The 55404-nt window shown below is 43.0% G+C and overlaps 3 protein-coding genes across 8 annotated transcripts; 2 read left to right on the forward strand and 1 right to left on the reverse strand.

Moving 5' to 3' along the window:
* The first annotated feature begins 13454 nt into the window (after positions 1-13454).
* On the forward strand, positions 13455-15167 carry tmem250 (transmembrane protein 250). Of its 2 annotated transcripts, none has more exons than XM_018759048.2 (2): positions 13455-13832; positions 14412-15167. In XM_018759048.2, the coding sequence occupies exon 2, from the start codon at positions 14605-14607 to the stop codon at positions 15022-15024; it is 420 nt and encodes a 139-aa protein (XP_018614564.1). In that variant the 5' UTR covers positions 13455-13832; positions 14412-14604; the 3' UTR covers positions 15025-15167. The 2 variants fall into 2 exon arrangements, with proteins under 2 accessions (XP_018614564.1, XP_018614565.1); XM_018759049.2 differs by having other exon boundaries at positions 13455-13770.
* Positions 15168-16917: 1750 nt separating this feature from the next.
* LOC108938358 (nucleus accumbens-associated protein 2-like) lies at positions 16918-37634 on the forward strand. 5 transcript variants are annotated; one of them, XM_018758887.2, is made up of 8 exons: positions 16918-17084; positions 24331-24383; positions 24956-25054; positions 31040-31920; positions 33182-33358; positions 34555-34660; positions 35756-35853; positions 36011-37634. In XM_018758887.2, the coding sequence occupies exons 4-8, from the start codon at positions 31089-31091 to the stop codon at positions 36535-36537; spliced, it is 1740 nt and encodes a 579-aa protein (XP_018614403.1). In that variant the 5' UTR covers positions 16918-17084; positions 24331-24383; positions 24956-25054; positions 31040-31088; the 3' UTR covers positions 36538-37634. The 5 variants fall into 5 exon arrangements, with proteins under 5 accessions (XP_018614403.1, XP_018614404.1, XP_018614401.1 ...); XM_018758886.2 differs by lacking the exon at positions 16918-17084 and adding an exon at positions 23446-23651; XM_018758888.2 differs by lacking the exons at positions 24331-24383; positions 24956-25054 and having other exon boundaries at positions 31037-31920.
* A 5323-nt stretch (positions 37635-42957) lies between these two features.
* LOC108938442 (xenotropic and polytropic retrovirus receptor 1 homolog) lies at positions 42958-51713 on the reverse strand. The gene is made up of 14 exons (XM_018758998.2): positions 51671-51713; positions 50718-50810; positions 50340-50551; positions 49800-49949; positions 48835-48918; positions 48289-48370; positions 47880-48067; positions 47465-47644; positions 46650-46818; positions 46359-46553; positions 45943-46103; positions 44716-44849; positions 43354-43564; positions 42958-43163 (listed from the first exon to the last, which is right to left on the reverse strand). The coding sequence occupies exons 1-13, from the start codon at positions 51711-51713 to the stop codon at positions 43375-43377; spliced, it is 1881 nt and encodes a 626-aa protein (XP_018614514.2). The 3' UTR covers positions 42958-43163; positions 43354-43374.
* Between the last annotated feature and the right edge of the window lie 3691 nt (positions 51714-55404).

A 55404-nucleotide genomic window follows, 5' to 3' on the forward strand; every position in this document is an offset into this window, starting at 1 on the left:
AGGAGCTCACTGTAACTTTTCCAAAACATTACTGTTCATATCAGAGTTCTGGCAATCAGGAAGTCAATGAACTAGTACTTAATGTTAAGGAAACAATTTTTCATGACAAAATGTTTACTATTATTCCTTAATTAGTGTGGATGGTAAATAATACATATCTGACATCTAATTAATACCATGTCCGGCTGAAGATACCGAAGTATCCGTACTACCTCCTCCAGACTGCGCAACAGCTTCTTCCCTCGGGCTCTGAGAATCCTTCACAGCATGAATCCCCAGATCATTCGCACACTCATCTCTTGAAACAGTTGGCTGTTTTTTTTCCATATACAAAAGACAAAGACTGCACAAGTCACTTGAACATAGCACATGCTGCTTTGTGCAAAGCAGATGTCGCTTTAAACAAAATAGTACATGTTATGCAAATAAGTGAATCCTCCACTCCTTGGAGGCACTACCCCCAGAAAACAAAACTACTTCCAGTATTCAAGAATACTGTGATGCTACTGCCTCTAGTATTTCATTGTCTATAGTGAAACACTATATATATATATACAGATATATGTACACATTTACATATGATATAAGTAGCATACAGTGTATATACATATATACTACTTATACACACACTTGTCCCATACAGGATCACGGGGAACCAGAGCCAACCCGGTAACACAGGGCATAAGGGACACACCCAGGACAGGACACCAGTCTGTCACAAGGCACCCCAAGCAGGACTTGAACCCCAAACCCACCGGAGAGCAGGACTGCAGTCCAACCCACTGCGCCACTGCACCCCCGTATGCTACTTATATTATATGTCAATCTTTTTAGCATTATTTATATTATCTGTGTTTATTGTATATTATGTATATTGTTGCCAGACTCTGGCCTGTGTACTTTACTGTCCTGTATGTGCACTTGTCTTCCACTGTATGTCCTTTATGGGACAGGGGTCCAAAGAGAAAGGAAATTTCGTTCCCCTCTATGTGTAACTCACCTATAGGTGGAATGACAATGAAGTTCACTTTGACTTTGACTTATTTCAAAGCAACTGTCACGTTCGCAGAGAGGCGACGGACTCAACTGCAGGTGCACCGTTTATTCGACAGTGGTACAGACAAGGGACAGGCGAAAAAAGTCGTCGAATTACAGGCGGGAGTTCACCGAGGAGCAAACGTCGAACTGGGGAGAATGCGAAGCCCTGGTCCAGTAAACGAAGCCAAAGGTCAGGAAACCAGGGAAATGTAGGAGGGAGGACAAGGGGGCCGGGAAACAGGGACGCATGTGATATTGCAGGAGACCGCAGGCGCGGCGGTTGCGGTTTGCTCAAAGAGGTTCTGCGGTCTGGGAAGTCTGGTGCAGTCCTTTTACGCCCCTTCTCCCTGATCCGCCGCAGGCGCATCTGTTTGGTGGGATGACATGGGCGTGACAGCTGTAAGCAAGTAACTTAAGGATAATTGTTAATATTACTCATATCATTTCAATCAGTGTGAGAGCATAATAAATATAAGAGGGTTTTATAATGTGGGCTGTTTTCTCAAAGTTCTGCTGTCTCTGCGCTTTCGATGTTGCGGGTACCTGGACCTATACGTGAGAAACCGAGAGGGAGAGCACGGCAGCTTCAATGTTTCCTAATCGTGTTTGTTTTAAGACCATAATCCGTTCGTCGGGGCCTGGCCCTCATCTTAATCTGGGCCTTCATCCCTACAGATGGTTTCTACCCTTAAGCATTTGAGAAGAACTGAGAGAATCTCTAAATTCCCCTGATCCTGGATGTAATAGGTACTATTCCAATGCCTCACGCACACAGTTTTATAGTGAAAAGGTACTTGAGTCCATCATGAAACATTTGTGGCTTCTCAGGAGCAACCGCCCTACGTTGTGTCTGCATAATACGAGATGTTTAAAGCCTTTGCTTGAGGTACTGGTGCAACTTTTAGTTTCCTGAATTATATAACAGAGAACCATATAAGTATGCAAAGCACTTCAAATGAAACATCTTACTCTCTCTGGTCTTGTTCCAAAGGGACAGTGACTCAACGTAGCCCCCATTTCACTTTTTAACCAGTGTTATTCACAGCTGCTGTTACCTTCCGTGCTTTCGGTCCTGACAGTTCAGTTTTGTCTTTAGATTATGAGGTTTGAAACAGGAGAATGACTCTTTATTCACCAATTTCTTTCTTGGAACTGCATTTCTCCCATTCTCCAGACAGCTACATAAATTTGTTCAATGCCGTTTGCTGTGATCATCTACATATTTGCTGTTTGGATTTTAATTCTGTAGGCAGCTGCTTGAATAATGTGACCTGGCAAAACTGTGGTGTCACACAAACTGTGCTTTAATAGTCGAGTATCTGAACCCGAAGCTCTTCATCTGTTCTTGAATACAGCTTTGTACACCCTGAGCTGTCAGTCCTTTTGCTGGAAAGCGTGTCAGTTAATGTAAATGTCCGAAATCACACATCTTATCAGAAGAGTGGAAAAAACACAATGGCTCTAAAAGCAGGTGAAATATGTTCTGACTTCGCCTAAAGTTTTTATTTCTATTTGTTCACCAGCACTGTGAAGGAGACCAGTTTTTGAAAATGCAGCTGGTATCGTGCATTGATGCAAGAGACCTTGGTAGTATTGCTTCTATCCCCAGTACTCACATGTTGCCCCACTCTTGATGCCATGCATGCTTTCCTTTAAATGAAACGTGTGTTGTGGTCAAAGCTTAAGAGAAGAAATATTGAGGCAATAGTATTTCTGGATTTCTACAAGCATTGGGATAAAAAAAACCATGAACTGGATCCTAGGACGTAGGTTACTGCCAAAATGATCCATGTGATGGCCACGTAAGCAGGGTAGGAGTAGGCAGTGGATTGCCTTGCGCAGGTCAGAAATAAGGCAGGTGGCAGAAGAGGCCGGAGGAAGCGCACAGAGAGCCACGGTGCCATTTTTCACAGCAGACAAAAGAATTTTCTGGGATATCAATTTGGAACACCAAGGCAGTCTCTCCCTCCCACCGTGTCATCCATCATCTTTCATGTGACCCCACTCTCCTCCTCCTCCCAATTGCTACATCCTACCTTGACAGGTCTCCCACTCTAACCAGGCTGTGAAACTGGGAGGGTGGGGGTGGAGAGGGGCGGGTAGTGCACTCTAAGAGCCAGTCTCTTCTTATTTAACTTCCGTTTAGGGCAGCACTGTGCATGGCCCTCCTTATTGGCACCTTCCCCAGCACCCCATCGCTCATCACGAGCTCACCATCCATCACCCATGGCGATCAATAAGCTGGTCATTCATCAGGCAGGGGCATGAAGGGAGGGTGTGTGGGGAGGGCCAACATAACAACCCATGGGACAGAGGATGTCCGACAGGACAGCTACACATAGACATAGGAAGCGGGACATCAAGGGAGAAAAAGTAAGAAGAAACAGAGAAGAAGGGGGAGAGGAGGATTAGATGGGATGTTTTATTTTAACATCATTAAGGTGGCAAAAATAAATTGGCAACATTTCCTTCCTTTAGGAAATGTGGTGAAAGTGGGTGTTTCTTTGTCACAAAGTGGTACTACAGTCCATCACCGGAAGGATTCCAGCAACAGCAAACATGTTTTCTCAGTCCTTTCATACTTCAGTTCTCTGTGAATAGAACTTTTTAACAATAGATTGTAGTCCTTTACCATTTAAACCAGGGCCAGTCAGTAAGCGGAAATAAACATCTAATTAGATGGGTTCAGTTGGTTGCAGAGTTACCATAAAACTTGGTATTGTTGGAATCTGGGAATAACCAGAGAAATTGAGTTTGAAATTGCCTTACTTTGGATCCAAGACCTTGGATTTGAGATCTGTTAGAGAAGAAGTAGGATTGTGGAGGCCAGCAGCCATTCTCCTGAATTCAAGTTTTACTTTCTTATTGACTTTCATTCCCATTTACCTGGTCCCATGGATGACTCAAGTCCAGAAAAAAATAATATAGCACTTATGCAAACATAGGCTGTTGACAATGGATGGGCGACAGACTGCGAAATGAACATTCTGTCAAGCTATAGAAGTGTGTTACATTGTTTATTCAGTTGTTTGTGTAAGAGATCTTTTTCAGTTCATGACAGCACTTCTAACAATAACGAAGGGTTGCTATTTGCCAGTATAAAGCAGTGCAAAGACTGGTGCATCTTAAAAGCCTCATCTTGTTAGTGCTACCCACTGAAGCTCAGAGCAGTATTTTAAAGATCCCCGCACAGTTCGGAAACTTGTATGATTTGTTCACAACCAAAATAAAAAAGAAAGAAAAATCAATGACCTCACTGCCTGCTCCCTGTCCAAGCTTTTAATAAGAGGCCTGTAGTTAAGCAAACTTCGGGAATCCCATAAACACAAATTACAGGTCGTAATCTCCTGTCAGTGGGCTTAGAAATACGGTTGTCGGGGTAATCAATCAGATGCTTAGAGCTTTAGGTGCTTAAAAGGAAAGCAGATGAGAGCCCTACCCATGAGCTACTTCCATTGGCAAGAGTGACAAGCCATGGTGACTCCAACCAGGATGACACATTGGGATTAGGTCACTGCCATTCAAAGCTTGTGCATCACACAAAGAGTCATTCTCCTAGTATGGCAGCTTTTCCTTTTTGTAAATCAACTCAGGGAACAAGCTGGCAACATACCCTAGGTGAATGACTTGGACATTTGGTAGTCATGCTTCTTCTTTAATGTCTGTGATGAAAAAAATATTCCCATAATATTAATGTGGAATTCTTTTTGTGGGTTGGAAACTGAAAAACTGAACTTTTGAGGGCCATTTTATTGCCTTATTTGTATACAAATTTGGTTCTTCATTACATGATTTATATGCTGCTTCTAGTAAAGAGACACAAAGAGAGCAAACTGTGTTACTACTGAAACACTCCGTATAAAAGACATAATTAAGACATAAATCCCACAGCACAAGAAATATTATTCTGAACTGGTCAAGAAGATGGATCCTTAAGTCTGTAAATCACGACTTAAAATAAATAAATAAGAAGACTGATTGATTTCTTTTAATGCAGCAGGGCTTTAGCTACAATATAACTCTTGCAAAGTAGAGGCGGAGGGGTAAAGACCATGTGGTGCCGCCTTGTTCCAAATGGATGGAGGAATCCATATTATTATTTGACCCCTGTTGACCTCCAAGGCCAATCAGGGTAATGGTACGTTCAAGTCTATACCAATACCACAGAACTCTAACCAAGCCCATGAGGGTAGGTGTAACTTTGACTGCTAGTTGTAGTGCTTCCTGTTGTGCAAAACAACTCATCAGTGGTGACCTTTCTCCTTCCTCAGTACTTTAAAAGGCAGTAAAGCATAATGGCTTCCGCTACCCATCACCATATAATAATGGGGAACATTTTGACCTAAGCTTTGAACTGTACAATGCAACTCAAATGCCTCATTTCTCAGGTCAAAAAAAATCTAATAATAGAAAAGAGAAAGTGTGTGACGTAATGCTTATAAGTAAGGGGTGGCCATCCTCCAGTACTTACAGGCTTCAGGGTTTATTGCATTTCATTCTAGTTGAAGCCTTTATTTCCAAATATTTATCAGGATATTGGCTATATGTGTCGCATGATTCAAATCACCTGAAACTGTACTGTATATGCTAGTGGAGAATTCTCCATTTTTCACTTTTGATAAACCAAAATAAATCTGAATGCCTGCTACCGGTGCATTTGATCTAAAAAATATTTATTTTTCAGTACCTGTGAAAATAGAAGACAGCAAATTCTTACTGATTTATTTTAGACCTATCACACACACACACACACACACACACTGTCTGAAACCGCTTGTCCTAAGCGAGGTTGCGGCAAGCCAGAGCCTAAGCTGGCAACGCAGGGCACAAGGCTGGAGGGGGAGGGTACACACCCAGGATGGGACGCCAATCCATTGCAAGGCACCCCAAGTAGGACTTGAACCCCAGCCCCACCGGAGAGCAGGACCCGGCTGAACCCGGCCAAACCCACTGTGCCACCGCACCCCCCGTGGTAATACACTAATGCAGAAATTATGATGTTTTGTGCTTTGGGTCATTTAAGGAACTGTCACAAAAGCTTTTCCATTTCCTTATGTGATACCCAGTGCAAGGTCAAAGAAGTTCACTGCAAGAGTCCAGCCAGCAACTACTTTCAGAATCAGGATCAGTAACAGTCCTATATTGTACACATTTCATCATCATCATCATCTGAAACCGCTTGTCCCAGGCAGGGTCACGGGAAACCGGAGCCTAACCCGGCAGCCCAGAGTGTAAGGCTGGAGGGGAGAGGGGACACACCCAGGATGGGACGCCAGTCCGTCGCAAGGCACTCCAAGCAGGACTTGAACCCCACACCCACTGGAGAGCAGGACCCAGTCAAACCCACTGCACCACCACACCCCCTTACTGTATGCATTTGCATTTATTTATTTAGCAGACGCTTTTCTCCAAAGCGACTTCCAATGGACTCGATGTAGTGTTATCAGCCCACACACCTTATTCACTGTGGTGACTTACACTGCTAGATACATTACTTACAATGGGTCACTCATCCATACATCAGAGGAACACACACTCTCTGTCACTCACACACTATGGGGGACCTGAACAGCATATCTTTGAACTGTTGGAGAAAATCAGAGCACTTGGAGGAAGCCCATGCAGACACGGGGAGAACATGGAAACTTCACGCAGACTCAGAGGGGATAGAACTCATATCCTCTCACGCTAGTTGTTGTGCCACCATGCCCCCCTATATGCACTCATATTGGGCACTTGACTAAGCGCTGAATCTCTGGGGAGAATCAGAGACCATTATTACACTACGATTAGATGCTGCTTAATTACACAGTTTTTATATGAATGTGCTTCAGGGACTTGAAGTAGCATAATAGATTAAATTTGCATTTCCCATATTTGCCACCCAGTGTGGGGTTAATGGATCATTCTGTTCCTCTGTGTTCGGTTCAGTTTCTTAAGACCATTTTGCAGACTTTGCACTCTTAGCATGTTGACATTAGTTCAACCGTAGCTGTTAAAACGCATTCTGGTTTTCATTTAGAAATTCCACTAAAGGGACCCATTACAAAGCTTCAGTGGATGCTTTCATTTTCATACATGTGGGAGGACATGATTTTACATACAGTATACTATATTGATAAGCTCAGTGATTCATTTTCAAACCCTGGTCAATACACCTCTCAAGCCAGATTCAGTGATTTTATATCACTGTCCATCAGTGACCATTTTGATGAGTGAGAATAACCAGAAAATGCACAATACTCACTTTGATTTGCTTCTCGCACAGACAAAATTAAAGTAACTAATTTCATTACGGATGGACCAGGGAGACTACATGCTATGTTTAGACATACCTACAGTTAAAAAAAGATTATCTTAATATAGTAGCAGTAGCTAGTCAAAATGATACCCTTTAACACTTTAATTTTTGTGTATTTCATCACTTCGAAGGATTGAACAGACAAATAAAATCTGTTTAATTTCTCGGCTATTTCATTACTACAAATTCATGAATGTCGGGCCTAATTTCACCTCAAGTAATTTTGAGCGCATCACACTATGCATTAGTTAATGTGTTTTGTCTAAAGATAGGGTACGGAGCTGGGAGGGCTTCACTGGCAATGAATTAACCGTGAAGACAATAATAAAAGTCTTTCCAGCAGTCATCTTCAAGCCCTGTTCCCTACAGTGTACGGTGGCTGAATGGCAGCTATTTCACAAAACAAACATAAGCAGTTTTGTTGAAAAAAATCCCAGCATTAACACTCTGCTGATGTGCTTTTACAGATGAGAACTGCTTACCGTTTTAGGAACTGAGTGATTAGAAAGCGCATCTCTCTGTACGCCGAGCCCCATTCTCTCATACACACATTTCTAGATACACTGTCTTTTTGACACAACTCACTTGAACACATATGGTCTGTACACAACGGGCCCCTAAACAGCACAGCCTGACATTTCTTTAATTTGAAATTAAATTGTTGAATCATAAATGCATTTTCTTTAGTTGCACATCTTGCCTTCCGAGATTCGAACAGTGAGTCGAGGTTCGCGTTCTAAAACAACAAAAAACTGATAGCCTGAAAGATTTTAGTGAATATTTCTATTTATCGCTCTCACATGATTAGGCAGGAAGGGGAGATGGAAGTTTAGGTAGATATTGTCCTCTAGTGGTAGAGTTACGTATATGTTCTAGAGCAAAACCGCTGTATTGCAGCCACATTGCTGAAGCTACTAGACTGGACATCTACATCTTAATCCAGCAAACATTATTACTTGTATGATCAGTGACCAGGAAAAATCAGAGTGAAAAATATGAACTTCCGACAGGAATCACATCACCATTCTAGGCACTGTGATGTGGAGCTAAATATTCAAGGTTTTTAAGATAAATCTCGGGGCATAAATTTATCTCAGAGCATATCATTTTGAAAATATTAAGACCAGCGTTTGATACAAATTATTTTTGCTGTTGGTTCATTCGAAGTGTGATCAGTTAGCAGTTAACAATATGCTTGTTTTTCATGTACTTGCTGCTTATGTACTTACGTAGCAAGACAGAAAGAGTGAATCTGAATTGAAACTGAGTTAAAAGTTCTAATTTTAAAAACCAGTTTCTGCTGCAAGGGTCATTGACGCCACGCACCACAACCTCCCCTTCTGCTCCCTGAAAGGCATTGCATTCAACCCCATGCTGGACCTTGCGGGTGGTGGGCCCACATGACCCCCCATGTTGCCTTTTTGGGCTGAGCCCGGCCGGGTTACGTGGGCTCCCCGGCCACCAGCGCTCGCCTAAGAACACTACCCCAAGGCCTGGCTCCAGGGGTAGGTCCTGGTGACCCTTATTCTGGACAGGGTAAACATTCTATTGTTTACTTTTTTCATGAGGATTTTTGGATTTTGTTAGTCTGGCTCTTCACTCCAGACCTGTTCACCATGGGAGACCCTACCAGGAGCATACTGCTCCTGATAATATAGCTCTGGATAACCCTAGATCACACAAGCCCTTCCACCATGACAAGGCCCTGATCCAGGAAGGGACTGGGTCGAGACCCCAAGGTCGGCCCAGGACCCACTGAAGAGATTATATCTCCCAGTTGGCCTGGGAGTGGCTGGGGATCCCCCGGGCTGAGCTGGAGGAAGTTACGAGGGACAGGGACGTCTGGGCTTCTCTGCTCTCCCTATTGCCACTGCAACCCTAGAAGGGCAAGCGGTCAAGAAAATGGATGGATGGATGGATGGATGGATGGATGGATGGACGGATGGATGGATGGACTTTTAAAACCTTTAACATTTCTCGTTGGAGTTTGATTTTAGAGACCCTTTTACAACAGTTTGAAGCATTGTTCGGTTTTCCTTTAAAACAATGTGGAAGCTATGTTTTCAATTCACACTGAGTTAAAAGTCAGCTTCAATGAGACTTATTTTTGGCACAGGACCCCGGTGAAAGGCGGCCCTGCTGCAGTGCTCGGTATATTTACACATGGATGCATTTTCTAAGCCTTATAAACTCATATTTCTGCACTCATTCAGGAGACTACTTTTTAGATAAACACAGCACAGGTTGTTATAGCTTGTTAGAAGCGTCAACCTTCAACTTAGTGAGGATGAAGTGGCCAATAAATGTTCAGGTGAGAATGAGGAAACGTATCAGGTAGCGTGGTGGAGCAGCCGGGCTCGTTTTTAACGTTTCCTTTGAAATATCTTTTCTCTCCTACTTGTTTTCTGTGGGAATAAGCAGGTTTTCAATCCCCTGACCCAAAAAATATGCACACAAAGCAAAAGCAAAGTTAATAAAAATGAAGACCCAAACCTTTGTAAAGAGGTTCTTACTTTTTTGTGCAATGTCTGTATAAAATATTCACACGATCCCCACAGAACAGCTAGTCATATTTACTAACTTGATGTTCTGAGCTTCTGTAGACATCTACAGAAAGGACTAACCTCAGTTACCTGTAACTATTTGATATATTCAGTCTATTCGAGTGGTAACAATTAAGTTCTTCCCGATCATGCGTAGCTGCAGGGGGAACAGTGAATTCTTCGGGAAGTCACTGTTAGAATGTTACTGACTGGAAAAGAAAACACAGAGCAGATTTATGCTCTTGAAAAACATCTCTAGGAGAATACCACCCTGGTAGGAAAAAACCCCCCGATGGAAAGTGACTGTTATCTAAGGATGTGCGCGGCAACGAGGCAACTGGGGGTTACTTGGAGGACATAGGGGAGGAGGTGTGTGCCATGAGTGCTTAACTTACAGCTAAAGAGGTGTGTTACTGCTTTCCTCCCCCATTTTAATCATCGTCAGAGCTCCTCGATGTGTTGTCTTCCTCTTCCCCTTCCCTCTATCTGTATGCCGAGCTCGGCCATCTATCACAACCTGGTACCGGATTATTACGCTGTTGATTAAATTAGTAAAAGCAATCACAATCTTGAAGTAAGTTAAATGGGAGAATTTATTTAGCTCCATGACAGCTTTATGCCTGTTTGATTAAGTATTATAAGGTTTGTTTTTCTGATTTTGCATAATATACCTTTAAATCCTTTGCAAAGGGAGTTGGTGCACCATTAACGACTGTAATAAACTCTATTTAAGGACGCCTCTGTTTATGATTTATCTGCCAGAACGCTGTCCTCTCGATGCCATTTGGCCAACTGACAAATAGGCTGGATGTAATCTTTCAGCCCACCTCATAAATTTGCTTGGAGAAGGTTGTCCGATCAGCTGCAAAAGTTAAGAGTGTGAGAGGAGGGCAGAGAGGAAGTTTGCAGGCACTGGTGCAATAACAAATGTCTCCTCATCATCGCAGCTTGTGGGTGTCTCCCTACAAGGTTTGTGCAATGTCAGAATAGACATTTTTTGCAGTTTGACAGGCAGATTTTTGCCGCTTCACTGTTGCGCTGGATTTGTCGTCGTGGTTCTGGCTGTCTTGTAAGGTCTGAAAACCACATCGCTAAGAACTTGATTATCTTAGATATTGTATTTCTGCTAATGAAAATCATGAGCATCGATGTTCTGTCATGGCATGAGCAGTGCAATAAAAATTGTGGAAATGTCCACCCTCCTGACAGCAAACTGCTGCCGCTGCTGGAGACCGCAGTGACGTGTTCAGATGTCTTCAGGGAGTCCACACAGAGCCTTCACACTTTTCCATTTATCACCAACACTGAAGAATTGTCACGTGACATCGCTCCTCTCCGTTCTTCTCAAATCTGCTGTCTGTGCTTATGGCAGTCTGTGTCCTCTTCTAATTTTACTTTCTCTCAAGTTTTCTGCTTAGATGCACACCTGACACGCTTGTCCAGAACGACTCCTACTCAGCTGATGTGTGTACGTCCTATTCCTGCCACTATAACAGTTCTAATCTCTCTCGGTGCAGTTTGACACCAGAAACAAATCTGAGTCTCGATGGGTCACTGCTGACAACTGGCCTCCCCCAGGGCCTGACAAGTCAGATAAATCAATGTGTAGCAGTTAGTGAGACTCACTGCCTGATTAGTGCTCTCTTCCCTGAACACAGTGGTGCAGAAATGAATAATCAGATGAAAAGAGTATATTAAGGAATGTCATTTTTGACATATAATTTCTGTACGTCAAACTGTTAAGAATCTTGACCTCTGTACACAATTCAACCACTTCTATGCAAAATAACCCATCAGCATCCAGTGTCTGAAACCTTGTTCATATAATGGTTTAAGAAAATTACAGAAATATGCTGATAAATCCAGTATCATATCTTCTGTCCTGAAATTTTGGTTAAAATAATATCCATTTAAGCTGAGCTGATGTATAATCATATGTTCACTTTCTCTACAAGTGTGAGTTTTGCAGCAGCAGTAAATTAATTTTATATTTCTATTAATTTATTTCTTATTTATTCAAATTTATTTTTTTAAAGTCTAAGTAACACTGCAAACCATGACCATTATAAATATTTTTCAAAAGTATAGCAAAGGTCACAGCTATGGCTTCATTTTTGTGATCGTCCTTGTAGATGTAAGTACTGCTGTATTATCAGGAACAGGAATTGCGACAGATAGCAGATCACTCTCTCTCACACACACACACACACACACACACACACACACACACACACACACACACACACACACACACGCACGCACGCAGTCCGAAGCGGGGTTGCGGCGAACCAGAGCCTAACCCGGCAACACAGGGTGCAAGGATGGAGGAAGTGGGGGGACACACCCAGGACGGCACACCAGTCTATCGCAAGGCACTCCAAGCAGGGCTCGAATCCCAGAGCTGCCAGAGAGCGGGACCTGGCCAAACCTGCCGCACCATCACCCCCCGCTTCATTTGTGTGCCATTTTGAAAACCTAAGCAGGGCTCCAAGATATGGGTGGCACAGCGAGCAGCACTGCCATCTCAGAGTGCCTGGGTGACGCAAGAGGACATGGGTTTGATCCCCCTCAGTCTGTGTGGAGTTTGCATGTTTTCCCCGTGTCTGCATGGGTTTCCTCCCACAGATCAAAGACGTGCTGTTCAGGTTCCCCCATAGTGTGTGAGAGACACAGAGAGACTGTTCCACTGATGTATGGAGGAGTGACTCAGTATAAGTAGTGTACCTAGCAGTGTAAGTCACCACGGTGAATAAGGTGTGTGGGCTCATAACACTACATAGAGTTCATTGGAAGTTGCTTTGGAGAAAAGTGTCTGCTAAATAAATAAATATAAGATTCTTTTTTCTCCTGGCCATCTTTCAGAGCCACACTCATTCAGTCCTTTCCTAACAGTGATGTCATAAATTGTAACACTTATCTTGTTGACAGAGATCTGTAGATCCCAAGACTCTCTGAGTATTTTGTAGCCTGATGTTAGGCTGAAAGTGTTGGGATTTCACTAATGGCAAGACTGGAAATGGTATTCAGCATATTGCATTTGCCAGACTGTGGACATTTCTGTCTCCTGTATAGGTGGTAGCACCTCATGACTACTGCTGTACACTTGATTAACAGTAGTGAGTTCTAATGACCTTCTTCACTCATAAGTTATCCATAAGGGGCAACTGATTTGATAACAAATGGCTTCTGCATTTTTTGTTAAATAAACAATGACAAAGTAAAATCTGGTATTTGTCACATCAGATTATTGTATTTCTAAACTTGAAGACTAGATAAAGTTATGTTCAAATATATAAAACCAGCATAGAATTGAAAAGAGAGTGCTAGCTTCCATGAATCTGGAAGACAGTTGTATACTCCCAATACCAGTTACGCAGATTACAACAAAAATAATAAGTTTCTGTCATGCCTTTTTGACAGAACACACGTATTTTTGAGAGTGCGATGTCCCTTTAAATCTGAGCGGTTGCCACGGCAACGACAGCAGGCAGGGATATGGTACGGTACGACGTGCCGTAAACTGACGCGGTACACATTTTTTTTTTAAAAAAAAAAAAAAAAAGAGAGAAAAAAAACGGGAAATTTTAATGTAGGAACAGAGAAAGAAAACCTGGAACGACGTTAGCTGGAGTCGTTCAGAATTTAATAGTCGGGATTCCTTTAGTCGTGCAGCTTGCTGAGCGCTTCTCTCAAACTGCCGTGTTTCATTTGAACTAAGTCGTCATGGCCGTTGCCGTGCATGGCGGCGGTGTGTAGCTTAGCTAGCCCGTGTACCTCGGCTAGCCGGCTAGTTAGCCACCGCAGCTAGCAGTAACTTAAATAGACATTTTTTTTGTCCGCTGTTTGTTTTTTAGTGGCATGACAGCAGCGCTACGGACTTGAAACGCAGTAAGGACAAGCTAGCCACATTCTCAGACCATTTTTATTTTATTCCTGTTCAACATGCGGCGGTACAGTACAGAGTTTTTGTCACATCTTTCCTCAGTGTGTTTCTTATTTCTTACAATGAAGGCAGATTCCAGTCATGTCACAACTTAGGGGGGTGATATCGAGTTGTTCATTTTGATTGAGAGCCTGGTGTGACGTTGTGAATTTGTGAATGTTTCTTAAGTTACAGTGCTGTCGTGTCTGTGTGTCTCGTCACTCGTGTACTGGGTGATATTAATTAAATTACAATCCAAATACCCTGTTTCGCCGGGTAAAATCGTGCCTAGTATCACCCCTGGCCCTGGCAGTTAGCTAACAGTCTGTTTATCCACTGACTTACTGTGTGTGTCACATGAAAACCTGCGAAGGAAGCTTGTCTGTGGGTGGGTGGGTGTGTGTGTGTTACACAGCTTTCTTGGCATCGTCCTTGGACCTCTGTGTGATTAACGCAGTACTTTTCCCTCCATTTTTTTTTTTTTTTTTAAATGGCACCTACACAGTTGAAATGAAGTGTGTACCTGTGTGCCGTTCTCTCTGTGTGTGAGACGCGATTGCGGCCGCCTGAAAACAAAACCCTCGGCTCGTGATGCTCTTCTTTGCAGGCTGCCCGTCGCCGTGGAGGTGCGGTACAGGAAGGAGGCAGAGCTGATGCGCTGAGTGGCATCGGCTCGCGGACGACATCGCGACTTCCCGGGTTGCCGTGAGTCAGCGGATGATGCTGGACTGCGCTCCTAGAGCGGAGGACGGGGACTGCAGCTGGGACTCCCCGCGGACTGGGGCTCGCTTCGCCTGCCAATGCCTGTGATCCCCATTCCCCGAAGGGTGCGTTCCTTCCATGGCCCCCACACCACCTGCATGCACTCGGCCTGCGGGCCCGTGCGCGCGGCCCAGCTCGTGCGCACCAAATACAACAACTTTGACCTGTACCTGAAGTCGCGCTGGATGTACGGCTTCATCCGCTTCCTGCTGTATTTCGGGTGCAGCCTTTTCACCTCGCTCCTGTGGGTGGCCCTGTCCGCCCTCTTCTGCTTACAGTACATCAGTGTGAGGGTCTTCCTGCGCTTCCAGTACAAGCTGTCTGTCATACTCCTGCTGCTGGGCCACCGACGCCTGGACTTCAGTCTCCTCAATGAGCTCTTCATCTACAGCATACATGTCACCATGTTTCTAGTTGGGGGGCTCGGCTGGTGCTTCATGGTCTTCGTGGACATGTAGAACACGGGAGAGAGAGAGAGAGAGAGAGAGAGAGAAAGAGAGATGCTCCGCAAACCACCCGCATTTTTGAATCCTTAGCTGTTCCGTCCGTGTTCTCAGCACTGGCTTTCTTTGTCCATCCAATTTTGAAGCAAGAGCAGGACTTTAATATACTGTATGTGGTTGTTGCCGGTGACAGCTGAGATTTTAAGGCTCCCGTCTAGAATGACTGAAGACTCATTCACAACAGACTCCACACAGTGGTAGACTATGGACTGAAATGGTGTAAACTCTTACCTGACTGAATGTGGTAGATTGTGATTCTGATTTTATCGCTCACTCATAAATTGAGTGTTTCTCGTTACTGCTCTAATATTTGCTTCAAGCTATCATTCAAAACATGATCAGTTATCCCGTTCCTCTCGCTCCTGTTTTCCGAGTCCAGCCGAAGACGCCTGCCGTTCTGACAAAGGGACACAGTGTTTCCAATAGTACAAAACAAACCCAAGGCATTTACCATCTGCTTTTGCATCATGGGAGTACATCTGGTCTAGAGGTTGTCACTGAGCCAGAATTATACATACTAAGCCCCATTGTTTTAGGATTGAGGTATCTCAGGCTTCCTGGTTTCCTGCTTAATATGAGACTGGCCAGTTATGCTGACAGTTACATGACTGTACAGACACAGTGGGAGAGAGGGAATTTCAATATTACACAAGTTGTATCACTGCCAGTAAATTAGTTGAAAAGTATCAAAATGTCATGTCACCATGTTCTATGATTAAATAGAAATGTTTAAAATTGGTATTTCTGATTCATCTGCTGTTTAGGGCATATAAGTCATTCTACTGCTAGGTCTTTACAAACTAACCTTTGTTAAATCTCTACATAAAAATATAAAATTACATTTTTCCAGCTTCCTGTTCTTATATTTAAATTGTGAATGATGTCAGTTTATCAAAAGGAGACTATTTGAATTCACAGATTTACTGAATACATTTTTTTGGTCCAATACTGGCCTAAATGTATATCATGTATAGTAATTTACTAATTTCATTATTAAGACAGGCCATATTGTTTCTGGTTATTTACAGTTTTTTGTAAACTTTAGTTTTTTTTTTTTAAAGTTTCTTTAATCTGTTTACATCCTTATATATTCAATTTGAAGTGTGTCTCTTGGGGCAAATTTTGCTGTGCTAATGACCTGTACAATTAGTTTCATTGCAGAAAACATCAGAGTGACTGTAGGAAGGGGTACGGTTTTATATATTTCACCCGAAAGTCAAGTGTTTAGCAGTTGTAAAGAACAGTGCACACATGTGGAGTCACTGATTTCTACAGGGAAGGAGCAGCATTTCTCTCATCTCCAGTCTCCCACTTCTCTCCACCTCTTATCCTTCAAGGCTGTTCTTTCGAACCCAAAAGTACACGAGTCCAGGGGCAAAACTTCTTGTTGTGCGGACCAGAAATATGACCAATATCAGTGAGAGGCGTTACACGCAAATTCCTGGGGCCTGGGGGGGCTCGGCTCTGCTCTTTCACCTGTGCATCTGTATCTTTGAAGACATTTCAGATCTGTGTGCAGATCGACTCACTAATAATCCACGCAGGTGGGGCAGAAAACTCTTGAAAAACAATTTGCGTCCCACACACGAACTGACCTGTACCTGAATGAAAGTGACCATAGCGAAGGTGGCATTATTATTATTATTATTACTATTATTATTATTGCTCACGTTTACGTGCACACGAGCGCGTTCCCCTGGAAGTACCCGTCTGTGTCTTTAAAAACTCCAAGTGAGTGATGTCAGGGAGAGTGTAGCGCGATAGCAGTCCATGTGCGCCACACTCCCTTCCTGGACAGTGTGGGAGAGACACACACACTCTTTCTCTGACAGTGAGAGAGAGCGAGAGAGAGAGAGAGAGAGAAAGAGAGAGAAAGAGAGAGAGGAGGGGCAGTTGGGGCAACAGAGCGTCGGGGGCCTCTTGGCGCATTCGGACCATCCATAACTTCACCGCGCTACAAACCGTGACACGTCCAGCCAAGGCAGCAGCGCGTTTATGGAGGACACGCATAGCAGGTCATTCCTTTTTCTTCTATCGTTCCCCGCTTCCTTACACCTTTCAGCCTGCAGTAATCCGATACGCTGTTTGTATGAATTAGATGCCTTTTTTGTTGTGTTTGTTTCAAAAAAAGGAGTTACCTGTACTGTACACACGGACTCGGAGGGTCTATCGGTGCATGCAGCAGAGTACTGTTTAATAATTTCTTGGTATTTCTGTTGTCCCTCCGCCTCCCCACCCCGACACCCGCCGTGAGTGACATTGATTTCATAAACCAACTTTATTTGCGACATTAACGGGCGCTGTGGCGGAATGTGAACGCGGAGTTGGCGTCGGGGATGCGCACGCCCGCTCTCGAACACCAACATCGCGGAAAAGTCGCGCCCCGGCGTAGCGTAACGAAACAGAACATTGTCGCGCAACTGTGTTATTCTTCCTTCGCTTTGCCAGGAGTACATAATGGATTTAATGTGAACATGCGATGAAATTCGCTCACAAGATCTTACGTCATTCTCAGTTCCGCCTCCACCCCCCCCCCCGTGCCGCCACCAAACTCTCAGAGAAGCACAGCGAAAAAGGGGCTTTTTGAACCGTATCCGAGAGATAAACATAATTATAAGATGCGAAACAATTTTGTGGATTAAGAAAAATGAGCGAAGCGGGGGTGCTTGAGCGACTTGGCGCCGCTCGCAGTGAATGCACGAGGACACACGGTCGCTGTCTCGCGCCACCAGAATCAGAGTCAAATCGGTTATAAAAACGTCCCAAGCCTTAGGACGATATTATAAAAACTAAATATTCCTTCGATTAGTTCTCCGCCGACTAGTTTAGCAATAACTGGTGTGGAAATAAAAACGGCGGAGAGAGGCGTGAACGGAGCTTGACCGGATGTTAGTCACTTTAAAAACTAATTACCTGGTTGAAAAATGACATATCAAAATATGTTCTGATTGCTCCTATACGCACGGGCTATAATAATTATGAGGAAAAATAGGCTGTATAGTGTCTTGTTACTAGAGCCAATTTAAATTTCCCCTACAGTACTTTAAAGAGGCCGGTTGCCAAAACTGAGGCGAAATTAAGGAGTTTGGGCGAGCGGAGTTGTGTGTGTTATGAGGTACAAATTTCAGGTATCTTTCCCCATGTTCGCACTGCCTCGGAGGGTTTAATTAATTCACTCGTCTAATTAATATAAAAAGTGTCTGTTCGTGCGCCTCTTATGAAAATTCAGATATTTTTTTTCCAGCGCTCACGAACAATGACCACCCAAAACCCCCAGAATGTGTCTGAAGACGTTGAGGAAAACACACAAGGGAAGGGGAACAAGGAAGGAGCAACTCAACTCCTCCTCCACTCTCCACCCTTTTCCACCTCACACACACTTCCAAAGCAAAGCGCTTCATCTTTGGCGTTCTTATACATTTTACATTATAATCATTAATCCGTTTAATGGTTTGGGTAAGCACTTATAAGGACTGGGTAATGTTTTACCATAACAACTTGGTGTAAGTACCTTGTTCTAGGGCACCGTAGCAATAGGTGGGATTCAAACCTGCGGCCTTTGGATCCCAAACAGTAGCCGTAGCCTCTGTAGCACCGGCTGCTTGTAATGCTTTGCTTCGGCTTCTCCCGCTTGAACGGACGGGTCTGGGGTGTAGTGATCAGGGGCTTCAACCCATGCTGAGAAAATGTTTATTTGCTTGCAAGACATCCTATGTCATAATTTTGGGGAAAAAAGTGTTTAGGATGTGTAAGTTACAGAACTGAAGTTGTTTACCTGACCAACTAGAATATTGGTTTGTGTTTGCTTGTGCCCATTGTGTGTGTGTGTGTGTGTGTGTGTGTGTGTGTGTGTGAGTGAGAGAGAAAGTAGCAATGCTTACAGCTTCCTCTCTAGAGGGATTTTGTTACTGTTGGAGGTCTTTGAGTCGCTTTACACAAAGATCGTTGTCGCTCTTTGCTTCTCTCACCTTCTGCCATGGACCTTTACTGTTGTTTTACGTGTGTGTGTGTTGTGTGTCGTGTATATACGCACTCGTGCGCACACGCACACAATATTTTGCGATCTAAAGCCTGATGTATACAAGAGTGAAGAAATAACGCATTGGAAGGTCTTGAGCTGATTGTCAATTTGCTTAGCGCTATATGGGCATGCTTTGCATAACAAATCGATCTGCAGCTCTGACAGCGTTCCTTCTGTCGCAGACTGGCATTCAGGTCAATCAAAAGCGACCGGCCATAGCAAGAGAGAGAGACGCTGCAACCCTGATCTGTACGACACGCACACATTTTCAGAACCGCTTGTCCCACACGGGGTCGCGGGGAACCGGAGCCTACCCGATAACACAGGGCGGAAGGCTGGAGGGGGAGGGGACACACCCAGGACGGGACGCCAGTCCGTCGCAAGGCACCCGAACCCCAGACCCACTGGAGAGCAGGACTGTGGTCCAACCCACTGCGCCACCGCACCCCATCTGTATGACACTGTTAGTCATTTTAAAAAGTTAACGGAACGACGTGAAGGTTCTGAACTCCGAAGACAAGGAAGAATTTGTTAAACCTTTTTCTTTTTTCTTTTCTAAATGCTTGGTCAAAGCAGTAAGTCATCTGAGAAGACCTTAATTAGACCAGAGAAAAGGAGATGAAGGTCAGGCTTGGAGCAGAACAATGCTGGATGGCAGCGTTATGATGTGCAGTTCTGTCCACGGTGCTTCTGTGTGTTCGTGCAGTCCTGACATGTGACAAAAGTACAGTACCTTGTCCTTGTGTAGTCTGCATGCAACCTTGTGAGTCTTTCCTTCGTTTTTGGTTTTATGTGCTCTGTCTTTCTCTCCCTTTCACATACGCTCTGTTGGTGGTCTAAGTGCTTGAGATTTTAATTATGGCTCTGTTGCTGTAAGCTTTTCTGCATTAAACCTTCAAGCTTTTCATTTCCTTTTGACAAAAATGAGGCACTCAGTCAAGGATTCAGTCACTCCAGTTTATTGTTGGGCAGTTGCAGTTTTCTGGAAATGGATCATTGAGCACAAAGAAGAGGAAAACAAAAAAATGTATTTTAAGAAAAGTATGTTTGTGATGAGTCCCAGTGACAGCCTCACTGTGTGTGTGTGTGTGTGTGTGTGTGTGTGTGTGTGTGTGTGTGTGTGTGTGTGTGTGTGTGTGTGTGTGTAAAATATATAGTAATTCATGACCATGTGCAGCAACTAAGATTTCTGTATATAGTTATTTATTGTGCAGTCACCATGGCAATATTAATATCTATATGTAACATTAAATGAATACAATGGAGAAAGTGTGGATCCAAGTACTGAGCCCTGTAGCACTCCATGTGTATCTTTTTATATAAATAGTTATCAAAATTTAGGATAATTTTAATGTGTTAATTAATCAGGCACTACCCTGGTTAGAACTGTTTAGGTGCTGTGGTTAAGATTATTTTTTTTCCATCAGTGTTAATTTAGCGGTGGCGCAGTGGGTTGGACCACAGTCCTGCTCTCCGGTGGGTCTAGGGTTCGAGTCCCGCTTGGGGTGCCTTGCGACGGACTGGCGTCCCGTCCTGGGTTTGGCTCCGGTTCCCCGTGACCCCGTATGGGACAAGCGGTTCTGAAAACGTGTGAGTGTTAATTTAACTAAGGAGCTGTCACAACTTATTTACAACTTTTTCATACTTTTCAAAATTATAGATTGCTTTACCACAACAGTTAAATTTGGCTTGAACCCTGACTGCGCCTCCAGTGAAATATTAGCAGTATTTAATTTTTGATAGGCAAACGTATGGATTCAGTCTAAAGAACATAGTATTTGTCTGTGCTTGTTTTGGCAGTTAAGGAAGATGGTTTGTGCTGAACAATTTTCTAAAAGGACATATTGCCCCAGTACAATGGACATATGGGGTGGACGTCCCTTTGCACTTTGTCTTATTTGTTTCTGCTTTGTACAGTTTCTGAAGTCAGTACATTTTTTTTTTTTTTTTTTTTTTTTTTTTTTTTTTCATTTAACATTAGCAGATGCTTTTCTCTGCAGCAACATAAATAGTTATTAAACCTTGGATGAAATTTGTTGGATACTGAATGTTTTTAGGTTTTACCTTATGGTAATCTATTAAAGTGATAGGCTAGAATATGGTGGTTGTTGTCACTAATGCCATGCCATTGGAGAAGTGACATTTTATTTGGGCCCGTGGGCTGGCTGGGGTTGAGAGCTGAGCCAGTTTGTGCCCTGTGTGCAGCTGAAAGGTATGTGGCTGATGCCCATAAGCTCACAAGGCCTCTATTCATTGTACAGTCACCACAGTGAAATTTTGCGCAGCTGTTGCACCAAACACGAACAAAATAAAATAAAGTCCAGTGGGCACATGAAAGCTTCTCAAAACCCCCTTTGTCAGGGAGCTCTAAGGTTCCACAGTGTCTGTATGAGCATCTGTTGATGAGGTCATACGGCACCTTTCTTTCCTTTGCCATGTCATTAGACCAGTTTACAGTGCTCTCAGCAAGCAGGCTCGAGGGGGCGTTGACCATGCGTGGTGTGGTCCAGCAATTCTCGCTCGGGTCATATCCTCACACTCAAAGCACTTCGGAAACGGTGGCAGCTTAAAGGTGAACATGATGTGATCTGAATCCTTGAACTGGCCCTTTTTGTTTTGGAAACTCATAAGCTAGAAGTGCTTCAAAAATGACACATGGCTACAGAGTTATTCTGCTGTGAAAGAGAAGTGGTGTTTTTTTTTTTTTTTTTTTTCTTCTTCCCCCCTTCTCTGTCAGTAATAAAAGTTTTGATAGTGACAGGGAAGTCAGGTTTGTTAGTCCATTGTGTGCTTATTGACATTTAAGTATTATACTGAAGATTAGCTCTGCACTTTTTTTGATGCAATGTTTGTTTTTTTTATACACAGAAACTGTTGTACTGATGTAAGATTTGCTGCACCAGCATCCATAAAATCTGAATAATTGCAACAAATCAAAAAAGTTCATATTAAAAAATTAGTCTTTGTGAGACTCGAATAATGTTAATATTGGCTTGAGTGTAATATTCAGATAAAAGGGCATGTGTTCAAATAGCTTAATATGTTCTGTGGTATCTTTGGGAACTGTTTTGGAAAACAGCACTGCCAAAGCATCTGAATAACACATTTTTGTGGGACCTCTGTACAAAACCCATTTCTTCACAAGAAAATCATTAAAGGTCTTTAACCACGTGATTTATTTGAGAACCAGCTACCAGTGTCACTATTTATTAATTGCCTACGGCTCTGGTTGGGGACCAGATTTTGTGTCCAACCAAAGGTATGGCAAAAGAAGCTTGAAATTCACCACACTTAGTTTCAAAAAACAGGTTCCTTGACTGGGGGAGGGAGTCAAATTTGCCCAAATAACTAGGCATTGTTCAGACTGCTGGGTGTAACAGAAACAAATCAAAGATTTTCAGTGATCTAAGAAAACAAATGTGAAACATGGTACGTTTTTGTTTGACCAACAGTTCAAAATCTGGCAGACTTTCAGCAAAACCTCATGTCTGCCTGTAAGTTCATGTCTGGTCCTGAAGAGTATTTCTACTGTATGAAAACTGTGTGATCACTGAAGGCATTACGGTCCTTTGGGTACCTTGAACAAGGACACAATCTAAATTGATTTAGAAAATATCCTGGTTTATAGTTTTGTATGAGATCATGTATTGTCGTGGGGGCGTGGCGGGTTCAGCCGGTGCCCACTGTGTGGCGGGTGTGGGGTTCAAGCCCTGCTTGGGGTGCTATGCAATGGACTGGCACCCCGTCCTGGGTGTGTCCCCTCCCCCTTCAGCCTTGCACCCTGTGTTGCTGGGTAGGCTCCGGCTCGCCGCAACCCCACTCGAGACAAGTGGTTGTTGATGATGGATGGATGTATTGCCAGTGTTATAGTTCCAGCTTATTTTCACAAAGTAGTTGTGTATGTTATTGACTTGCATATTTTACAGCATCAGTGTTAATTTTAGTCCTAGGATTAACATGGTATGTATTTAGTTTTGCTTGGTTATGCTAGTAACATTTAGGTGAAATATTTGTCGTTCAGTGCCTGTTGTGGGGAGTGAGGCAATGTGCAAGATGACAGTGACATTAATATGTGATACAGGGCAGGAACAGTCGGGTGTTTTGTGCACCAGCTTTGTGTCTGCTGTTGGCCAGCTGTGCTGAACATCTGAGTGAGACGATAAAGATTCTCATGTACCAGTTTACATCGTCATGTTAACTCGCGATCTGTTCTCATTTCAGTGGTACTCTAACAAACATATACTGCATGAGTATTAAGATTAGATGGTAGAATTTGTGTTTTCTGTTCCCCTTCCACTTTATGTATACATTTCTAAACATCCATGTTTGGGGGGGGAGAGGAAAATTCCTGCTGTCTGTCTTGGCTAGCATGGTGAGGCTTTACAGTGTCTAGGAGGGAACTGTTTAAGGTGCATTTGCTCACCCTGTGCTTTCCAGGAGCTTGTCCGGGAAGAGTGATGTTGTAAAAAATAAACACGTTCCCCTCAAACGGTTCGGGTCCTGTCTCCAGCTGTCCTGCGTGAAGCCGCTACAAAGCAGACTTGTTGGCCCAACCTGAAATGTGAGTGATGTTACACTTTTCAGACTTCCTTCCTGGGTGTGCTTCTTGGAATCATTCTTGAACTGAAAAGTCTTTGTTAGCTTTTCCTCTTCTCTGAGATTTCTGGTAAGTAAGGTTTACTCTTGGCATCATGCCTGGTAATATCACATGGCCTGAATGAAGCCAGATTTTTTGTCCCGCACTTCTCCGTATGTTTGTGTGTGTTTTGGGTTCAGCTCATGGACCTGGTTTGCAAAGGCGAGCCAGACTCTCCATTAACCTCTTGAGGGCAGGATTTGTTGTTGTGCGTCACAGTGAACATGGCTTTCATTGTCTTTGCTGAGGTTGAGCTTTGCTGAGGCATCACTCAGAAAACAAAGCAAAACAAAAAAACTTTTGCTTGGCTCGCGCATTGTCAGTTGCACTCATTTATCTGATCGCTCATTATGAAGTACGCAGAGATGTCCTGTTCTGCATCGCGATGTATGTAAGTTCTAAGGCATATAATGGAGAGAATAAACTTGAAATGACAGAATGAGACTGACTTGCAAACCCATGATAATCACTCTCGAGCTAACTGGATGCGTTATGAAAACTGAACAACGTTTGAGGAATTCTTTTTTTTTAATTTTGGTCTTCTTGCTGTTTGGTATTGTCGGCATCAGCTAACATGCCTCTAAATGTCGATTTGTATCTGCAGAGATCCTGATGTTAACATGTCAACGCATAGGTCCTGCCATTAGAATGGAAAAGGTAATTAATTCCATGTTTTTTCTTTGTTAAAGTGAGGGAACATCCTGTCTACGGGGATACAAGGAACAGAAGCCCTGATCTCATATTATTTAAGTGCCACCTTTATCATTTATTTACCCATTTGTGAAGCGGGGTATATCTAAAGGTATACTTTGAGTATTTACTTTGATCAAGAGCATGACTCTTGATACAGCAGGCTGATGATTGTGGAACCTTCAGGTATGGGAGTATAGGGATGACAACTGCAGGGAATTGGAACATTTTATTGTTTGTGTTATTATTGTGCAGGCAGTTTGAAGAAGTAGAAGATTGACTACTCTGTGCCTTCAAAATAAAATCTCTCCAGCCAAACTGTACACCATGTTTAACTGTAGCATCGTCCATTACTATTGATTTCTTGCATGAAGTACTGGGAAAAAAATGTTCCATTAATAACTGATGTCTTTAGTGGTGTACCTGTTGTTATAGCTTCTCAATTGTGTAGAGCTGATTTGTACAGTTGTGTTAATGCTGGAAATGAGTATGGATGTTGATTTTTATTTATTTATTTGTCCTCCCCTTCTCCTTGTTAGATATATGGCTGCCTCTTGGATGCAGCAGACATTTTTATACACAAAAGCACTGTTACTAATCCTGTTAAGGAAAACGGGGGAAAAACAGACGACACAAAAGTGAGTACTGGACTGAAAGATTAAGCGTATCTGTGTAATGAGAAAAAAATGTTAACCGAAATAAGTTAAATGCTCCTACATGCATTTTAAATAGGAATCAGATGAGTCAGAAAGCCAAGATATTTCCTGCAAAGTTATTACGTAAACGGCTAATTAATATCACTGCCTGGAACGTTTGTGAGAGACAGAAGTACCCCTGGGTCATAGAGGTTGCTTTAGGAAAACACGCCATAGACAGAAGTTTGTGCTGGAAATGAGTGTGTCATGACTGTTTTACTCTCCGATCTCATTCTGCGTTGACCCAAGACTTTTGAGAGGAAAGCAAAAGGATTTTACTGCAGTCTCCTTAGAATCCTGGCAAACAGACGAACTCTTATAACGGCGGAAAAGTCAGACCGACATCGAGCTCGAAGAAGCTCGGAGCTCATGAACAAACAAAAAGAAAATCCTCTAAGTCTCTGGGGCACTGAGGAGTGGTTCCTTATCAGTTATACACTGCAGTCACTACAGTTTGTACTGCATGTCAATATTTTTTTTTTTTTTTTTTTTTAAAAAAATAAGAGTGATACCCGGCCTGTGGCAGTGGCATCCATGAAGGGGGTTGGTGTCTCGCGTCTCCTGCTGACTGTGTGCTCGGTGTGTCTGCGTCATGCCAGCGCTCTGGGGCAGTGCCAGCACAGTGGAAAAAGCCCGGAATCCGAGGGAGGCCCTCTCCGCCGGGCCGTCGGGCCGGGCTTTGGACTGAGCTGCCCTGCGGCGGCCGTGCCAAGCGTGTTGACTAGACCACATCTCTGTGTCCCATTTCCCAGCTTCTCTTTTTCACATCCTGTACCACACAGGTGAGGGATGTTTTCTTCTCGGGCAGCGAACTGCTCTTATTTTCGGGGTTAGTTACGGCCTCGCCGGATGCTTCTTTTTCCTTTTTAAAATTCGACTTTATAGGCTGTGAGGATTAGATTTTCAAGTTTATGTGGTGTGAAGCACATACGCATGTGTGCCTCATTAAAGTGCCGCGAGGTTTAAATGAGGTGAGAGTCCTAGGGGAATACGAACGTGCTCGAGATCCTCACGGTCCATTATGTCAGACACCTGGTATAAGTAAGTATTCTGCTTTCTCTTCTGCATTCACTTTCTTACCTTCCTGTTTTTCCCCTCACTATCTCTCTCGCTCGCTCTCTCTCCGTCTCGCTCTGTCTCCCCCTTTCTCGTCTCCTTCTCGCTCGCTGTACAATAGTGCTGACTCACACAGGATCTTGGCATCTCGTCCTTAAAAGGCAGGGACTCAATGGCAGAAGAACACTGCAGCTTTATAAATTGACTTTTTATGGCCGTGTTGCTGTATCGTGAAAATATGCGTTGCCTCCACACGTACACCGATACAGTGGCACAGGCTTCGGGCGTCAGTGTGTAGTAAGTATACAGCACCTTGACAAGCCTTCGCGCACAGGATCGCAGCACAGACGGAAAAAAATGAAAGGACAAAATCTGGGTTCCTGTGGACCACGTGGCTACCGGGCATTGGTGTCAACGTGACCGCAGTACCATGACCGTGTTCTTATGGGCAGTGGAACGAGGAAACGTGCTGAGAGCTGTGTATTAATATTATCGGAATTTTTTTTTTTTTTTTTCTATGGATTACACTAATTACTCATACTTACATTGCAAAGTAAACAAGTGGTTTTCCTGCTGTTTCACTTTTGTTTTCCTACGGTACATGCCATCTCTGTTTGTAAATTTTCAGTAGCCACCCCCCCCCCAGGTTATCAGCTTTGATGCTGTTTTGTTGTACCATCGTCGTGATGCTTATTGAAATTTTTTATGTGTTTGTTTTGGTCCCTTGAAGGCTACCCAGGCTCACTCGGCTGTCCCGGCTCGGTCCTCCCATGCTTATGGGCAGTGGTGCTCTTCACCTCCCGGTAATAGTAAGTGGGGGTTAGCAATCATCTTCCACGGGCCCTCTGCAGGAGTCCAGTTTCTACTTTGTACGAAATGCTGCAAAAAGTAGAACGGAGAAGGGTGGGAACTGGCATCTCTTTTATATCAGTTCTTAAACGTAGCAACAGCTGTGTGGCTGTATGTAAGCTGGTTCTGCAGCTTTAGAAAGAATGCAGCGCTTTTGGAATAAGTGGCTCGGCCCATCCCTCCACAACGTGGTCTCGCGAAATGTGATAAAGCTCTTTTGAAAAAGGGGCAAAATCTTATCTGTGTTCCTGACATTGAGAACTTGTTTCATGCTTTTATGGGTTCAGAATAAAAAGGGCACCGGTACGGTTTTGCCCTGGTAGTGCCTCTATCTGCTCCTTCAAGGCTCCCGTTTCCGGACACGTGTTGGGACAAATCCGCTGGTGTCTTTACCTCGTTGTGCTGTGAAAGGTGTTTTCATGAGACTGCTTTGAGGAAATCCTACGGTTCCGATAGGATGGAGCTCTCCTTGCTCTTGGTCCGTTGACAGCATTGGCAGTCCGTGTGAGGAGGTGTCTGAATGCCATGCGGGAGAACGTTCACCTTGAGGTATGGAAGGGCTAGGTTTCAGCCTAGAATCCGACTGCTGTCTGCTGGTTCCATGAAATGAATCTTTCATTTTGGAGTATCAGGTACAGCTTCTTTTTTTAACCCACAGGTGAGCCTTGTTAACTGACCTTAGGGAATGACCTTTGGGTTGTGTTTTCTGGTCTGAGATGAGGGCCATGCTTCGTTCTCTGGCCTGATATTGTGGAAACTCTCAGGGCTTTATTTACTTGTTTGTTTGTTTGTTTATTTATTTATTTATTTATTTATTTATTTATTTATTTATTTTGATGTGTATCAAACTGAGGTGTGCAAAGGTCTCTGTAGAGGAGCACCATTAGAGTGTTAGACTAGGGCTTCGCAGCTCCTGGGCTTTGGGTTCAAATGTGGGACTGACCCAGCTCAGTTTGTGAAGGTTTCTGATTCTCCCCATTTTTGCCTGGGTTTCTTCCCATAGTCCAAAGATGTTTTAGGCAAATTTGTCACTCTGAACTGCCCTTGGTGGGTGGGTGGGACTGGCAGCCTGTCTAGGGTACCCTGCCTCATGCCCTAAACTCTGGACTACTGCAGCCCTGCATTGTCTAAGCAGTTTTTGATAATGGAAGAAGAAATGGTTAGGATTATAGCGTATCCTTTAAAGAAACACACTTCTTCTAAAAATGGTCATCTGTTGGACTGAATAATAAACAGTGACAGAAGCTGAGGGACACGGGGACAGCTAGTAGTGTAGCGGTTACAGCTGTTGCCTTTGGACTGCAGGGGCACAGGTTCAAATCCCACCTCTAGCAAGGTGCTTACTCTAAATTAGTCCAGTAAAATTAGCCAGCTGTATAAATGGGTAAATAATTAAGTACCTTAACATTCTAAGTTGCTTTGGAGAAAAGCATCAGATAAACAAATGTATGTGATGCATTATAGTATATTTGGATGTCTTACAGAGAACAACATTTATTCCTGATGATTATTACTGCTGCTCTCAGTGTTGATGGTGACGATAAATACAATAATGAGCTAGTTTATTAGTGATTTATGCCTTTCTGTCAGTCCTTAAACTGTGTCAAAGTGCCTTTCTGACAGTTTTAGCACTTAGGAGACATCAGTCCCGACTCGGAGTGAAAAGAGACATTTATCTGGACCCTCAATCGGTGCCACAGGCGCAGTGCCGATTCTGCCGTGCATCCCGAGTCTCGTCCACCCACCCGTCACAATTGAGCCTCTGTGAGGCGGCACATCCTCAGCCCCGATTGGCACGTCTGTTGCCAGGGAACTCTGCTGCTTCAACGTGGATGGAATTGTGTGTGGACGTTGAGGCGTATGAACACTGTGCGTCTGTGATTGTGTGTGTGTGGCACCAGATGACCATTCTTTATTATGGGGACAGCAGCAGTTGCAACTCTGTTTTTCCTATTTGATTTAAAGACGTGAACTTTGCCGCGATCAGACGAAGCGGCGGTCCGTCAGCAATTGTTCGCCATGTGGTTGGCGTCCCGCATTCCGCTCAAAGCGTTCTCAGCTGCTCTGGTACCTCAGCTCCCGCTGCATGGGTTCACCCGTGCCCCCCAAATTGAGAATATCATCCACATAGGTCCTTGCGTGACTCGGTGTTCTAAACAAGAACATGTAAAGGGCAGGCAGCTCCCATGAATCAGCGGTCCAGCGGAATGGGGCCATTTCTTATTTTATCAGAGATGTACAAAGTCTATATTTAGCGCGGTGTCCTGTCTGCCTGACTCGACATATTCCGCACTCCCCAGCTGGCACGTACGTTCATGTCTGTAGACTCTGTACCCAGCATGCCTGGCTGTGGCAGGGACTGCAATGCAGCTCTGTGCATTAATTGGCAGCCAGACAGCAGCCTCAGGAAAGTGGTATGAGGAGGAGGGGGGGGGGGCGTGCGGGCTAGGGAGGATTCCTGAGGCCACGCGGCGCGCCGAGCGCTTGGAAACACGAGGAGTTGTGGCGCATGAAGCGCGTGCATGGATGACCGCGGCAGAATAGCAGGGCTATCTACACCCTCGGACAAAAACCAGTAAGGCTCCCTCTTGTGTCGAGTGCAGGCGCTGATCCGTGGTGCTCGAGACCTTCCGCACATGTACGCGTGTGTGAAATTCATGTCCCGCTTCTTTGTCTTCCGTCGTGCGTTTCCTTTGGCTGCCTTCTGCGTTTTGATCAAAGCGCCGGAGAAGAAGGGAAGCTAAATGCCTTTCGGCGTCGTTCGGAAACTTGCGTACGGAACACGGCTGTTTTGCAGATATAGAATGTGTCTGTGCCTCCTTGTAGCCCCACCCCGTGCAAACGGCAGGGGAGCGGGAGGAGAAGGAGTCTCAAACAAAACTCCCCCAGGATCACTCGCCGTGCTGTCATATTTGGAACACCCCCCCCGCAGGCTTTCTCTCACTTTCAGGCCTTTTCCAGCCTTGCGTTCTACAGCTGTCCCTCTGGACAGCGACATTTGCTAAGTAAATCGACAAGAAATATTGATATACTTCACTACACTCGAGCCCCCCCCCCCAGCCCAGTCACAGACTCTGTGTTTCGTGACAGTTCCCTTCATCTGCATTCTCACACCCGTGATGTCTTCTGTTTGTTTCATAATATACCTGTGTCACCATAGACAGCAGTGTAACTGCAGTATGTAATGCCTTATATGTAGATATTCATAGAAACATGCAATGTAATATAAGCTGCTTATTAAAAATGTAAAATGTCATTTCCTCTGTACTCCTATGTTGCTCTTCTCCATGGGACCCATTTCCTGTAGCGTAACCCTGCTGCTCCGTTTCTATCGAATGAATCGACGTGTCTGTCCTTAAACTTTGTGCTTGTCAAACCCCCGCTCTGTCTCTGGCAGTAGCAGGTTTTTATTTTTTGTTTGTTTTCCTCTTCTCTTTGGTTTGTCCCTCAGTCTTTGCGACATATAGATGGTGCATTGATCGCACACAAGAACCCCCCCCCCCCCGACCGCGTGCACGCCTTTCATCATTGATCCGCTCCCTCCAGCTGCAGCACTTGTTGCTTGTCAGTTTAAGGCTGGGGGGGGGGGGGGGGGAGTGAGGGGACTGGAAGACTAGCTCCTTTTATTTTGCTCTCCCTTCCTTTTCCTCTTGTGCCCTGACTGAAACCTGTGCCGCAGGGCACCATTTTCTCATGTTCTCACGAGGACTGTGGTCAACGGGTCAGGTGGTACGAAGATACCGTAGAGAACGGTGTCTGGAGGGGGTGCGTGGGGCTCGGAGTTCTGCTGTATGTGTTCCTGGAAATGTAGCCCAGCATTGCTCAGTAAAGACATTTTGGTAAGAAGGGCAGATTAATTGGTTTCTGGGAAGGAATATAAACAGGCCTAATTGCATTTAGCATCACTGTTGGTTAAAGGCTATATTTAAAAATCCCCCCCCCATTAGTTTTTTTTTTTGTTCTTGCTAGACTAATGATGAGATCGTGGACCAGTGAAGCTGACTGTCTCTCTTTGTCCAGCAGGTACCCCCCGAGCTGGCTCTGTCACCAGTGAAGCCCTGAAGCCGCCACCATGTCCCAGCTTCTGCATGTGGAGATTCCCAATTTTGGCAGCACGGTGCTGGGCTGCTTGAATGAGCAGCGGCTTCTGGGCCAGCACTGTGACGTGTCCATCGTGGTGAATGGGCAGGCCTTCAAGGCCCACCGTGCGGTCCTGGCCGCCAGCAGCCTCTATTTCCGCGACCTGTTCAGCGGCAGCTCCAAGGCGCAGTTTGAGCTGCCCTCCTCGGTGGCACCTGCCTGTTTCCAACAGCTCCTGTCCTTCTGTTACACGGGCAAGCTGACCATGGCAGCCAGTGAGCAGCTGGTGGTCATGTACACGGCAGGATACCTGCAGATCCAGCACATCGTGGAAAGGGGCATGGATCTCGTTTTCAAAGCCAACTCGCCGCACTGTGACTCCCAGACTGCTACCATGGAGGACCCTGGCTCTGAGCCCCAGAGCCCCAGCAACAACCCGAGCGCCACTCTAGGGCCACCAGGTTGGGGAATCTCTTTGCCTGTTGCCACCCGGAGGATCAAACAGGAGGGCTGCGAGCCTCCGCTCGGGCTGCCCGCTATGGGGCAGAAACGGGTAACGGGGGAGGCAGGGGGCCCAGGCAACCGGCTCAGCAGGAGCGGCTCGGTTTTTTACACAGGAGCTGGCGGTAGCGTCATCTTCCCAGGCCTGCAGCCGTACCCCATCGCCACTGGAGAGCGATCTAGTCCTGGTGCCTCCAGTCTCCCTACTACTGACAGCCCCACGTCCTATCAGAACGAGGATGAGGAGTTTGAAGAGGAGTCCTACGACAGCGTCACGGAGGATGCTTATGGGCAGCTCTATGGGCGCACCAATCCTTACAGCAGTAAATATCAGCGCGGCCACCTCTCGTCATCCGTGTCCTTGGTCACCTTTGCCCTTATCCAGAATAGATGAGTGTCTCTTGTTGAGTACTTAGAATTTGGGTCAGAAACTGATTTTTTTGGCATGTGAGGAGAACTAAACATTTGAGAGAACATAACAGATTTACAAGGACTGCATAGAAGCCACCACATATTTGTTTTTGTTTTGTTTAGCCATGCGGACAGATGCAATATACAAAAGAGAAGATCTATGAAAACATAATACATAATGATACAAAAAGCAGTTGCAATTCTTCTTGCACTAAATGTGTTAGTGCAATGTTGGTATTAATATATTTATCAAATGATAAAACACTCATGCTGTTGGTTTGAGTGATGGTGGTACAAATGATGGTTATAGGAATTCCTCATTTTGTGACAAGCTTTTTGTTACCCTAAAAGTTTGTTATAAAATGGGACATAAATGAAAAACACTGGAAAATGAATGAAGATGTGTTGTCCTTTATCTGTTTTTAAAATACACTTGCTCCTTGTAGTTCCCGTTAAGGAGACAAACCTCTTCCACTTCATTTCTAATACCACTTTCTTCACTTTTCTAAAAATTTCTGTTTCTCGTGGAGTGAACAAGACCTATATTTATGCACCCAGCTGGCAGGTTTGAGTAAAACACCTAAATGTCTGTGGAACTGAATTAATTCAACTCATTTAACACGGCTCGTGTTCAGGTGAACGCTGCATGCGTTTATCTCTTTAAATAGTTTTATTTAATTCTCAGTAACTTAGTGAGTTTTAATGTATCTTGAAGCAAATTTTGCAATCTTCCAGCAAATTTTTCTTTAGACCTGTATCTGAGTTTTGTACAGAACCTAACCAATGAATAAACTGAGGAATGTCTATATTAACCTTTTTTGATCTAGACTGACTTGGGAATTACAAACATATTGTGTTAGGAACAGACTTCCAGCCCTGATTGCATTCATAAGCTGTTGAGCCAGTGCTTTTTGTCCAAGGCAGTGTCCTTTGCAATGTTATAAAACAGAACTTGAGAGGAGCCCGCTGCACGATATTTCGGTTTTAAAAAAAAAAAACAAAAGGCAGCACAGCAATATCGTAGTTTTACAAGTACCTTAAACCTGTCTCAACGGCTCTGTTTTGTGTTTTATGAAACTTATTAATGATAGTGTGATCTCATATCAAAACGGTACAGAAGAAGAGTTTTTTACAACTTTTTCAACACGTATGTTAAACTTCTGATTGTTTCAGTCCAGGACAAACAAGACCCAGTGAGCATTCCCCTGTCCCTGGAAAACCGCTCCTGTGTGCTCATTCGCCGAGACCTGGTGGCACTGCCTGCTAGTCTCATCAGCCAGATCGGCTACCGCTGCCACCCCAAGCTGTATTCCGAGGGGGATCCAGGGGAGAAGCTGGAGCTGGTGGCAGGTATGCCGCAGCTTGGCGTGCTGCTGGGAGAGCAGAGGAGAGCAGAGGTGTGCACACCCTACTGTAACATAAACCAGGGAGAGAGAGAACAGACACAAGATATTCTGCAGCAGAATCCAGGGACAGAATACACTGTCCCTGTGTGGATTTCGCCAATAAAATCCTGCTAGAGAAAAGAGAAATTCTTACGTAGCATAGCCTACAGAGAGAGAGTACAGAGCCAGTATTTTGCAGCAAAATCTTGGAAGAAAACAGAGTTGGACTGTCTTGTGTTGCATAAACCAGGGCGAGAACACAGAGCTGTGCAGTGTGGTGCAGCATAGTCCTGGGAGAGAGCAGAGAGACACAATGTTCTGCAGCGAAATCCTGGGAGACATGCATAATGTGCTCTGCTGCAGTGTAAAGTGGAGCATAATGGTAGAGGGTGGAAACGCACAGGAAAGCGAGCAGAAAAGTAGAAGATGTCTGTAGTCAGAGTTCCAGGCACAAGTTATTCCATGTTAAGTTTCCTTCAAAATTTACATAAGTGAACATCTGACCAGTGAGTTTCTGTTTAACCGATAAAATTGATGCTTTGTTAAACCTGGCTTGTTGCTGTTATTGCTTGTTTTGCCATATTCCCCATTCCCCAATCTAATCAGCACCTTCTTGAATGAATTTGCTGGAATAAGTCTCCTGGGGGGGGGGGGGGAAGACCTGCAAAGGTATTTAGAATTCCAAACTTATTTCAGCTTATTAAGTCTTTACGTAAAGACTTTAATGTGTTGATAAGTGAATTCCAAACAGCAAGCTGCTAACTGTTACTTAGTACATGGTGGTGTACAGTGTTACATTTATGCACCAGCCTACCTCTTTATCTGTGAGCACGACTAGGAAATTTTCTTCTCTAATTGAAGGTAAGAACATACGAGGTTGGACTCAAACCTGGTCATTTGCTTGCAAGGCAACAGCTGTTGGCACTAAGCTGTTCAGTGGCTAGGTGCTCCTGAGGGCAAGCTCTCTGGCTGTGCACTTGTCTCATTGAGCGATGCCACTCTGCAGCTTTCTTTGCTGGCTGGGAAGCCGAAACGGAGTGAATCTGAGTGGGAGGAATGAGAAGCTGTGGAAAGTGGGGGTAGAGGGTGGGTGTAACATAGAGGTTACTGAAAGCCTCCTTTGATACGGCACATGTGACGTCACTGCCCTCTCTGTCCCAGGCACCGGCGTGTTCATGACTCGCGGCCAGCTGATGAACTGCCACTTGTGCGCCGGGATCAAGCACAAAGTGCTGCTGCGGCGCCTGTTGGCCACCTTCTTCGACAGGTGGGTTCAGCCATCAAGCCCAGGGCTCTGCTTCCTTCGCGGTACACACGTCAGCTCTTAGTCACTTCTGCAGTGCTATCAGAACATCCTCTTTTTTTTTTTTTTCTTTTCTTTTCTTTGCTCTTTTCCCAATCAAACTCCTTTCCAGACATGTGAATCATAGAGTGATGGCAAAATGACAATAACTGACTGAGTGGTCCGGAGCAGCAGGCTGTAAATCGCTGGTTGCCAGATGAAAAGGTCCTTGTATACGGTGTCCACCGTCCCGGCATTTGCAGCTCTTCTTCCAATAGGTACTCCCTGTACTGTGAGACACCAGCATTCATCAGTCATCGGTATTTGTGTTGCACAAGTTTTATTGGTCTTCCTATTTTTTTCAACCGGTACAGACAATCCTCCGGCAACTTTAGTGCACCAGGACGGCGTCAGGTGACCTGTAATGCGTGCAGATAGCAGTCGGCTTGTGAGTTTTCAGGGGAGGAAGAACGTTGCCCTTCAGGTCTTCGGGAGGACGTGTGGTGCGGTTTCAGGAAGAATTATTACACAACTGAAATTCCCAAATAGCAGTGAAAATTTAAGAAGGGTTAAGACTAACATATTACTCATGTTTCTGCAGGACAATAGTTAATAGTTTTGAACAGTCCTCCATGGAAAAGGCTGTAGAGTACGTGATTATTGTGGTACTTTTTATGAAGACCTCAGTAATCTGTCCAGCGGCTTTAGGAGTACAATTAAAAGTATTAAATAATGTCCTGAAGTAGAACGAAGACCCATAATACAGTGTGACCTGTATGGAAGATGTTTCTGAATAAGGTGTTCAATTGATATTCCTGACTTAAGAGTACATATTCATTCAGTTAACTCCATTAACACTTTAGCAGTAGGATAAGTGCCATCAAGTTTGACTCATAGGGACCAGTCATGTGGGTTCCTTGGTAAAAGGGAGGATATGGAAGCACTTTACGGTTGTCTTCTTGCACAAGTCTTTGGGTTGTGCACACCGGGGGATCTGCCAGTTCTGCACATGGATGTGTTGAAAGGGTGAAAATAGTGGCTGTGATGTCCCGTGAGTCAATTACGGTGCTTCCCCAACAGGAACACGCTGGCCAATAGTTGTGGGACTGGAATTCGGTCCTCCACCAGCGATCCCAGTCGGAAACCCCTGGACAGCCGCGTTCTCAATGCTGTCAAGCGTGAGTCTTCGCAACCCTCACATGCGCCGTTTCACAGTGTTATGTCAAGCTTGTTTTTTCTTTGAACTTTTTGAATGTATATCTGCTCCTGTGCATGTGCTGATGAAGCATAGCTGTTGTACCCTCTTCCTCTACTTTTCTCTTGCCCCTCTTGCAGTTTACTGTCAGAACTTTGCTCCTAACTTCAAGGAGAGTGAGATGAATGTAATAGCGGCGGACATGTGCACCAATGCCCGGCGGGTGCGGAAGCGCTGGTTGCCTAAGATAAAGTCCATGCTCCCGGATGGAATGGAAGTCTACCGGGGGACAGCAGCTATGGGCGTAGGGCATGCCGTGGGTGGGGCTGGTCTGCCGTTGTCCTTTGAAGCTGATTTCAAACCCCTGATCCCCACCAACCTGAGCTTTGAGCAGCGGCTCTACACAGAGCGCAAAGAGACACTGAGGACTCCCTTGCAGTTTTCTGGGGCCAGTCCAGGGGCCAGCATTGAGGGCGGGGAGCCAGAGCTGGAAGGGCCCCAGGCAGAGGAGGAGCCGGAGGAAGAGGAGGCTCCACTAGAAAGCGTGGAAGGAACACCCCCAATTCTTCTGGGGAGCGAGCCGGGAGGAGATGGCTGCCAACCCCCGACACCTGGCGATCAGCAGGGGGAAGAGGCTGCGGAGGGCCTACATTTAAATGGCCAGTGAGGCCACCTTGGCCTCCGCAAACACCCGGTCCTCAGCCTCTCTGCCCTTAAAAGGGAACTTCGTACCACAGGGCGCATAACATTTGCCATGCTGAAATGTGCTGCTCTGGAAAACCGCATCATGCGCATCAGCAAGACACCTGTAGTGGATGGTGGAGAGGGTGCCGAAAAATGAACCGCATACAGACAAAGGCACATGCATGCAAACACAAACACAGCTTTCTAAGAGATGCACACCCTTGTCATTGTAGGACCTTCTGTGTGAATCCTTTTTTGCTGTCCAGTTATTCCTGTTAGTTGTTGCCTAAACAAATTCTCATCATGCTAAAAAATACACTGAGTATAAAACTACTCTTAAAAGTATTATTTCCTTCTTTTTAAGTGCTTCATAGAGAAGTATATATGAATACGTTCATATTCTAAAATGTAGCTTTTTAGAAAAGTAGGTGGGGGAGAAATATTGGAGTGTGTGTATTAATAATGAATGAAAGATTTTTCTCTGCTTTTTTTTTTAAATAAAAATGCCAGGAATCTAATTTAAAACCCTTAGGATGGGAATTTTGGAAGATTACAGGATTGGGATTTACCTCCTGTTAGAGGGTACACAGGGATTATTCCTTTTAGAGGGGAAAATTGCATATCTTTGCACGGAATAAAAATCTAGATGTCTGTTCGGTCTACAACATGTTTCCTACATTTTCAAATTACAGGATCTATCTTGGTAGCCATTCTGACTTTAAACCATTTTTTCTCTGCTACAAATTACAGAAAAGGAAGATGGGGTGCTTGTTAATATTGCTCTGTAGACTTTGGGCGCGGATTAAAATTTTCACCAAAGATCAGCATTGGTGAAATAAGAAAGGGCTTTTCCTAGACATGTGAAGCCCTGTGGTACCTTTACAAGGACAGTTAATTTAAATAGGTTTTATGACTTGTAAGGATCTCACTTCAGAAAGACGTGAATGTGGGCATGTGTTGAACATCCAAAGGTCATCTGCTCGCCTGTAGTTGCCAGAACCACTTGAAGAAGTCCATACCAAGACAAAACGAACTGCAATCAGTCACACAGAAAACACACTTGCATGCAAAACTAATAAAGGTCACTAACTTATGTGCAAATCGAGGGGGGGGGGGGAGTTGTACAGTTGTTTGAAGATGTATAGTTGTTGAAAGTCGGTCTCTCTTTATGTTGGGAAATGAACTATGGTGAGTGTTGCACAGGGTGGGTTGGGGGATGTGCAGAGCATTGTGAAGCACTTTTTCAAGAGCCACTGGTGAGTATCACTGTGGTGACACTGAGGGATTTGCCCAGGTGAGGGGACACCCCTGGGTATTAGACTCTTCCACAAGTTTTTTTTTTTTTATTTTTTTTTATTTTTTTATTTTTTTAAATGTGTGTGTAATGAGCTCAATAGGATGAAGTATGAAAATCCTGCTGGCTTATTCCATTTGCACTACAAGAAGATACTGAAACTGTGGCTTTTGGAGCTGCCTACATCAAAAAAAAAAAAAAAAGAGAATTGGCTGCCATTTCACCTGCTTGACTTGTTTCCTCCCTTTTTTTTTTTTAAAACAACTTTGTTGTGGTTTGAGGCTTTGGTGGTGTGATAGCACTTTTTACATGTATTCAGAATTATTGAGTACACCAAGTGTCAGACAGGTGAACTTAGTAATTGGAAAAGTGTATGCATATGGTTTTTGCACTTTGCTGCTGGTCATCTGCTTTAATGACATAGTGGCATCCTTTTTTTAAAAAAAAAAATTCTTTCCTGTGTTTCTTATTCACTCCCACATTCCTCTCATCTTTCTATCTAGCAGCTATGTGATGCATTACACCTGTTTTGCCCATGTTTCTCCACAGGTATGCATAGATGCTATGTAGCAGTACAAAGATGGGTTTCACAGGCTCTCCAGATGAGACTCATGTGGGTTTGTCTCTTATTCCCATTAGCCATATATTGTGTGAATGTGGCGTTTTAAAATCTTTAAATGAGAATGCCTGTTTATATTCATGAAACTTTCATGAATGTCTCATTTGAAGAAAACCATTCCCAAATGTCACAGCTTCTTTAACAATGTTTGAGGAATTGCCCACAAAACTGAATTATAGTCATTTTTATTCTATTAGTTTCTAACATCACCCCACCCTTTTTTAATGTAAATCATATCCACTGAAGATAAAGTGTTCCAAATAGATGTGCCATGTGTTAAATCTGCAGCTTTTTCATGTTTGGTATATGCTTTCGTCAGATGGGCAAATGTGGGAGCTGAGGGGGTGGGGGGGTGCTTTTCTTGTGGTATGTAGCACAGGGTCTGGATTGAACTAAGTTTACAAGACCTGCGGTGATCTGAAACGATCTGATGCTTGGAGTTGAAGAGGTGGCAGTGGGAGATGGGGTTGTGCGTTTGTAGATAGTCCAGTCTTACGCTTCTTACGTGGAAATGAGTGGTCCTGTGATGAAGAGTGACCTTAGCTTATGAGCGTAAACGGCTTTGCTGTGGGCTCCGAAAGCTTGTGAGAGAGGGAAGACCACTTTTCTCCCCATCTCTTCAGAAGTAAAATATTGCATCTATTGTGTTTTGAAAGTCTTGCAAAACACTTGCATAAAAAAAGTCTTCCACAGCCACATGGTAGTGGCACCAAACTTTAGTGTTCACCTTCTCTGTTTGTTTTTCACAGAAAAATCGTGATTTTATTGATTTGCTTCATAACTTAAAAATGGGAACCATTCTTTCATGCCTCGTGTACAGCTATGAAATGGCACAGTAAAATGGATAACTAGAGCTGCCTTTTTCCTGAGAACTGTTGTGCAGATGATCATTTCGCTATCATGACCGTTACCTGTGTTGGCATAACGGTACAGAAAGGGTTACTGTAATTGTCTTACTGTTGTCAGGCTACATTCCCACATGTGACCTACCCTTATAAATAATTTACACACGATCGGATGTATAGATGTATAAGTGGATGTGTAGCGATCAGATGCTAACAAGGTCTTACATGTTAAAAATGTCAGTTACTAATTTCATAAAGATATGTAATCATTCAATATGTTTTTGCAGCAGTATTTTTTTTTTTTTGTATGTTTTCTAAGAAGCAACTTTACAAGTACCTTGACACAGCACTTTAGAAAGTTTGCGTTGAGATTAGGTTTGCACTAAAACAATGTGTTTCTGTTCACGGTTATGTAGCATACATGAGGCATGAAAGAATATATTAACCATATCAAAACTCAGTAATATTTTCTGTCTTTGTCAGAATAGGAGTCAAACAGATCCTAGTGTGCTACTACATGTGTGTGTTTTTGTCTGACACCTGTGTAATAATGGCCAATTGGTGCAGTAACCATTTGTCCTGTTGGGCTTTAAGGGGATGGTGGGATGCTGGGAATTGGGCAGGTTGGGGTTGGGTAGTGGTGGGCCATAGGGGAGGGAGGGTATTGAGTGCCTTAAACTTCTTATGTTATGAAAGTACTGTGAGGGGGGGGCCTACATTTCACACTGTCTGCTTTGGTTATCCACTCTGAAAGTGCCACTGGTTTTCAAAAGGTAAAGGTGAACTGACTCATACTCGAGAGATTTCTTAGATAAATGCATTTTTTACATTTAAATTGTACTGTATACTGCATATGTTATTGAAGACACTGACAGTGACGTGTATTTCTGTACTGGTTTCACACAAAAGAGAAATGTGATCAGAATTGGACCTATTAAGTGAGGGGGGAAGCTGTCATTTTTTTGCACACCCAAATAAAGTAAATAAGGTTTAACCAAATATAATTAACTGTGACTGATTGTTATGTGTTGCATGAGCATATTTGTACAAGTTTATTGCAATAGACAAACTCATCACACTAGGAACTGGGGCATTGTGATCTACATGTGAAACGTGCTTTGTCTGGGTGTGATTGGTTTCTTCAAACAAGGTGTTCTGCATGGGTTTAAACAGTGAAACATGAGGGAATCTGATTTAAATATGTTCAATTTTGTTCTCAGATTGCTTTGTAGGTCATGTTGATTTTTAAAATCAAATTTTTTTTTTTTTTTTTTTTTTTTTTTTTTTTTTACAATTTTAACAAATTTAGTGAAAAAGAAATCATGTATATGGAATACTTAATTGCTGGCTGGTGACTATAAACTTATGCAATATAATATACAATCTTCACTTTGCAGGTCCACATGTCCAGACTTGGGGACCTAATTAGAAATTAAAGCTATTTTCTTTCCATTTTAGTCACATATGTTCATCACGTAAATGAAAGTGTAAATAATATGGAGATTTGTATTTGGACATTTTAATCACTTTTCAGAACTGTGAACAAATGCTATATGAGGGGTCATACATTTTAATGCAAATCATTTGTCAATGTTGTGCGTTCAGCTTCATTCCAAAGTGTAAAACAATAAAAATGACCCCCAGAGATCAGAATGTATAAATATCAAATTCAAGACAAATATTAAAATTTGTCTAAGCGGAATTCATTGCATCAGAATGAACAAATTATCAAAATACATTTATATAGCTGCATTTAAATGTTTTTGACCCCACAAGGTCCCTTGTTTTCCTGAATGCCTTCTACTGATGATATATTACAAAGAATTTTTGCCTGCCTCCCTACACCCTACATTTACATACTGTAAATATTTGCAACAATTGCACGTGTCTGTAATATGACTTCAGATATTAAAAAGGTACATAAAATGAAACTGCAAATGAATATCTCTTGGAATGTCCTCGCTCACCTACCATATGTTACCTGGTTTAAGAGTTATTTTTCAGAATAAAGCTGAATTTAACAGACTGTGATTTGACCATTTCTAGAGCTTTTTTTTTTTTTTTTTTTTTTTTTTTTGAGGACAATCTTTACATATTGAATAGGTCCATACAGGGGAAATGGAGAGTAAAAATGCACACTTGTCAATGTGTTTTAATTTCCTGTTTGAATTGTGAACCTATTTTTTGTGATGTTCCCATGCATGAAAGTCAATGTATTATCCCTCTTGCCATATCATTAATCGCTGTAACACCAAAAAGGCCAATTTTTCTCCTGATTGTCTCAAACATTTTGTTCAAATACATGTTAGTGAAACTTTTTTCTCCTGCTTGTATATCACATCTTTTAAATTGAAGGCGTTCAAGCATGTGCATATGCACCCAAACTAATGAGCTTTGTGCAGAGTCTTTGAACATCACAGCCTAGATGGGTAGGTGGGTGTTCAGAGGAAGCCGCAGTCACGGCATCAGATCTGTGTACACTGAAGCTCAAAATCCTTGATGTGTTGTGGGTTTTTGAAAATGGTGTATGTGCTCCCTTTCTTGCTCGATGCAGGTTTTATCGTTGAACACCATGCAGTTCCTGTGTTACTCATTTTGTGAAGATGGTCCTTGATCAGAACTGACCCAGTGCTGCATGTCCATGTGTGGCAGGTGTTTGGTGACTGGCTGTATTATGTGAACCCTGAGTAGAAAACTCATGTCTTTACTGTTGGTGGATAATGTCGTGACATTGGTTGGTAGAATCCTTAAAAACATGCCCCTAGCTTTGACAATCGAGAGGCAAAGACAAAAAGACCATGCCAATGTGAGTGTAAAGCACATGTTGACGGAATGAACGCTTGTTTCTTGAGGGAGTTGGAGCAACCATGTATCTTTACATCATCTTGAGTAGGATCCATGCTCAAGTGGCAATTAACTACCCAGATGATGTAAAGAGCCATGTGTCCACACAGTGCAGTAGTTGTGGAAATCTGATCTCCTTAATGGTGGTCTTTGTCTTTTTGTCACTTTTTTTGTTCACGAAATGAAGCCTGTATTAAAATATCTATCAGATTTTTACCTGGTTAAGATTCTTACTAAGGTGACAAGACTTCAGATCCACATAAATCCCCCCCTGAACTGCAAAGGAGGAGTGCTGTGGCTGAACCTCTGGAGAATGTTGTGGACCTTTAGTACTGGATTCAGCCACACTGGGGTCATTGCCCCACACTCTTTTGTAATCTTAAAAAGGGAGCATTTCAATGCTTAGAAGCCAGAAAATAAGTGCTTTGGCAGCTGCTGCAAAAAATATTTATCTGCTTTCTAACAAAAAAGACAGCAAATATCAGCAAAAAATTAGCAAAATACCACTTTAGATGCTACATATCTTGGACTTCCATCTTGTCAGTCACCGCTTCCTCAGTTTGGAGTGACATTGTGTTTAGAAATAATAGCATTTTACTTTAAAATGAAACACTGAACAGATGTCTGCTTTGTAATAAAACTCTTTTCTTCACCTTCAAAATCTTTGTCTTTTTCCCTTCATGGTGAATAAAATTTAGCTAGAAAAGTTTCCCAATGAAAGACTTGCATACATATATTATTTCAATAACTACTGATTTATTATATTTAATATTCCTCCCTAAACAGGACAATATATATTTTTATGTACTCTAACATCTTTTTTAGTTCTTTCCAGAATCATCCCATACAATCTGACTTTCTCCTTTGTATAAAAGGCTCATTGGCCATAGTACAGCATCATCTGTGTGTATAATTTTTTTTTTTCCCCCCATCATTCCATGCCTCATCATGTCAGAGTAGACTCTTCCATCCCTCCCGTTGAAAATTTTGTCTTCTCAGTTGCTGTTCTGAAGTAGAAAAAAACATTACATGCAGCTAATTTCTGTCTTTATCAAACACAATTTCACTAAAATGTCAAGAGCTTAAAATATTAAAATGATGTAAACAGTTTTGGTACTGTAATTTTTTCGAAAAGGAAATGACAGAATATTAACACTTTAAAGTTGATTGGTATTAAGCTACCGCCAAGGCTGTTACCTCATCTGCTCAAAGGAGAGATCAGGCTTTGCTTTTTTCAACATTTTCTTTCCAGTGAGCCTTGGCAGTGTCTTCCTGGTCCATGACCCTTTCCAGGACAGAGTGTCCATTCAGGGCTACTGGGGTCATTGGAATGTCTCGGAATGCCCGGAACTGGCGACAGTTATTGAGGTGCTCGTTCTCTAGTCGAAAGAAGTTCCAGATGAATCTTCTGGATGACCAGAGGAGCAGATATACAGTTCTTGTCAGTTTTGGTCATTGTTTCATTCTGTGTTACGTTCCTTATTTGCTTACCAATTGTAAAATTTGAGACGATCGCTGAGTCCCTGTATTTCGTTTCCTTAACAACTGATTCTTGGTCTTCGTGACCCCCAGTGTATGCTGTTTTTTTTTTTTTTTTTTTTTTTTTTTTGCATTAAAAGTGACCTTGTAATAAATTGGTTGGCAATGAGGTGGTCCTCCAAATGAATAGCATAATCCAAATCATGTTAAACTAAAACTTTTGATAAATTTCTTGAATTTGTATTAACTACTGAATGCCTAGAATCACAAGAAGTACATAACTAGTTTTAATAAAATACCAAAATATTTTCTGTGATTACGATGATTTCAAGATTATCATTCTTATCCTTCCATCAGTAAATTTAGATTAATCAGTCATGTTAAATATTTATAGTTTTAAGATGAAAAATGTTCAAATAAAGGGAATGTTTTATCAGCACAAGTGTGCTTACAGCTATTTTGTAATATTCCTCTGAAAACTAGTTCAACCTAAGAAAACGTCTTAACTAATCCCAATGTTTATACATTAATTTATATTGAATTGTGTGACTTTTTCAGAGCTTTGTCCGGTGAACACAACTGGATCCTTTGCATCTATAACCAGAGTACAGGGGTGTGTTAGAGAGCTGCTTTGAAGCAGCTCTCTTTAGGGCTGTGTCCACAGGCCCATGAAATAAAGTCATTGGCAACAAACTTAACGGATGAACCTTCGCGCAGCTACTCCTGTAATATAACGTAAGTGTTGGAAAAAAAAAAAATTCTATAAATATATTAATAGGAAGGTGATTAGGAATTGTCGATATTCGGATTTGGTTCAAATGGTGGAAAGAAACTACTTAAGAATCACACGTCTGCATCTAAGTCTCTCTTTCTCCTAAGGTAATGCACACATTGTGTTTTCGATAAGAAGTACGTCGCTTTGGAGAAAAGTGTCTGCTAAATTAATAAATATAAATGCAGATAATTACGTGTTACACAGGTTCATTTTTCACTCGTATAAAAGTAAAGACAAAACTTGAGTGTGACTTTTACAGATTAGATGCCATCATCTGGGCACTGTGCTGGGAGTGCTGGTCTCACCGAACAACCTCCAGCGGAGCCAGGACCCCAGTGACAGTGGCTAAGTCAGAGTTCCTTATTTGGATCAGGATGATGTTAATTCCCCAGGCAACTCTGAGCAACACATCGGCTAGCATGGCGCCATAGTAAAATGCCTAAAACAAAACAGAGCTGCAGATTACATTCTCCAGGGAGAAACAAAGTGTGTTTCTGTATTTTGTGGAAAGGAAAAGCACAAACACATATGCTGTTTTAATCTCTTAGTATTATCCCAAGCACTACAGGACAGTAACATTTTCAATATTGCTTTAGCCTGCAAAATATGTCTCATCAAATCACCTATGTAAAACATGATGTTCCCTATTTTGGAACATGAGCCCAAAGAAAATTAATCTTACTGACATGTATCTTTGCCCATACATCAATGTCCAGTGGAAGGGAAGAGGTGGTTGTCTGCCAGGTACCCAAAGCAAAAACTATGTCCAGTTCTCAACTTAATATGAAATTTCAGCTACATAGCATCCTGGATATAAAACAGGTCAATGATTAGGTTGGTATGTAGACAGATAGGTATGTTGAATGTCAGGTCATCAGTTGATGAAGATGAAGTGCAGCTGGATCATGACAATGATTTCAAACATACAAACAAGTCAACATCAGAATGGTGGAAAAAACTAAGTTCTGGAATGGCCTGGTCAAAGTTCTGACCTGAATTCAGTTGAGATGTGAGAGCTTTTCACATCTGAAAACCTGCGAATGTTGCTGAGCTAAAGCAGTTCCCCATGAAGGCGAGTGCCGAAATTCATCCACAGCAACGTGAGAACCTTGTCAACACCCATAGGAAGCCATTATTTGCAGTCATTGCAGCCAAAAGTGGCAGAACAACTTATTGAGTGTTTAATGGGCAATTACTTTTTCACACCTATGATTGTGCATTTTATTATCTTCCACTCCTAGGAAATTATATAAAACATGGCTGTCATTTTTTTCTTCTGGCTCTGTTTGTTTGAAACTAACTTCCCAAAATATCTGGTCCAATTTAATGTCAAACACTTGCAAAACAGAGAAAATTGGAAAATTCTAATGCTTTTTCACCGCACTGTAAACAGAAGAAAGGAAATTACTCAGAGATAGCACAAGATGTTTTGTTATTTCTGAATCATGTTTGTGGAAGCGCTGAAGCTGCCAATGAGCAGGCACATTTTGCATCCATTCTATAGCCTTCAAAGGAAGTTGGATTTCCTATACCTGTTGTGAGTACACCACCTCCTTTCTCAGCAGCTCAGGACCCTGGAGGAGCCCCCAGTCCATCCACAAGTCCCAGGTAATGGTTACCAACACGCTGAGGCATGTGGCAGCAGCCCACAGGTACAGGTACAGCTTCATTCCCACAGCCTGTGTGGGGTCCTCTAGAATACAGCAGAAAATATGGAAAATCAAGAGTGGTGGATGCTGGAAACTAGGGTGGTGTAGGTATTTTTAGGAGCAGAGAAGCTTTTAACCATTTAAATTTCCTTATTCAATGTGTGACATCACAGCCAAAACTCCACAGATTCTCAGTTTTGGCTCTGATGTGGAATGAACTCCTTCTCTGCCTCAAAGCTGCTGAATCCATTCATTTCCGCTTTCAGACAAGCTTACACATGGCATGCACAATCCTATACCTGTGTTCATGCTGAAGAGACCGGCAAAGGTGACGGTCATGAAGACCGTGGAGTATTTGCCAGCATTGAGGAGATGTGGCCTGGTGTCCCCACTGTCCCAGAAGTTGCGAATGCACTGGGCGAACCGTAGCCAGGGTGGGAAGCACTGTATCAGGCAGCTCATGCTCCTGAACAGCTCTTCGCAATCCAGCCTCCCTGGTGTGCCGCACAGAGAGCCACGTGAATGACCATGTTGTTGTCCATTGTTGTTTGGCTCCTAACAGGTCACATAACGGACTGTAGGGCTCTCACCTGCAGGAGGAGCATCCATGCTGGGCAGGTCCCTCCAGCTGACCTCACATCCATAGAAGCAGATGAGACCCCACATGTCGAGGAACAGTGCGCTCAGACTGTTCAGCTGGTCAGCTAGCCAAAAGTCTGCAAACCCCACCGGATGAAAGGGGGCCGTGAGCACCCGGCCCTGTTGAGCAGGGGAATAGTCGATGACAAACAGACGTCCCGTATTGTGTACATGTACAGTTTGGACCAAAGTTAATCTCTTTTCCAGTCATTTTTTCCGATTGTTGATTTTAAATCAGTCTTTCACATGACAAACAGATCAACCAGTTGCCTAGTGATTAAGGACATTAACAAAGACTGCTGGTTCAAGCCCTTGAATGCATTCATGTAAAAAGTACTTGATCTGAATTATTCCTAAAATGTAAAGTAAATACAATAGTACTAAATAGTAATATAAGTAAAATATTCTTATGTACTAGGGGGTGCGGTGGCACAGTGGGTTGGACCACGGTCCTGCTTTTCAGTGGGTCTGGGGTTTGAGTCCCGCTTGGGGTGCCTTGCGACGGACTGGTGTCCCGTCCTGGGTGTGTCCCCTCCCCCTCTGGCCTTACACCCTGTGTTACTGGGTAGGCTCTGGTTCCCCGTGACCCCGTAAGGGACAAGCGGTTCTGAAAATGTGTGTGTGTGTGTGTGAGTTTGGGCCCCCAGAAAGAATGGGCTAACAATATGAGAGTTATTCTGGTGGTGATCCTGCTGAGCCTGTAATTCACCTTGTGTGCAGTAGTCACTGCTAATTCACCTGTGACCCAGGTTGTGGAGTGTCTCACCAGCAGCGACAGCAGCCAGCGGCGAAATCGGTGATGGAGGGTGGGCGTAGGGTTGAGCAGCAACAAGATGGGGAGGCAGTAGAAAAGGAGGGGCTGCAGCTGCAGTGGGACTGGCGGAAGGGGAGCGTGCAAGCAGGCCAGGACACTGAGACACCAACACACAGCTAAACACCCTGCCACCTGCCGTAGAGAAAATAGCAGGAGTTTAGACAGGCAACACCATTTCGCTTCATCTTGATTCCCACAATCCATACAAACTTTATTTAAGCTCAGAATCAATTCCCGTGCTGTAAATAACATCATACATCAATGCTGACAACATTTTTTGTCTGTTCTACGTCCCCCCGGTGCAAAACACCTTTTTGCGAACCTATGTTTCCTGAAATTGGAGATGTAAAGTTTCATAGCGCCTCACTTCAAACATGTGGTAGTAGGACAAGTTGTCTTCGCGGTTCAGCTCAAAAATGAGGACATAGTTGATTCCCGATCTTTTCCAGCCATAGATGTTGACCCCCAGCAGGAAGAGAAACTCAATCAGTAGGAAGCCCCCTCTGTAGAGTCGCAGCAAGGGTCTTACGGGGTCCCAGTCAGGTTTCTGTATTGCTAACACAACAAGACTTCATATAAGTGCTCAGTGCAAGGCAAGGCTTCTATCCATGCTGTACTTCATCACAGGTGTGTAAATTATTTTACATCTTTTGCTGTCTTTCTTAATCTTCCTCTAAATTGCACTTTTGTCACTGCTTTGCTCGCATTATTTCCATCGGAAGTTTGTAAGATCAAGACGGTAAGGTGAGTTGGGGTAGAGCCGAGGTGTATCTCACCTCTCAGGGCAATGAGATTCAGTAGAGCTAGCAGAAGTCCACAGGTCACACCCAGCCGAAAAGCGGTCCAGTCTGGAACAGACTAGATAGGGGATGGTCCAAACATCTGGCCTTAGACGCCTGGGTTACTTTCTAAGCATTGTATTAAAAGAATTAGTTTGAGATTTTCTTGGAAGTTGATTTGAATGTTAAAATACTGATACTGACTGGCTAGAAATTAAAGTTATTAAGTTATTAATAAGTTCATTTGATTCACTTGAGAAACCATACCATGCAGGTTATTTTAAGAAGTTTCATTGAAGTTTCATTGTTTCATTGTACTTTAGACCAAGAACATCTAGCTTAAAACTAATTTGACGCCCAAAGGAAAAACTCTAAGTCATTGTGGTGTTGTGCATATAATGTTCAAAGGACCCTGCATCCATGCTGCATTACCAAAATATGAAAATCTAATCCAAAATATGTTGTTTTGCCACTTTAACCTGGTCTCTGTAAGTGGATGTCACCCCTACAAAATCGTTTCCATTACAGTTGTGACCTCAGTACCTCCTCTTCTGTTGCTGGTGTTGGGATGTTAAGTTTCTTCATAGCTTTCTGTCTGTCGCCACCCATCAGCTGGCACATTAGCAACTGTTGTTAGGCAAATAGGGATTATAGTTAAAAGGCAATGGGAAAGAAGACAGCGGACTGTTTCTCACTGACAGTTTGCAGACCTGCATCATATTGAAAAGCTTAAGTGTTACAAGAGGACAAAGTGTCAAACATTCCTCATGTGTCCTCCCAGTATTTTTGTATAACTCCATTCAGTACATTGGCAAATGTTCCTTGGTTCCCCCTAGACCTGAGAGACAAATGCAACATCACTAAACTTCAGTGATGCTGCTGAAGACAGAGAAGCTGCTGACAACTTTTGCCTCTTAGAATCAAAAATTAAAGCCAAGGGATTCATCAATTGACAGATACACCACAGATAAACCCTTGGCAGAGTTGTAGTGAAAGATCCGGAAATGTGCTGCTGTATTTACCAGAGCATGGATTACAACTGGGCAAGAAATCTTATTTTTGATAATGCTATACGGCTGTGAAAGCTGGACTTCTTCGAAAGGAAAAAATCCCATTTAAGTTAAGGTGTTGAAGGAGACTTTTAAGGATGACACAGACAGCCAGAAAAGCAGATGAATGTAGGGTTAAATACGGAGGGAACTCTCATTAGAAACACAAATGATGAAAAGTTGTTTTTTAGAAACACCATATAAAATCGAGTTCTATCAGAAAGACTGCCATGGCTTGGAAATTTGAAAGAATAAAGACAACTAGCAGCCATGTGGATGGATGCAATCACGGATTCAATGGACACATCTCTTTCAACGCCAACGAAAAATGGAGGGTAGAACATTCTGGAGGCACTCTGTGTGTATGGTCATCAACAGTTGACATCAACGCAACAGAACTTTACAGCGTACCTGACAATTTGTCACACTGCTGTTGGAATCAGTGTCACCATTCCTTACCTCCAACTCTGAGATGAGCTGGCATATTCTTCTACTACTGTGGAGCTCAGATGTCTCCAGCTTTTCCTTTCTCCATTTCACTCCTTGCTGTGAATTGAATCTCTTGCCATGTTTCCTCATAATCTTGCAGAAGCCTATATAGTTTAGTTCCTAACTCCAGAACAGAAAACAGGAAATGTTAGCAGCAGGCAGTGTGATGGTTAAGTATATAAACATGTAACCTGAGCATTCAGTCTGGTGCTGCTATAACACCTTTGTTCAGCCTAGTTAATGTAACTTATTCTTGCACATAATACGCCAATACATTCACTGGCCACTTTATTAGGTACAGCTAAATCCATCTTGGTTGGATCCACTTTTACCTTCGGAACAGCCTGACAGAGTTACTGACATAAACGTGGAATTAATGCTGTGGTAAAGTAAAAACTGTACAAAGAAACAAGTACTTGATTATAGCAGCATACATTTTCAACATCCTTCTCTATAGAAGTCCTCAAATTTAGCCTATTTAACGTGGCATATTCAGTATTTCCTCCCTACCCGGTAGCTGCGCAGGAGTAGCATGCTGTAATACAGCTCGACTACAGCCACTTTTAGTTCCCTCTCAGTCTGTTGCCCACTGTCCATTCTGATGACCTGAAGGAGCCATCTCAGCTTTGTCCTGGACCCATGCTTAGCTCTCTGGCTCTCATGGAGAGTCCTTAATGCTAGCTTCAGTGAAGTAAGCCTTGCTTGGACCTCGGTCAGCCTCTCTAACAGAAAAAAGCAAAAATCATTTTATCGTCATGTTGCTGATGGATGGATGGATGGATGGATGAGGAATACAGCAAAAGATGGAAGAGAGCAGTTAGTGAAGCTCAGTTCGCTGACTAGGAGCCCCTCTAAGTCTAGATCTGCTATGCATGTTTTCTTTCTTACCTGAATAGAAGTGGTTAACCTTGGCAAGTTCCCTGTCACATGTCTGAAAGAATACCTCCTCTACAGACCTCAGGTTCCTTTGACAGATGTGATCTACAAGAGAGAACAGGCTCACTGTGATCATGTGAAAATGATCATCCATGGTACAGGGAATTGCTGTGGAGATCCCAGTGAAAATGCCAAGAGGCAATAAACTGAAGTCACTGAGCGATGGTGATCTCAGAGCATTCCAGTAACAGCTCTGGTAATATTTACATCTGTTTGAAATGCAGCATCAAGACTCAGATATTTGGCTCTCTCAACATACTGTAATTTCTGGATACTTTCAGGCTACTTTCTGAATGGAAGAGAACTATGAGGCTGTGCATGTACATGTGTGTCTTAATTCAGCTCAGTATGTGTGGAATTTGCAAGTTCCCCATGTTCTCCCCACATTGATGTGGGTTTCCTCCCACAGTCCAAAGATGTGTTTTTCGAGTCCAAATTTCCTGTAGTGTGTGAGCGTTGCAGTGCTCTGCTGTACAAATGTGTGAATGACTTTAGGGAGTTTAGGGTACTTTATCCATTAGTGTAAATTACCTTGGAAAAATGCAACAGCTAAATACTATTTAATAATTTAATCTATGAGTCACTCCCTGACCTCCACATCACCTCTGAACCTTGGCTTGTTTTATAATAATCACTAAATAATTAATAAACCTTATGTTCCTTTGTTTGAAAAAAGTGGGACCATCATTTTAAAGTTACAATTTTCTTTTGTTATAAAATGAGGTTTTAAACCATCTCAAACTAGAACCTAAAAGAGAATGGACATCATGCATTTTTCTTTAACCTTACAGAAGATTTCTAAGTTGAATGTTTATTTCTAAAGTTGATGATTAAATTGCTTTAAAGTCCAGAAAGAGACAATTGCTCCAGTGGGATGAGAGAGTTATTGTTAGAAAGGTACTTACCAGTCCTTACCAGGGAAAGAATGATGGTTTTGGAGGCATTCATAGCGAGCTTGGCAAGTTTATCTGAATCCATCTGTCTTTCTCTGTATTGTTATTGCAGACAATAGCACTGGGCACTGCACGTCATTATCATAGCAGGACCCCAGGGAGATGTAGGAGGGGTAGAGTGAAGGGAGAGCTCGCTTGGGTTGCTTTAAATATACGCTTACCGCAGTTCATCTGCACATGCATTGCAAATTTGACTCAATGTGTTTCGTACCTTGGTGCCTTCAAAATAATAATAATAATAATAATCAATTACTAGTTATTTTTATCAGAATTTGTGATGAGCAAGTGGATTGTATTATTTGTGACATTTTACTGAATAAGTGGGTAGTAGACCATGTTGGTAGACTCCTCCTCTTACAATTTGCTTCTCCATCCAAGTATAAAAGGTATTGCTTTTGTTTAGTTTGGCCATGAATTATTCAGGCAGAATTAATCGCTGTTAGTTAAAGGAAGTCCCTGTACCAGAAGTAGTAACTGTCCAGGTCACACAGCTGTATGTGGTACTATTGTCATACAATACAGCCCTGATATCCCACCCACTGTCAGCCAAAATACCTGAAGATAGATAGATAGATAGATAGATAGATAGATAGATAGAAGCTTTTTAGTAGCTGTGTAGTATGTAAAAGTGCTACCTTACCCCCATCCGAGGAGGACCTGTGCCTCACACCAGCGCAAAGCATCGCCTCCAAGAGCTGGTAACAGAAACCAGAAACCAAGGTCAGATATTCTGTGTTATAGACTGTCACAGTCTGTTCATTTTCTTCGAAATGAGTGTTCAGGGTACTGGAACAGGCCCTTGAATGGGACTCATAGCTTTTAGATACCAGCGATTAACAAGCATGTCTCCACCTAACTTCTTTACATCAATCCCTTGCTGAGATTTGGTTTGAATGTCTTTTTTACTACTCACAGTCCTGCACCTGAGCCACTTTGTGTTGTCAGGCTTGTTGGTGCCATTTAGCACCTGCCAAGCTTATTAAAGATATATGCACAAATTAATATGACCTCTGTGTTACCCATCAAATAGATCAGCTTGCTCACCGAATAGCTGATATATTGCTTCTTCCATTCCTTGGTCATGTACGCTTCCAGGTGATCTGAGAAGCTCATGAGTGCTGCTGCTGGAAACCCAGGTCAGGAAATGCAGGCTGCCCTCTCGTCCCTCTCTTACGGTGCTATGGCAGGTCTGGCCACACCTGAGTGTCTCTCAAAGAGGGGAGCCAAATGAGGAGGGGGAGGAGGGAGGCAATGAACAAGAGCGAGAGAATGAGGACACGATGGCCGTCATACTGTGTGCACACAAAGAATCACAAACCCCTAAATAATTTAAGGAGTCAAACAGCAATTGGAAGACTAATGAGCAAAGTAGCTGAAATGTAGCTTTCGGCACAGGGACGAAGAGATGGAATGTCTGTTTCGGAGATTTTGTCCGTAGTGCGAAGTAGAAAGATGGGGATATTTTAACGACGTGTTTAGAGGGCTTCACACTGAAGTCATTCTGTTTTCAAAGTTGTGTCTTTTGTGAAGGATTTTTGGTTGTGTCTCTCCCATTCTGTGCCCCGGTTGCATTCACTGAAGGAAGGGAGAACATGCTAGAGTACAGAAATTCTTTCTGGAGCCTTTTTCAGCATATTTCATGTAAGAAGAGGAAGAAGAAGAAGAAGAATCTAATCCAATTTATGAGGCTCAAAATTGCATACTAACAGCACATCTTCCATTTAACCCTAATGCTAGGTACTTACTCTTGATCAGAGGTAGGACACTTAGTAAAAAGTAACATTTACTCTTACTTATAAATTTCTTGAACAAATGGGCTTTTCAGAGTAGGTTTTGGCATCAGTACTTTATACTTCTTATTACTTTAGGTTCTACATCTGTAAGGAAAAAAATATTTACTCAATTACATTTCTGTCATCCTGTTGTCATTACTGCTCAGCTTTTTTTCTGATGTTTTAACTTTCTCTCCATGAAACCAGTCAAGTCACTTTTAGTGCAAAATATTAGTTCCACCTGCTCATGCTTACCTGACACCTGTGGAATTCATTGGCTATTGTGAACTGTGTGTCAAATCACTTTTACTGTGAACTATTTGCAACTGTATTTCATTAGATGGTCACATATCATGTGTAACTCACTGAACACATTAGCAGTGCATTAATAACATAAATGGTTAATATTTCTCTATCCATTGAGCCCATTCAGACTGTAGGGATGACCAGTTCGATTTCAATGTTGAATTGTACCTCATATTGACTCAAAACCTTGCTTTTCCTGCCTTGATCGACAACCCGACTTAAAAGATGTTTAAGAATTTCAACAGTTCTTCAATTGTATACGTTCAGTAGGTGTTAGCCGTTTTTAACTGAGTTTTTGGGTGAGTTGCTTCAATTTTATATGTTTTTTGTCACAATCAGACACAGTGAACTCAGGTTCAAAGTTTATTTACAAGTGCACTGTGTTGTTGGTGCTGAAGTGACATGGTGACTGATGAACAAAGACGCACATGGAGGCTTGGTGATGAGAAGTTGACTGGAGAACCTGACAGACGAGGGAACGTGGAGATTTGGCAAAGACGGGATTGGAGAACAACGCTGGTGAGGGAACATGGAGATCCGGTGATGAAAAGACTGTAGGGCTTATCACAGGAACACACTGGGACCAGGACTTGGGGAAAGGTAACTACACAAGAACATGGATTGATAGGAAACATGAATTCAAGGCAACTGGCAGCTGATCAAGAATCCGCTACCTAATGTTAGCACTTCAGTACTTTTGTATTGCTAGGAACTGGGCATTAAGTCTGTTGGGATCAGGTATGCTGATGGTGGAGCTAGAGTGATGCTCCTTGTGGTCATTTTAGATGTTACTCACAGCGGTCGGGACATTTTTGCCACGATAACAGTAACTTAAGGGTTTCTAAAGAACTGTATAAATGTAGACAAGTTAAAACAATGATTTAATTTAAATACATTATATTACTGATTGGACGTATTTTAGTTTGCTTGTTACAGCTAGTCGTTCTTGAAAGTTTACAGGTGTATGTTAATTAATATGTTACACTCATTAATATGTTAGTTATATATGTCTGTAAAAGACAGTAATGGTGAGCAGAAGGAAGTGCCAACAACTTTCTGTAATGTGTTTCTTAAAGTGGAATGTTGAGTTTATATACATAGAGATTGACATGCTTTGGTAGATAAATGTGACCACACACGTCGACGATGTCTTATCGAGAATATCTTACAGGTTTATGGATGGGTGGGACATATTGCGACCATACTTTTGAGAGTTTAAGTAGATGTGTAGTCAGTACTCTGTACCCTTTAGGATTAGGGTTATGATGAACTTGTGATAAACTCAGTCTGGCACACCACTAACTCCCTTTGGGAAGAGGTTTTTTTCAGGTTAACCAGCCAAAAGAATGTGTAACCACTAATCCTTTTGGCTTGGCAGCTTCCAAACAGAATCATTAGCCTATTGCTTCTTTTTTCTTTCTACCATTGTCATACTTTTGAACAAATTAATTGATTACCGAATTTCACTCCGTAACAGAAATGATCAAACAAAACAGTGAACAGTACATAGAGGCTCTTCTGCAGCAAATGCAATGTAGAGTTGGAGCCACCAGGGAGAGACAATGACTACCCTACAAGAACGCCGACAAGTTTTCACATGCAAAGGCC

The sequence above is a fragment of the Scleropages formosus genome, chromosome 17, assembly GCF_900964775.1.
Source record: "Scleropages formosus chromosome 17, fSclFor1.1, whole genome shotgun sequence".
NCBI lineage: Eukaryota > Metazoa > Chordata > Actinopteri > Osteoglossiformes > Osteoglossidae > Scleropages > Scleropages formosus.

Bases quoted from the DNA above. Each gene is read 5' to 3' on its own strand.
- tmem250 (XM_018759048.2), top strand. From the start codon at position 14,605: ATGCCTGTGATCCCCATTCCCCGAAGGGTGCGTTCCTTCCATGGCCCC.
- LOC108938358 (XM_018758887.2), top strand. From the start codon at position 31,089: ATGTCCCAGCTTCTGCATGTGGAGATTCCCAATTTTGGCAGCACGGTG. The intron at 34,661-35,755 runs GTGGGTTCAGCC...CTTCCCCAACAG, and splicing joins TTGGCCACCTTCTTCGACAG to GAACACGCTGGCCAATAGTT. The intron at 35,854-36,010 runs GTGAGTCTTCGC...CCCCTCTTGCAG, and splicing joins CGTTCTCAATGCTGTCAAGC to TTTACTGTCAGAACTTTGCT.
- LOC108938442 (XM_018758998.2), bottom strand. From the start codon at position 51,713: ATGAATGCCTCCAAAACCATCATTCTTTCCCTGGTAAGGACTG. The intron at 47,645-47,879 runs GTGAGGCGCTAT...TCTCTACGGCAG, and splicing joins CCTACTACCACATGTTTGAA to GTGGCAGGGTGTTTAGCTGT. The intron at 46,819-47,464 runs GTGAGACACTCC...CCTGCTCAACAG, and splicing joins GCTGGCTGCTGTCGCTGCTG to GGCCGGGTGCTCACGGCCCC.